This window comes from Octopus sinensis, linkage group LG4 (assembly GCF_006345805.1).
Source record: "Octopus sinensis linkage group LG4, ASM634580v1, whole genome shotgun sequence".
In the NCBI taxonomy this organism is placed as follows: Eukaryota; Metazoa; Mollusca; class Cephalopoda; order Octopoda; family Octopodidae; genus Octopus; species Octopus sinensis.
Window position 1 is genome coordinate 78310572 of NC_043000.1, and position 72089 is coordinate 78382660.

The 72089-nt window shown below is 37.2% G+C and overlaps 1 protein-coding gene across 1 annotated transcript; it reads right to left on the minus strand.

The window, feature by feature from the left end:
- Nucleotides 1-1415: 1415 nt before the first annotated feature.
- Nucleotides 1416-29599, minus strand: LOC115210288 (transmembrane protein 254). The gene is made up of 4 exons (XM_029778795.2): nucleotides 28961-29599; nucleotides 22230-22330; nucleotides 15882-15941; nucleotides 1416-1654 (listed from the first exon to the last, which is right to left on the minus strand). Exons 1-4 carry the CDS (start codon nucleotides 29054-29056, stop codon nucleotides 1546-1548), a joined length of 366 nt encoding a protein of 121 aa, XP_029634655.1. The 5' UTR covers nucleotides 29057-29599; the 3' UTR covers nucleotides 1416-1545.
- Between the last annotated feature and the right edge of the window lie 42490 nt (nucleotides 29600-72089).

Here is a 72089-nt window from a genome sequence, read left to right on the forward strand (position 1 = left end):
GCTTATTATTCCCTAAGATTTTAAAAATATGGTAAGTAGCTTCCTTAGTAACCACATGGTTCCAGGTTCAGTCCCACTGCGTGGCACCTTGGGCAAGCGTCTTCTACTATAGCCCTCAGGCTGACCAAAGCCTTGTGAGTGGATTTGGTAGATAGAAACTGAAAGAAGCCCATCGTATATATATATATATATATGCATGTGTGTGTATATGTTTCTGTATTTATGTATTTATATATATATATATATATCATCCTCATCATCATTTAACGCCTGTTTTCCATGCTAGCATGGGTCGGATGGTTCGACCGGGGTCTGGCAAGCCAGGAGGCTGCACCAGGCTCCAGTCTGATCTGGCAGTGTTTCTACAGCTGGATGCCCTTCCTAACACCAACCTCTCCATGAGTGTAGTGCGCGCTTTTTACGTGCCAAGGGAGGCTGGAAATGGCCTCGATCGGTTGGTATTTTTTGCGCGCCACCGGTATGGAAGCCAGTCAAGGTGGCGCTGACACTGACCACATATGGATGGTGCTTTTTACGTGCCAGGGGAGGCTGGCAACATCCACGATCGGTTGGTGCTTTTTACGTGCCACCAACACAGAAGCCAATCAAGGCAGCGCTGGCATCAGCCACATATGGATGGTGCATTTTTTCTACGTGCCACTGGCCACAAGTGCCAGGGTAGGCTGGCAATGGCCATGATCGGTTGGTGCCTTTTACGTGCCACTGGCACAGAAGCCAGTCAAGGCGGCGCTGGCATTGGCCACGTACGGATGGTGCATTTTACGTGCCACCAGCATAGGTATCGCAACTACAATTTCCATTTGATTTTTTGATGCTGATGTACTTGACTCAATAGGTCTCCTCAAGCACAGCAGGTCGCCCTATGATCCAAGGTAAGTACAGCAGGCCGTCCTGCGATCCAAGGCACTTTGGATGGGCTGGGGCTTCTATGTGAAGCTGGTGCAGGAAACAGCCATGAACTCACATTATTTATCAGGTCTTTGCAGTCACAGCATATCTCTAGAGGTCTCGGTCTTCTGTCATTGTCTCTGTATATGTATTTATATATATATATATGCATGTAGAGAGAGAGAAATAAATATAAAGGTTTTATTAATCTTTCTGCATTTTCAGAAGGTTCCTAGTTTCTCTCTTTTTACCTTCTTTGATATTACAATACTTGAAGCAAACTATGTCTACTTTCCTTGTTCATATGGGTTGGCTAGGATCAAAATGTAAACATTTTCATAAAAAGCCAATATTTTTCAGTTTCTCATGATGTTTGTTCTCCACTAAATTAGACAGGATTCCTTTGTCCCTCTCACCATCAAAAATGCAGAAATTAAATGGAGGAACAGATGCCAAAGAAGATGAAGAAATGTCTAGCACTCAATAATAACTGAAACAACTATAAATAATGTTATCTATGTCTCTTTATTGGTTGATTATTGATAAATTCATAATATTTATGAGGAATCAAATTATATAAAATTTTTTACTTCAAAGACATATTTTGTATCAAGAATACATGAAGTTGGAAAATATTCAAGTGGATTTCTCTTTGATAGGTTTTAGATACTTCAAGCAGAAAAAGCCATAGACAAACACCAATATGAACCAAGAGATTGTGTCAAGCAGATTCAGATTGTATCTCCTGGTAAAAAGAAGCAAAAAGAAAATTAATTAATAAATATATCACCACAACCACCACCATCATCGTTATCATTTAATGTCTGTTTTCCATGCTGGCATAGGTTGAATAATCTGACAGGAACTGGTAAGCCACAGGATTGTGCTGGGCACTGTTGTCTGTTTTGGTATGGTTTCTATGGTTGGATACCATCCCTAATGCCAACCACTTTACAGAGTACCCCGGGTGCTTTATACATTGCATCAGCAGGGTCACCAAGTAACTTGAAAAACAAAGACCCTTCGACTGGGAGAGGGGAGTAGTGTTGAGGGAGGTGGCTTTGTGCCAGTTAATGAGAAAGTTAAGGTAAATTAGAGAAATAAGTATAGGTGCCTTGCTGTTAAGAAAGTACATGGCCAATCCAGTTGAAAAAGAGAAAACACAGTGGTGCAAAGGTGTTAGGGTATACCCTCAAGTTACAGGAAGGTGAATATAAGGGAAGTGGTACAAAGGATTGGTTAGGGTGAATAGGTAGGGAAGTTTGTGGGGAAAAGGGAGTGACAGGAATAAGGTCAGAGGTACATGGGAGTAGGAATGGTGGGAGACAGAGGTAATGGAAACTGTGATTGGAAATCCTTCATTTCTTTCTAGCTATCATATGCCCCTTGTGTTCTCAGCCCACATTTTACTACCATGTAGCATTGCTGATCATACACAAGTGTCATACAATCTATCTTTTACTCTGAGAGAGAGGCCTTTTGTCACCAACAGAGATAATAACTCTCTGAACTTTTCCAGCTGGTTCTTACTTGTAAAGGTCCTAATGGGCATTCAAGGAAATCTATTTCCCATGAGTTCTTATTGAGTATTGCTCCTGCACAACTGCCACACACAATATCTACTTTCTCTGTTAATCTTATTTCATTTCATCTCTTATGTGTCCAGTTTGCACTGGGTTCATTATATGGAATTTCTACCAACAACTTTTCTACATATCAAACAGGGCCAATTTATTAAGGGATTAGTGGTTTATCTGTTTCCCTGCTTATTAGAACTTCGGTTTTTGCTGAATTAACTTTAAAACCCTTTGATTTCAGGTTTTGCTTCCACACCTGGAATTTTTAATACAGCTTCAGAACAACTAGTCATAAACTCTGCTATTATGACCTAGTAGACTATGATAAAACATGACAATATCTCCAGTGCTAGTGCCATGCTAAAATACACTCAGTACACTCTGTAAAGTAACTGGTGTTGGAAAGGGGATCTGGCCATAGAAACCATGCCTAAATGAAATGTACAAGGGAAATGGGATTCACCAACCCATCTAATAGGGCAGTATCTCTAAATAAGGGTTGACTGAAACTGTAACAACCTGTGTGTGTGTTCATTCTCTTCTGTTTTTAATTATCTAAATTCTTCCTTTGAGGAAGGAGCTGGTTTGAAACAAAGATACAAAGTTCTATCATTGGAATATAAATAACAAAAACGATGTCTCATTTTAATCTTGAGAAAAGCCTTGCATATTTTCACTGTTCCACTTATAGATTGTATTTGTAATGTATGAGTTAGTTGATTGCTTTCTTTTTCCGAAAACCCTAGCTTATCCACATAGTCATTTAGGTTATTTACTTACAAAACAAAGTGTACCAATTATAATAATTAATATTGGTATAAATTTATAATTTGGATGTAGAAGCTGGAGGTCTCAAAGCTGTTGTACATAGTTATCCTCTTTCTCTTTGACTTTCAAAGAGATAGTCACATCTGCAGGACAGTTGACCTCTATAATGGTATATATTTTCTTGTTTGTTCCAAACAACAATATCTGGTCCATTATGCTTTTACTTGACAAATGTTTTGATAAGAATGTTCCACCAGTATTCACTGTGTTGATGCTTGTATATGTATTCAATAACAAGCATTCCAGTGTATGCATGTGTGTGTGTGTGTGTGTGTGTGTGTGTGTGTGTGTGCATGCATGCCTCAACCTTCTGATGAAAAATACCCATGTGTTACATAGTTACAAGTATATATCCACTTCGATACAGTTATAGAAATGCGACAATTTGAAAGGAACGAAAATCTATGTCATGAATAACTTTAAAATTTAACAGTAATAAACATTTGTTGGAATTTCTAAAGAACATTGTTGTCTCATTTAATATTAAATATAAACTGAAAGCTATTATTTCTGTTGATAATAAGAGCTCTTTCTACGCTATGCCTTGTAAAGGGTAAATAGGATTCCTGGCAAGGGTGGGGCTATGGTCCATTTGGACCAATCGAAAGCATTTGATAGGGTAGACATTCAGTGTCTGGTGGCGGTCCTCGCGGCAGCTGGCTTCAGCCCGACCTTCCACGGATGGATCAACGGTTTATACAGCAACATCAAATCAGTAGTTTGGGTGAACGGTTTCTTTTCGGAGCCATTCCTCATTGAACGTTTGGTATGTCAAGGGTGTCCTCTCTCCCCACTTCTCTACGTTTTGGCCCTCGAGCCGTTGCTGAGGAGGTTGGAAACTATGAGAGGCACTCCGCAAGATCTAGGGTGCAGAAAGTCGGTGTATGTGGATGGCATCACCCTCATCGTATGCCGGGCCGAGCACCTACAGTGAGTGGGTGAGGCCTTAAGGGATTACGAAGCAGTGGCAGGAGCGAAAGTCAACCGGGATAAATCGGTCGGCTTGCAACTTGGCACCTGGAGGAGCAAGTCGATGCCTTCCGACAGCATCGTAGGATGTTACACGGAAGGGCCGGTGAAAATGCTTGGAATCTGGTTAGGTCCAGATCTCCAGATAGAGAAGAATTGGACTGAGGTGGTGCGAAAGGTAGCTCTCCTAACTCAGACCTGGTCTGAGCGGAAGCTGTCCTTGAAAGGGAGGGCGGAGGTTGCAGAGGTGTTTATCGCCTCTGTAATCACTTACCGCCTGACCGCCGTGCCTTGCCCTGATTCGTGGCTGAACAAGCTGGAACACATGCTCTTTTGCTTTTTGTGGAGGAGCAGCAGACCTCTTGTAAGGCACTCTATCTGCTGCCAAAAGCCACTGAAGCGTGGGTTAGGGATGCCGTGGCTAAAAATGCACAGACATGCGCTCAGGTTTAGGCACCTCTGGCTTTACCTGGAAGGTGAGCAGGTGTGGTCTCCGTTCGTCAAGCTATTATTTCCACAGTTCACATAGTTTACCAAATTGAACCCATGGATCAAGTGTAGACCGAGGTTGGGCGTGTGGCATGCAGAGTGCCATCAGACACTTGTGCTTCTCTCCCAGTCGGGCAACGCCGGTGGCGGGGTACTACCTCGTTCTTCTATAGAGGGTTAGTAGAGTTTAAGTGTGACGACGTTCTGGGAGAAACCCTAGGCTTTGATGAAGATCAACTGGCCAGCCTGTTCCAAAGAACATTCGGGCCGGGGCCTATGGATAATGACCAAAAGTCCCTGGCCTGGCAATGTTACAAAGGAGCCTTACCGGTTCGTGATAAGTTCTTTAGACATGGGTGTGCACCTTCGCTGGTTTGTGCAAAATGTGAACGGGACAGTGAAACTGTCCTGCACATGATTGTCAACACCTGCTGTCGCATTCGAGAAGAGTACAATTGTCGAGTGAATCTGTAATTAAGAATAGGGAGGAGCAAGCCTGTTTTCTCTCGGTAGTTGCTGTGGCAAAAGAGGTAGTATGCAAGACGAGAGTGAAAGGAATTGCAACAAGCATGTTCATCTCCAGTCTCAAGCTAATAGACTTTTTTGTTTTCCACATGAAACGGAAAATAAGGCTAGAGAAGAAATGCCTGTTGCAAAGTGTGTTTTGTAAAAGATGGAAGTCTATAGCAAGTATGTTGTGAGTGAAAGAACCTGTCTAAATGAGAATATAAAAAAGGTGAAAGCAAAGTCTTCAGTGTGAGTATGTGGTTTGTGGGGTCGACCACGTCCTCTGCTTCATTTTCTGTAAATCACTTCTCATTTAATTGTATATATTTCAATTGTTTGTTTATTCATACATTTCGTCTCATTCCCCAATTTTTGTTTGTCTGTCCTCGTATCGCCCCCTCTTTTTCTCAACCTTATGGTGAATAAAGAAATTCTCTCTCTCTCTATCTCTTCCTCTCCCTCTCAGCATGAAATACTGTGTAGCATTATTTCAAAGAGATAGTCTTGAGGCATGGGCCCTGAATGCAGAGAGCATGTAAGTACTAAAGAGGAATGAGATTAGTATGGATTTTGCTAGATTCCATTCTAAACACCTCTGTTATCTGCTATCATTTTTAATGCCTTCTCATATCTACCATTATGCTACACTTACTATAGCCCCCTAATGTATCTCTATTTCACCCTTTCACTGCTCTTACACCTTGCTGATCATTCTGCTACTTTCTGATCTGTACTGTATGGATGTGCATATACAACAAAGTGCTGATGTATTGAGAGAAAAGCTAGGCATAAAAGGAATAAGATGTAGTGTGCAAGAGAGAAGACTGCACTGGTTTGATCATATGATACATATGGGCGAGGATAGCTGCTGATTGCTTAAAGTAGATGGAATTTGTGGAAGTGGTAGACCCATGAAGACATGGGACAAAGGAATGAAGTCGTATTTCAAGATAGGAGATGATTGGTGATTTGCTGTGCTTGAGAAAATCCATTCATCACAATAAAAATGATACCCGAAAACCATTTGGGTTATGCTTGTATATGCAGGGCCCTGAATCATTTTCTTTCTCTGTCCTATCAAATATTTCTCATGATCTTCATTCCCTACCACCTATCACTCTTCTATTTACAGTACCACAGTAATCACCTAAGAGCAGAATAGGCACAGATTACACCCTTCCCATTCAGTTACTTCCCTCATCACCTCCCAAACCACTTTCATTTCTCATTACTCATCTCTGCTCACACTATTTCCTCCAATCACCTCCTTTCTGTGCCTTCAGCCCTGCTCTCTCTCCCCTGCTAGATTCCATTCTTAACACCTCTGTTATCTGCTATCATTTTTAATGTCCTCTTATATCTACCATCATGCTACACTTGCTGATCATTCTGATCTGTACTCCTTCTTGAGCCACTCCTACATCTCTCACCATAGCTCTCTCCATAATAGTATTTCCCATTAACTGCACCTCCACCATTGTTCATCTCTTGCTACATTTACCTCTGCCTTCATGTCTAACCACCTATTACACAAGTTTGTATATTATGGGTAGAAGAATCAGATATCTCACAGTTGTTTCATTGTCTGTCAAAAAATATTTTTTAACAAAAATGCTCAAACTTGAAATATTAGATTCCTTATCTAGTTGTGATATACAAATTTATCCAAATTAATGAGCTTCATTCTATGATCTTTATTGCAGGCAGACCACAGCCACCACAAATACCAAGATCACAAAGATGATCACTATTACTACTGCCACCACCATTGCCATCCCACCATAGTTTCCACCTTGTTTTCTCTGACTCCTTTATCTTTTTATCTTTTACTTGTTTCAATCATTAGACTATGGCCTTGCTGGGGTACCACCTTGAGGAATTTTAGTTGATCTAATTGACCCCAGTACTTATTTACTTTTTAAGCCCGGTACTTATTCCATCAGTCTTTTTTGCTGAACCACCAAGTTATGGGGACATAAACACACCAACACTGGTTGTCAAGTGGTGGGGAGACAAACACAGACTCAAAGAGCCACACACACACACATATATGACAGGCTTCTTTCAGTTTCTGTCTACCAAATCCACTCACAAGGTTTTGGTCGGCCTGAGGCTATAGTAGAAGACACTTGCCCAAGGTGCCACACAGAGGAACTGAACCTGGAACCATGTGGTTGGAAAGCAAGCTCCTTACCACACAACCATGCCATTATTATTTTACTTGTTTCAGTCATTTGACTGCAGCCATGCTGGAGCATCACCTACAGTTGAGCAATTTAACCGCAGGACTTATTCCTTGTAAGCCTAGTACTTATTCTATCAGCCCCTTTTGCCAAACTGCTAAGTTACGGGGATGTAAACACACCAGCATCGGTTGTCAAGTGATGTTGGGGGAACAAACACACACACACACACACACACATATAAGATGGGCTTCTTTCAGTTTCTGTCTACCAAATCCACTCACAAGGCTTTGGTCAGCCCAAGGCTATAGTAGAAGACACTTGCCTAAGGTGCCACACAGTGGAACTGAACCAGGAACCATGTGGTTGGTAAGCAAGCTACTTACAAGACAGCCAATCCTGCACCATTGTTTACCTTTTTAAAAAAATCCTGCAGTCATCAACATACAGAGAAACTGAATCAAGGATATGCACAACAATGTGAAAACAAAGATTTTAGAATTTACTAAGTTTGAACTGAAACCGGAGGTAACAGTCAGTCGGTCATTAACAACCTATTTAGGCAGAACAAATTTAACTTGCCTTACTACTGCATAAAGCACAATCATACCTGCAACAAGGTCGGACGTTAACCTATTTAGGCAGAACAAATTTAACTTGCTACTATTTTAAGAAAAGGATTCATATAATAATACTCTGCTTTTCTACTTAGATTCTAAAGAGAGAAGCCTGATTAATCATATTATCTAAATCTATAGTATCATTTTCAATCAATTGTTGCCATATAATATTTGATAGAAACCCAATAATAAAGGCATTTTGGATATTTATTAGTTTTAGAATATTATTAACTACATTCTTCTAAGAACCAGAAGAAATGGTCTAATACTTCACTATTCTTAAACAGACAAACATTCAGAGATTTTAGGATACTTGGTGACTTCTATGTTTGTTGTGTATTATATATGTATTAATAGATTTTAGGATTGTGTAATTATCTACAGTAGGAACTTCAGGAGAAGTCCAGAGAGCAGAAAATGCCATTATATATGGCCTTCATTGATCTAACAAAGGCCTTTGACTCGGTAAGCAGAACAGGCCTCTTCATCCTGCTCCAAAATATCGGATGTCCACCAAAGCTGCTGAGGATCATCAAGTCTTTCCATGATGATATGCAAGGCACCATACAGCACAATGGTTCAACATCAGCCGCCTTCCAAATAAAAAACGGGGTAATGCAAGGTTGTGTCCTCACTCCTACATTATTTGGCATCTTCTCGCTCTTACTCTCACATGCCTTTCAGACATCAGATGATGGAGTGTTTCTGCACATTAGAAGTGACAGGAAACTGTTCAATCTCTCGCACCTGCGTGCCAAGACCAAAATCAGAAACGTCCTGATCAAGGAGATGCTATTTGCTGATGATGCCGCTCTGGTATCACACACAGAAGAAGCCCTCCAAAGGCTCATTAACTGTTTTGAGCAAGCGTGTAACGACTTTGGCTTAGCTATCAGCCTTAAGAAGACCAACATCATGGGTCAGGCTACATCGGACATCCCAAACATACATATTGGAGACCACAGATTACAAGAGGTGGAGAAGTTTACCTATCTTGGCTCTACCGTCACCTACAACCTATCCGTTGACGCTGAGCTCAATATATGCATTGGCAAGGCAGCAGCTGCGATGGCCCAACTCTCCAAACGGGCATGGGACAACAATAAGCTGACCAAGACCACGAAAATGAAGATCTACCAGGCATGTGTACTTAGCACTCTACTGTATGGAAGTGAGACTTGGACGCTATACACACGCCAAGAGCGTTGCCTAAACATCTTTCACCTGCGCTGCCTCCGGAAAATCCTCCGCATCAAATGGCAGAATCATGTCCCCAACAAAGATGTCCTCAAGCAAGCAGGAATACCAAACATGTTTGCACTCCTCACACAAAGACGTATGAGATGGCTTGGACATGTTAGCCATATGAAAGATGGCAGAATCCCCAAGGACATACTCTACGGAGAGCTTGCTAGGGGTACTAGGTCTGTGGGTAGATCGTTCTTACGTTACAAGGATGTTTGCAAAAGGGACATGAAGGCCTGCAACATCAATATTAGCGATTGGGAAGCAGTTGCCGGCAACTGTGGAGATTGGCGACGTACCGTAAAAGAAGGAATACAAAGAAATGACAGGGAGAGAGAGGAGAAATGGAAAGACAAGAAAAGACGTCAACAAGAAACTATGGCATTACAACCAGCCAGGAACAGTCTTCGCTACATTTGCGGTACCTGCCAGAGGGAGTGTTTGTCCAGGATAGGACTACACAGTCACAGCAGGAAATGTATCAGGACATGAAATGTAAAAGCCAGACTAGACTATTTTATGCGCAACTCCATTGTCTCCCGAGACAAAAAGGATGCCAACAACAATATATGTATTAATAGATTTTAGGATTGTGTAATTGTCTACAGTAGGAAGCCCTTCCTTTGACAAATGTTTTGAAAATGTATGGAACTAATCAGTTAAAGAAAGTTCTAGATCCGGACAATCCTTCAGTGAGTGCAACAAAAAAAAAAAAGGAAAAACTATAAAAACATGTTTTGATGTATTTTATAATGATATCCTTGAACAAAATTAGAACACCAGGTGTGACATTTTTTATATAACTGTAACTGGCTTCAGTTATGTAAACAATAATTATGAATAAAAAAACAAGGTGTACTTGTTTATTTAATCTTAAAAATGGAAATAAAATTACATGCTTAAAATAGTGTGATAAAACATTTTAACAGTGAATAATATAACAGCTTCATTGTTATCTTTGTGGAAAGGTTTCTAAGTGTGTTTTTATTACAAGGAAAAATTTGGATGATGACATAGCTGTGTGATTTAGAAGTTCCCTTTACAACATCATAGTTTTGTGGGTGTAATGCCACCATTGGTACTTTGGGCAAATGTCTTCTACAACAACTGTGATTCAACCAAAAATTTGAGAGTGAAATTTGATAGAAATGGTGTAAAAGCCTATTCAAGGGATCATTTCTGGTTTTAGGTGGTAGACTTAATCTGTTTCCTAGTTAAACATCTTTACCTGACTCTTGCTGAAGATTTTAGAAGGGGGCTACTCTGATGGGAGCATTTGAACCAGGTCACTAATGCAAGGAATATTTTCTTCCTCCCGCCTACTAGTAATGGAAGCCTTAAAGAGGTACACTGCTACTCTATGCCTGACTGAACCATTAAAAATAGCAAACTAATGAATACAATAATTGGATCAAAAATCTAAAAGCTATTAACATGCCAAAGAGACAATTCATGTAGTGGAAGCATTCTTCCTCACCTAATCCAAAGAAGGTCAAAGTTGTTTCATCTGCAGGGAAGGTGATGACCTCAGTTTTGTGGGATAGAAAAGACATTGTGTTTGTTATTGCCTATCTTCAAAAGTGCCATACTATCGATGGAGAATACTATGCCAACTTGCTGAGGCAGTTACAAATGGCTATCAAGACCAAACACCTAGGGAAACTTATGACAGGAGTCTTGTTTCATCAGGACATTGATCTGGCACACAAATCCTTGCTTTCAATGGCTGATGTGTGTGACAGTGGCTTTGAACCGATTGTTTAGCCTCTTAGCCTCTCTCTTGTCCTGATTTGGCTCCTTCTGATTATCATCTGTTCATCAACATGTAAAAAACACTTGGATGGGAACCAGTATTACAGTAATGATGTCATATCTGTTGTTGATGACTGTTTTGGTCAAGTGGATGAAAGTTTCTTCACCAATGGTATCCAAGCACTGCAAAACTGATGGAAGAAGTGTGTTCACTGTAAGGGAGACTATGTTGTAAAATAAACCTTCTTCGGTTGCATTCCATGAAAGTATCTTGGTCAGCCTATGAACTTTTCAGCCGACACTTGTATAGTATGTGTAGTGTGATGGATGAAGAGGACAACAGAAGGAGAAGCAACGGGAGAAAGAAATACAAAAAGGCCTCACCTCGGTGAAGATCAGAGGTCTCTTACGAATTCGACACGTCCTGTCGCTTCCTTGTCTATGCTCAAACTGCCCGCTTCGTCGATGACCACACATGCGTCCTGTTTGACTGCTTCCGCTTCCTGCCACACATGCACCCTGCAGTCTTCCACTGGCCCCTGCAAACCCTACTTCCACCCACCTCATCTGTCATCCTCTCCACCAGCACCACAAGCTCATCACGTCCCATAACACCGACTGCCAACACCACAGTATATATGGAAAGAGTCAAATGCCATATTGGCTTCATAAGGAAGGTGATAAAGAAGATTTAAAAAACTATCACCTCATATGCCTCGTTTCACTTCTATAAGCTGCTTACAAAGGTCATAGTCACCAGATTATTGAAACACCTTGACAACTAACAGCCTAGAGAGCAAGCAGGTTTCCATAAGAACTACAGTATGATAGATCACATATTCACTCAAACACAGCTCATAGAACAAGTGAACAAATACAAGCTTTCTCTATGTGTAACTTTTGTTGATTACAAAAAAGGCCTTCGATAACATCAAGATGAATGTAGTGTTGAAATCTCTGGAAACACAAGGTGTCAAACTACTCAGAAATGTGAACTCTGGATGCACCACAGATATAGCTCTGCTGTCACCATCAGTAAGGGTCCCAATTGAAAAGGGTGTCAAACAAGGCCAAATTGAGATGGAAAGTGATGAAACTGAGGAAGTCTACTTAGGTTTCACAGTAAATATGCAGTGAAAACAGATTTCATACAGAAACAGGTCATTAAAGATGTGATAAAATCTTTCTTTGTCTTCTTATTTGGATTACACACACACACATATATACATACATGTATACGCAGACACACAGATACACATATATATATATATATATGATTTTGTTGAGGCAACTGAAATCAAAATCAAATTCGATGACTGGCATCCGTGCTAGCGGGGTGTAAAGAGCACCAAAAGAGCACCATACGAGCGTGATCGTTGACAGAGCGGCTAACCAGCTTCTGTGCCAGTGGCACATAAAAGGGCACCATTCGAGTGTGAATAAACGGTCATCTAAATTATGCAAAAATGAAAATAACACTGACATCTCATTTTAACATATATTTACCAAAATTACATAAAAATATCTTCAACCACGGCTTCCAGATGACTTCAGAATTGACTGCAACTTTTCTGGACAGTCTCCTTGTTTAAGTTAGTGAATGCTGCCATAATCCTTGCCTTCAATTCATCTTTGGTGTTACAAGGAGTTTTGTTGGTCTCTCATTCAACTGCACCCCATGCATAATAATTAAGGGGTTTGCACCCCATGCATAATAATCAAGATGTTAGGGGTGATGTGGTCACAGAAATTGTCTTGACAGCCATGACCGGGTTCTCCTGCTTGTGTGGCATGGTACAGAGTCCTGTTGCCAGACATAGTGTTCCAGCAGCCACCCTCTTGCAGCACTGGATGTAGGCCTCTGTATTGAGACTGAGGCTGTATAGGAAGATGAATGGAAGCATAATGTCACCATCATAATGTCACTAGTGATCACTCCAAACACCATGATGTTGACTGGATGTTTGATTTTTATCACTCTCAGTACATGACCTCAGATTGACATCAAACACTCTGAAATGTTCATATTGGAGCTTCCGGCATGAATGCCAAGCAATACAGCATGTCATTTTAAAATTTCTGGCAGAGTGACTTGCTTCATGGTTCTGTTTTTCTCACAGACAGTACCCAACTGACCCTGCTTTACTGTGTAGTCAACAAAATCAAAAACAAACAATGCACATGTATGAAATTAAAAATACAAAATGGCCACAATTTACCCATTGCAACCTGTATATGTGTGTGTGTGTGTGTGTGTGTGTGCGTGTGTGCATGTGTAATACAGTGAAGAAAGACAGGGATTGACGAAATCCAGGCATATATATATATAATGCTAAATATCATATTTGCCTGGATTTCTTCAATCCCTGTCTTTTTTCACTTTATTACACACACACATATGAATTCAATCATTCCCATGGAATTAGATATGATAGAATAGTCTTATACAAGTCATCAAACTGCTGTCATAGCTTCATGAATACATAGTTTGATTTTTTTCTAGGTTCTACCCCACTGTTTGCCAACTTGGATAAGTCTCTTGTACTACTGCAAAAGGGTGACTAATGCTTCTTTAGTAAAACCTGTTAATAGTAGGCAGAAATTTTATGGAAGCCTGTCATAAAAGTGTGTGTGTTTGTGTGTGTGTGGGCGCACACGCATATGTATATAAATGCTACATTCATGTTTTTGCATGACACTGTTTCCAGTAAAAAGGTGATATGTTTATTTCTCCTGTAAACAAGTTGTTCTGTGCTTCTATACTCTGTTTGTGAAGATCACTATAATGAAAATATTTTATTTGAAAAAGTGACAACAGTTGGTAACAAAGAGCATTCAGCAATAAAATAGTACCTCAATAAGCCTTTATCCAAATATTGCCAGCATGGAAACTCAGATGTAGAAAATGATGATGATGATAGTGTAATTTTGCATTTATGAATTTAATTACTGTACTTATTCATGTATAATATAGACTCCTATAGAAAATGTGCCACCAATTATAGAGAATGAAATCCTGGGAAAAACATTTCTTATATACAATATGCACTTACTTTACAAAGAACGTAAAAAAATGTGTTTATAATTGCTGTATAAAATATTCTGAACAAGTTTATAAATCTTAAATGAAACAAAAAATGCGAATTCTATTGGGTTGTCCAGAAAGTTCGTGCTGATTTTTAAAGGAAAGAAAAAGGTCAATAAATTCTTGCCATTACATTTTTATCAACCAAATATGAACCTTTTGTTGCACAATGTGTCTCCATCTTTCCTTTAACTTGAAAATACCCTCTTCCCAGAATTGAAGTTGTTTCATGGCAAAGAATTCATCAAGGCACTTTTTACATCATGCAAGGAATTGAAATTTTTACCATTAAGACTATTCTGCAGAGACCTGAATAAGTGGAAATCTGAAGGAGCAATATCTGGTGAATATAGAGGGTGGGGTAACACATTCCAGCCAAGCTGCAGCAATTTTTGTCTGGTTCCCAAGGCATCAAGTGTCGAAAATGAACTTTCTTATCTTCCATTTTAAAGAGTTACAGAATTAACACAGGAACATAAATTTTCTTCCACGAAAAGATAGCTTAAACTGTGCTCTAAATGGAGGTGTAGTCAAATCCTATTTTATGGAGTCAACTATGTTATAAAATAAGTCGAAAGGTAAGCTACTATAAATCAGTACAAACTTTCCGAACAACCCAATATATTGCCCTTTGAACTATAATGATGAAAAAGGTAAAGGTGTCTGCAATGAAGTTGACATTGTAGAGATCATACAAACGTGTTTTTTTTCCAGAAAACCAATATTAATTTGATAATGACAGTATATTTTAAATTTTTACTCAATTTTACTTCTCAGTGTATGTGGTGACAGTGCAGTAAATATAGTATGTGTAGTCAACTCTATTATTCTGTAAGTACAGTGATACATGCATTAACCTTTAGCATTCAAATTATTCTGTCAAATGTAATGCTTATTTACTCATGTTTTGAATTAATCATGCATTATCTCATAGCTTTGAGATTTCAGTGATGTGATTGTATGTGTTTTGAATATCAGATAGTTCTGTCAACATGGGTACTATATAATCAGACAGTGCTATCAAAAAAGGAAGAGCTGGGTGCTATCAACATAAATGGGGTATATTATGACAGTGCTATCAACATGGATGTGGCACATTTTATTGGTAATGATGATGCTTCAATTACATTGACCATATTCCAGACATTCATCAGAATACTGTTTCACTAATAACTTTGTAGGTCAGGAATTATCAAAAGTATCTACTTTGTTCATGAAGTCATGGTTTCCTGCACTTTATAGCAAGTTTTTCATGGCCCTTTACATAGAATTAATACCCTCCACCTCCATATCACGTGTTGGCAGGGTTTATATCAATAGGAAAGTTATGCCAGTAGAAGAAAGAGGTATATCAATGAAAGAGAGTGTATCAATGGGGGGAGGGGGTTATATCAATGGTGGCTTTATATTAAATTGTGGTTTATGTCATTAATTTGCTCCTTCATTAACTTTACATTTTTTTCTGCCAGTAAACTTAAATCATTTGCTTGGTTGTTTTCATGGTCCTGTGGTCAACTAGGACTAAGAGAATATTTTCATCAATGTGTGCTGAAGTGGGACAGATACAGTAATTTTCAACTAGATAGACTGAAATAGGTACTATAGTGATGCCTAGTTCATAATTTGAATTTATAATCCATGGTAAAAAAAAAAATCTATAGTTCCTAGTAAACAAAAATGATAGTAAAAGATAAATGCAATAAAATAGTGATCGTACCTTGTCAAAATCAGACAGTATAGAGATTCAGTGATGTGAGTGAAACAGGTAAATGCAACGCTAAAAAAAGATATTTGAAATACAAGGAAGAAATTTTATCATCTTTTAATAATGGAGAATAATTATTTGATTTATTTAACATGCTAATTATATGCAAAAATATTCAGTAGAAAGAAAGTACTGAGGTGAAAACTGGTGAAAAAAGGAGATTAACGCCTGAAATCGACTTTGACTCCAAATATTATTCTTCTTTCAAAAAAAAAAGCTATATATAAATTCAACTTTTCTAGTAAATCTCTACTAGAGGAATCCGATGATGCCAATTCTATAAAAAAAAAAGTTTAAATAAAAAAACTACTCAGGCCAAATGTGCCAAAAACAGCAGTAACGTCTAAAAGTAAATTCAAAACCTAAACATTCTGTTTTTGTGTAAAAATTTTGTTTTTGTTTAGCTCATATGATAGAACTCATCAAGATGAGTGTCATGGTGCTAACCTTTTCAAAAAATATTCAAAATAAAAAAAGTTATTATCTATATATATAAAAGGCAGGATGTGTGTGTGTGTGTGTACATGAATGTAATTTATGCATGTCCACAAATTAGCATGCTCCAATTTTAGGAGGACATTCGTCATGATCCTAGCTGTATTTTCATCAACTTATTTTTCACAGAGGCACCAGCGAATAGCAGTAAAAATAAATTTTCAACCATGGCTGTGTGCTAAGTAGCTTGCTTACCAACCACATGGTTCCAGATTCAGTCCCACTGCATGGCACCTAGGGCAAGTGTCTTCTACTATAGCCTCAGGCCGACCAAAGCCTTGTGAGTGGATCTGGTAGACGGAAACTGAAAGAAGCCCATTATATATATGTATAGAAGAATATGTGTGTGTGTTTGTACCCCCAACATCACTTGACAACCGATGCTGGTGTGTTTACGTCCCTGTAACTTAGTGGTTCGGTGAAAGACACCAATAGAATAAGTACTAGGCTTACAAAGAAAAAGCCCTTGGGTTGATTTGCTTGACTAAAGGCGGTGCTCCAGCATGGCCACAGTCAAATGACTGAAACAAGTAAAAGAGTAAAATCTTTTAACAATTTTCATGTTGGAGAAATCACCATTGTTTACAAACAGGAGTTAAGTCCCCTCCTAGCCACGAGTAAGTTTCTGTTAAGACTTTTGTTGTTTTTTCCATCGAGGAAAAAAGTGTTTTGTTGATATACGGGCAACATACACACACACACGCACGAACATGTATGCATAAAAAAAACATACACGCAAGAGGTGTACGTATGTACGTGTGTGTGTTGCCCATATATATATGAATATATATATATATATAATATATATATATATATATATATATACTTAAGACTTAGTTGTGGTCTGAATATAACTGCTTCTGACAGATTTTTCTTGCTGGAATAGTTCCCAACCCATGGGCAAAGTGGGGTTAGATGATGGGTGTAGTGTTTTCAAAGGGCTGACATATGCAACCTGATCACCTCTGCCGATCAAACTCCCAACCCATGCACTCCTGTCGTGACACTGATTCTGCAGAACTGGGTTGGGTGTGAAAACCAACATTAAAGTATAAATATAGATGTTTTTGAATCAGCAATATTGTGTTCAGTTAAGTCCTATTTGGAGTGAAAAATCAATAAATTAATTCCTTATGGGGTTTTACATTTAATCAGGATAAAAAAAAAAATCGATAAACTGATTCCTTACAGGATTTTCCTATAAAATTGGCTACACCCCATTTTCAACCATAACTTTTACCAATTTTGATGTATTATTTTGTTTAAACTTGATGCCAGCATTACTTAGGACTCATAGGATCTTTCAATGCTTTAAGTTCTCCAAAAAAGAGAAAGCAAAATTGATGAGTGGAAAAGATCGATAAACCAATTCCTTATGAGATTACCCAATCAAGTTGTCTGCAACTTATTTTCAGCCAAAAGTTTACCAATTTCAACGGATTTCGCCTAAATTTGACGTTGATGTTACTTAGTTTGATTTGAAATAAAGAACTTGATTAGCTTAATAATCCTAACTTAATCCCAGGCAAAGCCGGGCTATACTGCTAGTATAAGCTGTGCCAAAAGTACGTAAAACAATTTTAAAGTAATATTATTACTTATTACACTACTAAGATGACGAGCTAGCAGAGTTGTTAACACGTTGGGTGAAAGCTTCACAGCATTTTGTCTGTCTCTACATTCTTTGCAGCATTTTGTCTGTCTCTGTCTACACACATGTACATAAGTAACTTTTAAAATGCCCATGAAGGGAGAAACAAAGGTGAGTGTGATGAATACGTAGCTTTAAGGAGAGAAGGGATACGTTGACAACAATTGATGACAAGTGAACTCTTTTCTACTGTCCATCGTAAATAAAAACAAAGACACATGCACATACATAGGTAGGTAAATACATACATACATACATATTGCTGTATGTACATATTGCAGAAAAATGTTACTGAGGTTTAAAGTTTAATAATTTTCACCTAATCAGCAAACAGGATTTACAAGCTGGCATTTTCTGCACAAAATGAAAGCAAAATCATTATATGAGGAGGAATCTTTATTAAACAAATGAAAGCAAAGCATTACGATGTAAGAACTGAAGTTTTAATAAAACTTTTGTTTGCTTATAAACTTTAATTCAGTATTAAGAGTAGTAGAATTATTATTTCTTAGGGTAAATTGACAAGGTTTTTCCTTTCAGATAGTATGACTGGATTTTGAGAGTAGCAGGATTCTGATGATTTTTTTATGGCAAGACTTCCTTTTGTATCCACCCCCCTTTTTTATTTAATTTTTTCTACACAAATCCCTATTTTTGGCTACGGAGAATATGAAATTGCGAAAAAATTGGCAAAAATTGGCATTTTGAAATTGCTTCTCCCCCAATTCTTCATTTCTTTAACTTTTTACAGAAATTTTTCTTTCAAAATATGTGGAAAAATATGCAGAAAAATACAGAAATTATACGATTCTGAAAAAAATTCACAAAAATTTTTCTACTTAGGGTTAGGGTTTTAGGATTAGGGTTAGGGTTATGGAAAAAAGTGAAAAATGAAATTGTTGGGGAAGGAGTAAGGGTGGACAAAAAATTTCAAAATTCCAATTTTTGGCAATTTTCCAGAATCTCTGTATCTGAAAAGGTGGGTTTTGGCAAAAAAAAATTTATAAAAAAACAATAATTTGCGAGAAAAGGGGGAGGGGGAGGAAGTCTTTCCTTTTTTATTTTCAGGCAAGTTGACAGTAGCTGAATCGCAGGCTTTATTTTTATATTGCATGTATTTCGACTAACAAACTAACTTTGCCCTTACAAGGGCAAATGGCTCTGCCTGCCTTACAGTGCATTGGCTATTTTTGCATTTTTAAAATCAATTTTATATTAGCTAATGCAACAAAACCCTGTCCAGATAACTTTTTCTCCGTTTTAGAATTTAAGAAAAATATGTGAAAATTAAAAAAACACAACATAAAATTCTTATTTTAATTCAATCATCAAAAATGAAAATAATTTGGATCTTTTCTATTCTGAAGCCAGTTTTTTCAAATTTTTCCTACTGAACCAAATAATTTGAAACTTCGTATACTGGTAGAATGTGTCAAAAGTAAACTTAATTGTAAACCAGAATGAAAACGGAATTGTAACTTCTAAGTTTAACGTTGTTTAATAATTAGAATTTTAACCAATGATATTCCGTCATTCAGCTTTATTTTATTTACTCCGTCTCGACCACCAATTTCGTGACGTATTAAACATCTTAAATGTAAACAAGCTATAGTCAGCCACCTTCTAATAACAAAAGTTTGTCTTTGAAGTTACCGTCTAGGGGAAGCATTGATGTACATGTGTGTGTGTGTGTGTGTTTGATGGGGTGTGGGAGACAGTATGTTGTGTAAGTGAAGTGCTTCTGTTAGTGTGTGTGAAGAGACAGAGAGAGTAATGTGTGAAAGAGAGAGATAACTGAAATTTTTTACTCGGTGTATGTGTATATGCCTGAATGTATGTGTGTATGTATCTGTGTATGTGTATGTATGTATGTATGTATGGCCGATTCAATGTAATTTTTTACACATACTTACACACACACACACACATACATACACACACACATGCAGACATACATATACACATACACCGAGTAAAAAATTATATATATATATATATATATATATATATATATATATTAATTTATAAAAATATGGTAAAGTAAAAAAATTACTTAACCACACACCGAGCTTTTTAGAAATAGCAGCCCAAAATTTCTCAACTGCAAGAAAAAGTCTCCCAGACAATGCATACTCAGAAATAATTCACATACGTATAAGAGAAAAACAACGAAAAATCACATGGATTCTCCGATATATGTTATAAAAATATGGATTCTCCGATATAATTTATAAAAATATGGTAAAGTAAAAAAATTACTTTACCACACACAAAGCTTTTTAGAAATAGCAGACGTGCTTATAAGCCGTCTTCAACTACGTCACAAAACTGCTTTCAACGTCACACTAACAGATCGCAGTAACGTTTTAGATATGAAAACAAGCAATCTCATTGGTTAAAATTCGCAGTTTTAATCTACGATTAAAGTCATAAAATAGATTTTTCTCAAATAAACTAGTTCCAACTGGCGAATAAACTAGTTCCACTCTATGAGTACACAAAGTTTCAAATTATTTAGTTAACTAGAAAGATCTGGGGTCCTGGCCACAAATTTGAAAAGATCCAATAATTTAAATATTTTTTAACAAAAGAATATTTATTAGTTTTATTGCACTGCCTGGAAAAAAAGTGAAATACAATGAAAAATGTGGGCACATGCATGTTAATATTCTTAAGCTATTACACCCGGAAAAGTACAGAACAAGATTTCCACAGTAGAATTTGCCTAATTTGTTACCTCTAAAGGAAACTAAAAAGTACTTAAAATTAAGATTCTACGGTACTTAAAATATTGCAGCCAAGAATAACATTTTTAAAATCAAAATATATTATATTAGGTAAATTTGAGATAAGTCATTTTATTTATTATGACAATTGAAAAACATACTCTTTTACTCTTTTAATTGTTTCAGTCAGTTGACTGTGGCCATGCTGGAGCACCACCTTTTAGTCAAGCAAATCAACCCCAGGACTTATTCTTTGTAAGCCTAATACTTATTCTATTGGTCTCTTTTGCTGAACTGCTAAGTTACAGGGACATAAATACACCAGCATCGCTTGTCAGGCAATGTTGAGGGGACAAACACAGACACACAAACATATATATACATACACATACATACATATATATATATATATATATATATATATAATATATATATATATATATATATATATGACGAGCTTCTTTCAACTACCAAATCCACTCACAAGGCTTTGGTCAGCCTGAGGCTATAGTAGAAGACACTTGCCCAAGGTGCCGAACATAGTACAAAAATAATCAAAAATAAATTTAAAAAATTTTCTTTCAAAATCACATCTTTTGAGAAATACGATTAAAATAATCATTTTAAGATGTATCAAGTACAAACAATAAAATATGAAGTTGTAAATAATATTGCACAAGACATAAATTTTCACTTGAATTGAAATCTCATTACAAAAAAAAAAAAACATTGATTGCATTAGAATGGTCATTAAATGTTTCAAATTAACCATATGATCAGTCAGTTCTTCCACATTAAAAAATAATTAATCTGACAGAGTAAGATTTATTAGTTAACAGTAATACAGTAGAATTAGCCTAATTCGTCTTTGGCTAATTTGTTACTTCACCTAATTTATATATATATATATAGGTGTTAGCATGTCCATACATTGGGTATTCCATCATCCCTGTCTAGAACTTTCATATATATATATATTACACATTCATGTGATATCCAAATCCATATTAGGTTAATCATTTAATATTCCAACCCACTTTAAGTAAACTAGTTGATATCAATAACTCAACTTGAACATCTGTAGACTGATGTCAGCAGTAAGTAAAGTACAAGGGTGGGTGCTTGCTTCTTATCTGCTTCATACTCCATTTCGGTAAGGTAGTAGTTCCTGAAGGTAACACCAGAGGCTTGCTCACAGACCTTGGAATTCAGATGTCTGACCCCACTGTTGATGGGGAACCAGTCAGAGTCCTTCCAGTTCACCCACCTGCAACTCTCAGCACTGTGAGCTTGTGATCTTTGGAGGCATGCCAAAAAGCTTGAGAATTTTCCAGATTGGACAGAGTTAAGTGCATCATTTTGTAGAGAGTGGCAAGGAAGATGAGTGTTAGTTAGGTCTGGATAAATAAGATAAAATATATTACTTACAGACAAAAAAGAAAAGTCTGCTGCTTCACAATGTATCTCAAAAAATCTCCAAACAAACCAAGGTGTTGGTATGGAAGTATTGCTGGGTTAAAGTAGCTGATCTGGGTTAGAAGATAAGAAAAAGTTGTTACCTGATTATATGTCTTAAATGATGAAAGATATTGTGAAATGTAAGGGAATTATTTAAAGCAAAGTTGTTGAATGTTGTCTCATTTGATGCCAAGAAGAAGGATAGACGAAAATGTATTTACAAGAGCTTGCAGAATGGGGAGGGAGAGAGTGAAAGAGTGAGGAGATAGAGAGTGAGTGAGAGAGAGAGAGAGAGAGAGAGAGAGAGAGAGAGAGAGAGAGAGAGAGAAAGAGAGAAAGAGAAGGAGAGAATTTTTCCAGGTTAACACAGAAATCAGCAATTGAAATTAACAGTTATAAACAAGGGGGTACCCAAAAGAAACTGGAAATTTGCAATATTATTTCATACACTTACATGTTTACACTTTTATTGTCTTCAAAGTATTCTCCATTTCAAACAATGCATCGGTCCAGACACATTTTCCAGTTCAAAGCAGTCCTAGAACTCTTGCAAAGTGATGCCTTTTAATGCCTCCATCATTTTTTATCTTCACCCCTTCCATATCTGCAAAATGCTTTCCTTTAAGGACTTTTTTCATTCAGGGGAACAAAAAAAAGTCACAAGGAGGAAGACTGGGGGAATAGGGAAGGTGGGTAAGTGGGGTCATGCCATTTTTGGACAAAAATTGTTTCATACTCAAGGCGATGTGCACGGGCACATTGTTGTGATGAAACCACCACTCTCCACTTTGTCACAGGTTGGGGCCATGTCTTGCAAACACTTCAGAATTGTCTGGCTAACGGTTTAACTAGGAGGAACAAATTTTGTGTTGACATTTTCTTTTGTACTGATGAAACAAATCAGCATTGTCTTTACATTGGACTTCATTTGATGCACTTTTTGGGGGTGTGGTGATATTGAATGTTTCCATTGACTTGATTGCTGCTTTATTTCTGGGTTGTAGCCATAACATCAGCTTTCATCACCAGAGATGACCTTTGAAAAAATGTTTGGATCAACTTCCAACTCTTTTTCAGTTCACAACACATATTGAATTGTGACTGCTTTTGATCTTCCATGAGCAAGCAAGGCACAAATTTTGCTTCAACTCTTTTCATTCACAATTCCTCACTCAAAATTCGTTTGCAGGAGCTCCAGTACAAACCAGTTATATCAACAAGTTCATCAACTGTTCATCAACAGTCCTCCAAAATTAGTTCATGAATTTTCATAATGTTTTCATTCATTTGGGAGGTCACCACCAGTTGCCCTGAACAAGGTTGGTCTTAAGCAACAAGTGACCATTCCTAAAGCATAGAAACCATTCTTAAACTTGTATTTTGCTCATGGCAGCATCCTTGTAAGCTGTTTGAAGCATGACAACTGTTTCAGCCATCATTTTTCCCAGCAGAAAACAGAATTTCATGGAAGCATGCTGTTCCTTTGTTTCAGCCATCACAAAAATTGATGAACAGGAGAGAAGCACTGCAAAGCAAAGATGCATCACATGGCAATATGATTTCATTTGATAATGCCAGTTGGCAGACTGATGCCTGAGGGTCACATCCAGTGGATTCTAGTGGTGGAAGTCTAAAATACAACTGGCATGCCCCATAGAGAATGTTTTTGGTTACTTTTGGGTACCCCCTTGTATACAGACAAAGTAAATATTAAATATGAAGGCAGAAATAGTTGCTGAAATGCTGAAAATATCTGGCAATGTAAGGTATGTACTAGTCATTCACATAGCTGATCAGAAGGGGTTATACCCAATGGCCAGAAAATTACATGAAGGAAAATTTCTTAGCAAAGAGCAATCATAGCATTCAATGATAAGGAGAATGCTTTTACAGAATACTGTGCTCTATCATCTGATAGTTGCTAAGAAAATTAGTTGTAAATGAATAGTCTATAAGAGGCATGTACACTGATGCTGCTAGCAAGGTGAGAGCATAGAATTCAGCAAAGAACTTAGCATGCAATTAAAATAAAAGTATTCAGAACAAAGAATAACATGTAACAGAAACAATTTGCAAACATATTTACATTCCCATATAACAGTTAAGAACATCACCATTATTATATTACACATGCGTGGAAGTGTTTGTTCGACTAGGTACTGCTGGCTTAATTACGCACGACTCAAGTTAGAGAAGGGGTGCGTATTATACACAAGGTTTAGGTTTTTCAGAGGTACATCTCCCTAAAAATCCCCTGCGTATTATGCTCAAGGGCGGACTATACTCGAAGATTTACGGTATGTTGTTACCAACAACATTAAAACTTTAGTAACTTGATCAATCTGTCATTGAACCAGGATTTTCATTTCATTTGATACACACTTTGCTATCATTTATATGGAGAATTGCAAACATGGCATATAAAGATAACTTATTTTAATAGAGTACATTTCCATAAATGTTTTTCTTGCACAACAACACCAACACACACCTGCATGCGGATACAACACGCACGCAGATACACATAGATGAAGTCCATTTTGGAAGTGTTATTCTTTTATTTTTTTACTTGTTTCAGTCATTTGACTGCGGCCATGCTGGAGCACTGCCTTTAGTTGAACAAATCAATCCCAGGACTCATTCATTGTAAGCCTAGTACTTATTCTATCATCCCCTTCTGCTGAACTGCTAAGTTACCGGGACATAAACACCCCAACATTGGTTGTCTCGTGATGGCAGGGGGGACAAACACACAAATACACACACACACACATACAATGGGCTTCTTTCAGCTTCCGTCTACCAAATCTACTCACAAGGCTTTGGTCGGCCCGAGGCTGCAGTGGAAGATACTTGCCAAAGGTGCCACACAGTGGGACTGAACCTGGAACTGTGTGGTTGGGAAGCAAGCTTCTTACCACACAGCTACTCCTGTGCCTATTATGTTTTTACTATTTTGGAATGAAGAACATAAACATAGGTGCTGAGCCAGTGACTAAACTTGTAGTATTTTGTTGGGATTAATCCACTGAATTGACAGTAAGCTTCTATCAGAATCGTTTACCTTTAAAGCGAAAAGAAAATAACCGACATATATGACAGGTATGTCAAATATATTTTGTGTACTTCTTTCTCTGTTCATTCGAATAAGCTGTAGAAATTGTTACATGCACACACACACAAACACAAAAGTTCTCCAGACATTTAGTTGTTATTTTTAGCATATTGAGTTTTGTGGTGAGCTGGGCCAGCCTTAGGCTGATTGGAGTGATTGCTCCCAATCGGGCCTTATGCTCAAGAGGTCACATTCTATACTGCAACATTTCATAAAAGTGATCTTCCTAAAGTCTTTTAAAATAATTTACATGGTCTATAAAAAAACAAAACAAAAAAAAACATACTTTCTACACAAGATATCCAAAGATAAACCCATTCATCCAAAACTGCTTGGATCAGAATTTGAAGAAATTTATTGTATTTTTAGTGTAAGGGTCAATATGTATGTTTGTATGTGAATGTTTGGGAGTGTTTATGGGGATGTTTGGGTAAAATATTTGTGTGTCTGAGAGAGTATGTATGCAGATGAATTGCATGTATATATGTGTGCGTATGTTTGTGTGTGTCAGTTTCTATAAATATGTTCAATTTTGGGGAAGCTTTTTTATTTCAATAAAGTGTATTTTATATGTATATATATATATATATATATATATATATAAAATGTTATAAAATGTTCTTCGATAAGATAAGTAACGTATTTATATAACAATATTATTTAATTTTTGAATTGAATTGTTTGATTATTATTGTTAAAATATTAATTTATATATTGTTTCTTGATAATTATTAGTTAAGATATGTATATTTATTTAATTATCATTATTATTATTATTATTATTATTATAATATTGTGAATTAAAGTATTACATATAATTTACTTTGTGAAATAGTTTTGTGAGACAAAATATTATCTAATAGTTAGGAGTTTTATTTGTTACGTAGTATTACATTTAAGTAAATACTTTTAATATTAATTGATATTTTGGTTAATTCAATAAGTGAGTGTAATATTAAATCTATATATAATATATATAAATTAATAATATAGTAAGTTTAACTAATAAGTGTGTATATATTTGAACCATTTTCTATTTTTAATTCTTGTAGTCATAGTTTGTAGTAGCATTATGTATATAAGTTAGCATGAAGTTTTTCTTTTTTCTAGTATATATTACTTAATTAGAATAAGATTTAACTTAGATGTTTATTAAATAAATAAATAAATTAATTAATTTAATGTATATAGATTAAATTATAGTATTTTAGTTTCACTTAACGTATATTTTGTATTTCATATATATATTTATTTTATTTTGTTTTAAATATTTTGTTTAATCATTTGTATTTGAATTTTCTAGTAATGATATATTATAGTTTATTTTTTCTTATATAAGTTAAAACTTTTTTTCATAGATATAATATTTATATCTATTTATTCTAGTTGTATTTATACCATGTTTTTAACGAGATAAATTTTATAAATAATAAGTCCTATATATTAAGTTTAAAGATTTAGTTAACAGAATATATTTGTTAAGATATTTTGTGTTTGTATTTTATGATATATTATTGTATTTTGTTCGATTTTTATTGTAAAATTACATATTTTTTGATATATTTATATTTTCTTACATGATTATATATGTATATTTATTTAATTATTTAATTGTTTTTATTTTGGACCTGAAGAGTGATTATTTTAAAATTGAACATCCAGATAGACGATACAAAGAAAACAAAGACAGGTCATTCGAAGTTTTCTTTCCTCAGTCAAGTACCAGATTATCTTTGCAATTTTAGCTGATTATGAGATTGCTCCAATCTGGCCAGCCCCATGGAAAAACTAACCTAAGAGCATTAGATTCCTTGGAAGAAAGCAGCGAATGTATACAAAACAAGGACGGGAAAAAATGGACAATGTTGCACAAATACAATGTTTGCATATATTTAATTTTGGGCCCCGCACCTCCCAAGATCAGCCTTGGTGGTGAGGACTTCACATACCACGATCCTTTTGCTGCTTCATTATAAATCTGAAATTAAAATGTTTTAAATTAAATTTGAAATTAAAATGTTCCCCCCACCTCATATTCTTAATCTCCGTTGTTTTCCACGTAGATTGAAAAAACTTCGAAAAAAATTTAAAATTTGGGGAGGGGGAATAAAACTTTTGAAAACATGGTTTTTTTTGCATATTCGGAATCTCCGTCATTGAAAACATAGGAATCCGAGGAAAAAAAAAACCTTCTGTTGACCGGGCGCTAAACAAGATCTTGAAAGTTATGAGGGATAAAAAACGGATCGTGTGAACTTTCCGACAGTGAACTTTCCCCACCCCTTCGGAAAACATTTTCCCTGCAAATTTCTTTATAATCGTAATCTATGCTGTTTGAAAGGTGTTTCTGTTAAATTTCATTTAAAAATATCAATTTTTCTGAAAGTTATGAGGGAAAAAAAACGGATCGGGTGAATTTTCCGACAGTCCTCTCTCCACCCCTTCGGAAAAAAGTTTTCCCCAGAAATGTCTTTATAATCATAATTTGTGCAATTTGAACGGTATTTCTATAAAAAATCATGAATATATATCCATTTTCCTGGAAGTTATGAGAGGAAAAATCGGATCTTGTGAATTTTTCGAAAGTCCTCTCCTCACCCCCAAGTTCGTTTGCGCAATTTTTTTATATTCGTTTTCCACACAGTTTTTAACACCTAGCAGGCTGTTTTATTTTTGTTTTTATTTTCGGTAACGGGAGTTAATCTTTATATTAACCATAAGATCACATATCCAAACCCATTGGATTTGTAATCCGTTTAGTCTATGGAAAAATATTAATATAAAAATTTATACTTAATTAATATCTTGTCTCTCAGGTTTAAGTTATAGTCGTTTAGAGTCAGCTCGAGGGGGCATGTAATCAAAAGGATTCAAGTCATGACCATCCCGTCTTTTTATGAATATAGACTACACTGTCTGTCTCTTTCCCTTAATGGGTATAATTTGAGGGCGATTTAACCGCTATTTCTAGCATTTCGAACAACTACATGACGCACTACAATGAAGAATGGCCGGCCTCAGTAAGAATCGGTTTGGTAAGATGGAACTGAACATCAACTCCAATGAAGAATAAATACTTGCTCAACACCAGTCACCTATGCGTGGTAACTCCAGCATCTAGAAATAGTAGCCAAATTTCCGTTAAATTACATCCGTTATCCTAAAGGGGAGGATACAGATAATGTAGGAGGGTCACGGTTAGAACTCTTTGATCATAAATGTCTGATCGATCAGGGCTGACTTGGGTCTAAATAACAATAACTTAAGACTGAAAGCCAGAAGATAATTTGATATAAATTCAGATACTAATATCTTCTATCAACAAAATGGAATGTTTACAATGTAGCGAGGAGACAGTATGGGTTTCAAACTTTCACCAGAAGTATTCGAGACGTAAGTGAATTAAAGCCGGTTTGTAACCTGACTCTACAACTTTCATCGCAATCTATTTAGATAGTTGCAAATTATTTACGCACTACAGCAGAATGTAAACAAACACCCACATCCTGCTCAGTTAAACTGAATAAAACAATCGTGTCTTCAGAATTATATTTTGAACGAGAAGTGAGAAAAATGATAAACTTACAAATAACAATGTTAAAGAGATGGGTACGAAGAAAACAACGAACCAGTGTGGAAGTCGGGGTTTAGCAACAGTGACACTTTCCTTCTGACCCGCCATTATTATAATTGTTATTAATTAATAACTGTTTTTCATCCAACTTCCTCTGCTTAGCCTTCTTTTTGACACAACACTTGACACAATTGCTGGAGAAGTCGTGATGTGGTTAGTAAACGAGTGTTGACGTTTAATGTAGACTCCACGAAAGATATAAATCTGTCAGAGAAATATATGCAACAATGAAGATAGCTAATTTACTAGAAATAACTGCAGCGTGTGGCAATACAAAGCAACCAAGACGATTAAGTTAGTGAAGGGGGTTTCAACAATAGAATCGTGCTAAGACTGTAATGCACTAATTAATACAAGACAGTCTAAAGAACGAAATATTTTCTATAGCATTTATTTTCCATAACTTCAATAAGAAAACAGCAGTCAGCCGTGAATCTGTCTTTTCATAATTGTCATTTAAATTTTGGGGCTTTCACTAAGACAAGTTGAACGGAATTAGAACATGACTATGTAGACGAATTAAGGTCAGTGTGCGATGGTAGTCTTGGACTAGCCAATGTCCCGTGAGTGGAATTGGTTGGTAAGTGAACGAAAGCTCATTTTGTGTGGGAGGATGTATGTATGTGTGCGTGAGTGGTGCTTGTCTACGAAAAAATAAGAGAGGGGGGAAACAGAGGGAGGGAGAGAGAGAGAGAGAGAGATGTTTGTATTTACATTCTGTAGTTTTATGCTTTTGAAATTCTTTATTTGAAAAACAAATAAGGATCAGCAACAAGACAAGCATCCATCCATAAAACATAACTGGCTTATCATGACAGTTAATATTCAAATCTTCATCCTCTCTGCTATGAAACTGAACTGACTTTGCTAATTTGTAACAATATCCGATGTTGAGACTTTATTGTTCAAGATGGATTTATGTACTTTGATCTGTTTTTCTCCAGAATATTAAATGTAATTCCTCTTCAGCTAATAGCCCATATAAAATTTAACTTCGATATCAAAGAGAGTAACCACTAATCAAAGTTCACATAACATTATTGTTACTCTATGGTCACATGAGCAATGATCAATCCACCCTTACTATATTGATTCAGATTTTGAAAAGATAACATGTCATAAATAATTGAACTCTACACCACAAAACTGTTAAATTTATAGAACTATTGCATCAGAAAATTATTTCAGTCTTATAGTGTAAGGCTGTATTCAATATGTAGAAAAAGAGTAGGTAGAAATTCCATACAGTGTACCCGATGTAAACTATGGGCTCTTAAGAGGTGTAGTGGGGTTACACAGAGACTAATTTTCTGTGTCCTATCAGTATTTGTAAAGGGAAGCCAAACTTCCCATCTTACTTGAAGTGGATAATAGCTTATGTTATGTAGAAGACTAAACAAGCAGTGGAAGTGGCTGCATAAGGTTCACAGTAGCCAAAGTAAGAATGGAATGGAAAAACTTGTGTAAGCTATAATATTTGCTGCTAATTAAGGGTTTCATTCTCAGAATGAAGGACAGATTGTATGATGCTTGTGTATGAAGTACAATGTTGCATGGTAGTGTAGTTGAAATATATCTGACAGAAATAGCTTCAGGCCATCTAAAGAAACAATACAGGTCAATAGATAGACAGAGTCTTGAACAAGTAGTGAGGGTACAACCATATCTATAGGCAAGTGTTGGAAACAAGCAACCGGTGTAGCAAAAGTTCCAAGGGGCACTTTAGTATGCCAATGAACTTTAGCTTTCTGACAAGATATAAAATTTCTGGCCCATTTACAAACAAAACTCTTCATTTCTAGCCAAATAAATGAGCTGAAATAAATTACTCCAATGCTGCAATTCCAGGATGCCACTGACAATATAAAACAGAAAGAACTCAAGGTCGATGCTTAGCAGATACAAAAGTTTGTTCTTTGAAATATCACATCAAATATGCATTGTAGTGGTAAGAAGAGTAACAAGACAAAAGGAAGATAGTGTTGAGTTTAGTTGGAGCAATTAATCTATTTGATGATCCACAGCAATTTTCTGTAGCTCAAGAGTGCAGAGTATTTATATGAGCAAGGGATAAAGCAAGACCTGCACAATTATCAGAACCCTTGATAAAAAAAATATCATCAGTGAACTGTGATATAAAATCAAGATGCCTGATTTCTCTTGGTGAATGTTTATCTGGTTTTGATACCAGTGCAAGAGTCATGGTTTATAATCAGTCTAAATAAAGTTTCTCCCTTCCAGGAAATGGAATTGTTTAGCTGAAAGTATGCTGTCAATAATTCTCAACCAAAGGTATTGTGACTAGTTTCAGTTGGTTTCAAATGCTTTGAGAAGAATGACAGGGATTGCTAAGAATCTTGAATAAAGTTCTTTAAAACACTGCTGATTCCAATGTCAGAAGCATCCACTGAAGGAAAAAGGGGTTCACCTGGTATTAGGTGAGTCAATATGGCAATCTTGGATAGTTACATTTTATAGCATTGAATACTGCAATCTCTCTGTTATTAAAAGAATTTTTCTTTCCTGTAACATGTAACATGTAAAAAAAAGGGGGGAAAAGAAAAGGTGATTTAAGCATTTGTGGAAATTATGGAAGGATTATGCTATTATCGACTCCTGGAAAAGTTTTTAACAGGATACTTTTAGAGCGGATGAGGACAGCAGTTGACAAATTGTTGCGTAAAGAACAAGCCAGATTTAGGAAGAACTGTTCATGTGTAGATCAAATTGCCACTCTTCACATCATCTTAGAGCAAAGCGTAGAGTAGATAGGGAGGGCTTATGGAAAATTATGCAGCATTATGGCATACTAGACAAGTATATATCTATAATAAGAGCAACTTACCAAGGAATGTCATGCCGAGTCTTGCATGGAAATGGAGTTACGGATAAATTCGAACTAGTTATAGATTGGATTATGAAGGAAACTACGATTGAAAGCCAAACAGGCATTGAATGGCTGAATGCAGAATCTGTAGAAGATCTCGACTTTGCAGATGATATAGCGCTACTTTTACAAACATATAGACAAATGCAAAATAAAACGTCAAAATTAGAAGCAATAGCTGCCAAACTAGGATTGAAAGTCAACCGCGCCAAATCAAAAATTATGCGCGTTAATGAAGAAAATAGTGAATATATTAATCTAGAAACCGGTGAACTAGAGGATGTAGCTGAATTTACGTATTTAGGTAGTAAGATAACGTTTCCAGGCGGCACCGACAAAGATATTAAGATGAGAATAAGTAAGGCAAAGGACCGTTTTTCACCTGTTAAAAAAAGTATGGAGTGCAAGTGTAATTTCAATGAAGAACAAAATAAGAATTTTTAACACTAATGTAAAAGCGGTGTTATTGTATGGGACTGAGACATGATGAACAACAGTTAAGTCAAATAAGCAAATACAATCATTCATCAACAGATGCTTGCGTAGTATACTTAAAATTAGATGGTCCGAACACATAAGCAATATGGAGCTATGGCAAAGAACAAATGAAGTTTCGATTAGGGAGCAAATATTTAAGAAAAAGTGGAAGTGAATTGGTAGCACAATTAGAAAAGACACACCAAATGTAGCAAAAAGTGCTTTTCAGTAGAATCTGGATGGATATAGAAAGAAAGGTAGGCCTAAGAACTTGTGGTGTAGATCAACACAAAAGGAACTAGAGAAAGGGGGACATTCATGGCATAGTATAAGTACAGAAGCAAAAAACTATGCGACATGGAATTCAATCATAAGTGGCCTATTCTCCGCGTTGGAGGGTTAAAGGCAGGAAAAAAGAAGAAGAGTAAAATGTAACAACCCTGTCAAGGGGTAAGTTGTTTCAGTACAGTGCTGAATAAAGCACCAATATAAATTTACAAGACCAAGAAATTCACACTAATTTAGTAATGATGTGGAATTTGGAAACTGCCCAGATGTATCTAATTTTTTGGTCATTGGTTGGATTCTATTTTTTTAAATTCTGATACTTTAGAAGGTTAAAAACGAGACACCAAATAAACATTTACTGGGGTTATCTACTTCTTGTGTCAAAATAAATATGTAACAAGGCTCTTGCTGAATTTTGAACCATTGCACTTAGGCTTCTCACCTCAGTATCGCAGCCTACCATACTGCCATAAAAGGCAAGGGCCTGTTTGGAAAGACTGTGTCACCTTAAAAGGCATTAACATGTACATGAATATGTACAACTTGACCAGTCTGACTGGCTGGTGTGTAACCAGGTGACTTGAAATCTTTCCCCCAAATAGTCTGCTCAAACCTTGTAGAAAAAATTCATTGGGTCATAAAAAACTGGCAAATTTAACTCCAGACAGAAGCATCCAGAAGCCACACAGAATCTTGTCATTTTGCTATGTGAGATGATCTCTTGTTTTCTTCAATCATCATAGAACAACATCAGGTGTTACACAGAAATCTGTTGGTCAGCTTTGTGTTCTCATATTTTTCTACTCTCTCCTTCTTTAATAACTACAATCAAATATCATATAAATCACTAAAATATTATTCATAATCAAGACTTGTTATTATCAGATTTATTATCTCTCATATGATGTTGTATTCAAATAATTATTGTACAAATTTAAATGCAAATGTTTTGGATAACAAAATATATAGAAATTTATCCAAATATAAGAGTAGTCATTCTTGCCTTTACACACAACCAGCCTAATATTGTATACTACCAATAACAAATTAATAATTAAGGCCCACACTAAATACATTTTGAAGTAGTGGTGGTGGTGGTCATTATTATGTCATTAAAAATAAGCAGTTGACAAGAATAAGCATAAAAATAGTTATGTATTTCTATAAATTCATTATACTTAACTATTTATATCTTGCATATGTACAAAGGCATCTTATCTTACATATAATCAAATGCAATGTGTCCTGTCAGTCATGATAGAGGGAAGGAAGAGTCATAAATTGTATGTACTTTATCAGTTTCACAAATGCATGTACATACACGTGTATACACACACATACACACAGGCAAACACACACATAGATATATGAAATTAAATATTAAACACTTGTTTTCAAAATATTATCATTCACATAACATATATATAAATGTTACGTGAGCAGTAATATATACATACATACATACATATATATATACATACATACATACATACATACATACATACATACATACATACATACATACATACATACATAATACTTACATACATACATACATAAATACATATATATATATGCTAGATATACTCGTGACCGGGTGTGTCACAACCACTCCAAGTTAAAAATGTCAATGCATGGTGAAGGAAAAAATACTATTTTGAACTTCATGCAATAAAATTCTTAAATAATACAGTTCTCCTGCCTTTGGTGTAACAACATAAACATAACCAAGTGTTTTTTCCTTTGAAAACATTCAAATGACCTTCAACATTTTTCCTCACTTTCTTCTTTGCCATTCTTTGTTACTACTGTTTCAAGCACTTCAGCATAAAGTAATGTCTTTTGCAAAGTTATCATTTATGCACAATGGAAAGAATTCTGTCAATGTTGTTCTCATATGTTGTTCATTGACAGCCATATATATCCTCATTACTTCTGAGCAATATTCTTTGTTCATCTGGTAGATGAACCTACATTCTCACTATTGCAGGTACTCTTTCATGAACTGAAAATCCTAAAAATGGATGCAACTGCTTTTGGATGGTTCAATATACCTAACCATTAGATAAACACTAATTTCATTATCATTGTTTATTTGAATGACAGTTTGATCATTTCCTTTCAGTGTGCACTTGATGACATAATTTACCTCACTGAAGCAACAATTTCAATGTTGCAGTGGCATTTGAATGCTCTTAAAAGAGTTTCATTATAAGGTACAACCCATTTGTTGTTTGTTTTTCCATTCTTATGAGATTCAACTCCCCCAATTGGTAACTGATCTTCATCTATAAAGAGATAGTCTCTCTGTCTGTTTTTCTGTTTTTGAGATGATAAAAATTAATATTTTATTTTAAATAAAATATTAATTTTCCTCTTTAAAAAAAAAATCAAGTACCCATGATTCAAAAATTATCTCATGAAACTATAGGGTGAATTTCTATCTTTCAGTCCACAGCACTCAAAAGTTGTATAAATGATTAAGGGAAGGAAAAAGAAAGTAAAAAAAAGGATGGATGTGGCAGCTGTAATGACTCTTTGAAGTGTCAACAATTTCAACTGATTTTTTTTTCTTAAAGGGAGAAATGACTGCTTTATTTGTAATCTTGATCATCTTAATCAAATGGCAGGAAAACAGACAAACTTTAAGTTTTGGTATAATATATATATATATATATATATATATATATTGTCCCTTAGAAACGTCCAGTTGTCTTCTACCCCCTATGATGCTCTATCCCCTTCTACTTCGTCAAAGGTCGGGAGGGGACTTTGCACCAGCCACAGATCTGGTCAGTGGCTGGTGCAAAGTCCCCTCCCGACCTAGAATAACGCGGTGGTGGAACAATATTGTAGACAGGGCTATTAGAGAAAAGAGACAGGCTTGGAAGGTCTGGAAAAATGGGGGTAGCAGACTGCCAAAAGAGAAGCTAGGAGACAGGTTTATTTAGCCAGAGGGGAAGCAGATAAGAAAAAATTTGCCAATGTTCTGCATCGTGAGGACCAAAGACTGGAGGTGTTTCGCGTTGCAAGACAGTGTGTGAGAGAGAATCGTGATGTGGTAGGAGAGAAGTGTGTTCGCATGGAAGATGGTTCACTTGCGCTAAATGAGGATGCAAAGAGAGAGGTTTGGAGATGCCACTATGAAAGGTTGCTGAATAAAGAAAATGAATGGGATAAAGAGAGTCTGCCGAATGTTGACCCAACAGAGGGACCAGCTATCCGAGTTGATAGTTCCGTGGTAGCTAAGGCAATTAGAAGCATGAAGACAGGGAAAGCCCCAGGCCCATCAGGAATTACTGCAGAGATGCTCAAAATGTCTGGTAGTGTCGGCTATAGTCTAGTCACCCGTATAGTTAATCAGGTAATACACAAAGGAGTCATACCCAATGACTGGTGTAGCAGCATAATAGTCAACTGCTACAAAGGTAAAGGTGACGCCCTAGATACAAATAACTACAGAGGTATCAAGCTGTTGGATCAGGTGATGAAGGTTACGGAGAGGGTCATAGCCCAACTAATTAGAGAGAGAGTTAGTTTAGATGAGATGCAGTTTGGGTTTGTGCTAGGGAAAAGTACTACTGATGCTATATTCCTGGTAAGGCAGCTGCAGGAGAAATACCTGGCTAAAGATAAGCCCCTGTACTTGGCTTTCGTTGACATGGAGAAAGCCTTCGACAGGGACCCCGATCCCTTATCTGGTGGTCAATGAGGAAACTAGGGATAGATGAATGGTTAGTGAGAGCTGTGCAAGCCATGTATAGGGACGCTGCTAGTAAGGTGAGGGTTGGCAACGAGTACAGTGAAGAATTCCGGGTAGAGGTAGGGGTCCACCAAGGCTCAGTCCTCAGCCCCCTCCTATTTATCATAGTCCTCCAGGCAATAATGGAGGAATTCAAGACAGGATGCCCCTGGGAGCTCCTCTATGCTGATGACCTTGCTCTAATTGCTGAGTCGCTATCAGAACTGGAGGAGAAGTTTCAGGTGTGGAAACAAGGATTAGAATCGAAGGGCCTCAGAGTCAATCTAGCTAAAACCAAAGTCGTAATCAGTAGGAAGGTAGACAAATCACAAACGCCTTCAGGTAGATGGCCCTGCTCGATCTGTAGAAAAGGTGTAGGTAGAAACTCTATAAGATGCACCAAGTGTAAGCTATGGACACATAAGAGGTGCAGCAATGTCAAAGGAAGGCTAACTAGGAAGATGGTTTTTGTATGTGGCAGATGCTCAGGAACAATAAACACTGAAAATGCTCTGAGACCAACTTCCGTCACTTTCCAGGGAGAAAAACTAGAAATAGTTGATAGTTTCCGTTACCTAGGTGACCAAGTCAGCAGCGGGGGCGGGTGTGCTGAAAGTGTAACTGCTAGAGTAAGAATAGCTTGGGCAAAGTTCAGAGAGCTCTTACCTCTGCTGGTGACAAAAGGCCTCTTGCACAGAGTGAAAGGCAGACTGTATGATGCGTGTGTACGAACAGCCATGCTACATGGCAGTGAAACATGGGCCGTGACTGCTGAGGATACGCGTAAGCTCGCAAGAAATGAAGCCAGTATGCTCCGATGGATGTGTAATGTCAGTACTCATACTCGGCAGAGTGTAAGTACCTTGAGAGAAAAGCTGGACCTAAGAAGCGTCAGTTGTGGTGTGCAAGAGAGACGTTTGCACTGGTATGGTCATGTGGCGAGAATGGATGAAGATAGTTGTGTGAAAAAGTGCCACACCCTAGCGGTTGAGGGAACCTGCGGAAGAGGCAGACCCAGGAAAACCTGGGACGAGGTGGTGAAGCACGACCTTCGAACTTTAGGTCTCACTGAGGAAATGACTAGAGACCAAGACCTCTGGAAGTGTGCTGTGCGCGAGAAGACCCGGCAGGACAAGTGAGTCCATAACCCGTGGCCTTCTACATGGGATGAAGCCAGCCTACGTATGCATACCTTCCCTTCTTGGGACACAAAACTCTACTTGTGAAGACCTGTTGAGGCAAGTGAGGATCAGAATCGAAATTGATCAATGGAAATTGCAGATGTGTTACCAGTGCCGGTGGCATGTAAGAGAACCTTCCGTTTCGCGACCGTTGCCAACGCCGCCCCGACTGGCCTCGTGCCGGTGGCACATAAAAAGCACCATCCGTTCGTGGCCGTTTGCCAGCTCTATCTGGCACCTGTGCGGGTAGCACATAAAAAGCACCCAGTATTGCCAAGCTTCAGGAACTAATTGACTCAGCTGTGTTTATGATTTCACTAGATTAATTCTAATAATAAATATTTAAATTAGTAGTATTTCTTAAACCGTTAGCTTCCCATTTCCACAGATTAACTGAAATTTAGCCCACATAGCAGCAACTGAGAGGGATATCGTAGAACAAAGAAACTGAGGGTGATGCAGATAATTTGATATTATTTTTGAATTCTGCATGCAAAAACATGTAAGAAACAGGTATTCTTTTTCTTGGGACAAATTCTTTGTTGACCAGTGTTATTCTTATTGTAGTTTACAAATCCAAGCATAAAAACGTTACTCAACATTGGAGTTTTGAAGACTGACGCCCCCTTTTCACACACACACACACACACACGTGCACTTATATATCAATGATGTACACAAACACATAACAGGTATACATAATACTGAAATATGCATAAAGTAAACAAATGCAGACAAATACATTTAATATAACAAATTAAAATAATAAAAGCATACAATCAATGAAGAGACAAAAGAAACAGTAAGATGATACATGTTGATTTTATTAGGTATTTCTGTTTATTTAGAAACCTACAATGAACAGATCATTTCACAGACGCTAAACTATAAATTTCACAGGGTACAACCTTAAAGTTGACACCACTCTGCTAAACGCAGAAAATTTCTGTCTCGCTATTGGCTAAAATAGTTTTTTTCTGACTTTTAAACCTCTGTAACTTTTTCCTCCAATTTTTTTCTCCACAACATCATACCTTCATAGCAATAAGACTGGAAAACTACATTATTATAGCTGATTTTCAGATTTTTTACTTACTTTTAAAAATGCATATTTTGTAAATCAGTTTAACTAGATCCCATCTCACCTGAGGAAACACAGCTAGATCTCATAATGCAAGGAAACAGTTGCATAATCAAGTACCTGCACACCTGGAAAACTACGTTGCATCAAAACAATTGTAGTGGTTAAAAAGTAAATGTCCAACCGTTCTCCTGCTTATTGTTTCCAATATTTTTCAATTACCTATTCACATTCTCTTATTCCATTCTCTCTATTCACATATGCTTTTCTTTTCCAAACCAAACGTTTTATACACAATGGTTTTTTTTTTCCACTCTTTGACATACTTCTTTTGGCAGGGCCACAACAATTTCATTCGCTTATCTTTTTATTAATTCTTTGAACTTCTCAGCTTCTCCTTACTTATTTGCACCTCCTCTCTCGAATTACCAGCCACTATTGCAAAACTCTTTCCTTCCATCTCCTTGTTGATGCTATTAATGCATCTCAACAATTCCTCCTCAAAGGACTCTATGTTGGAATACGAATGCATAATAACACAATGCTCTCCCCATCAAACCAGGGGGGAAAAAGTAACAAATCTGCTGGAAGGCAGACAAAACAGAATGTTCACACAAAGACTTTTCAACAATATTTTCAACAATATATAACAATAACATCACCTTTCAACAATGACTTTCAAAAATAACACTAACCATTGGGGAAACCCTTTTATGATGTTAACAGTAGAGATTTATTCTTAATTACGCACAAGGAACTAATAGAAGAGGGACAATACAAGGACAGACAAACACATAAGTGGGGAAAAAAATAAAAACGACTGAAAGAGATAGTTATAAATAATGGAAAATGGAATGAAGACCACTCGGCCCCACAATCCTAGCGACCTCATTTAACTCTTTTAACACAGTTTTTAAAACATTAATTCATTACAGTTAAACGTTCTCATGCTAAAGTTTAATCAATTGTTGTATAAAATGTCATACAGTTTTTTACCTTTTTGGGGTGGGGATTGGGGAATTTCAGGTATCTGCGTGTCTGTAATTGTGTCTGTGTCAAGTGGAGTAGGTTGAGGGTTGGTGACTGCTGGGAGAGGGTGAGACATCATGGGGCAGGGTGGGAGTCGGGTGGGAGTAGGGTGGGGTTTCACATTTTCACCTTGAGTTCTTCATTCCTTCTTTTCCTTTTCTTGGCCACTGTATTCCATTCTTTTGCCTCTGCTTCTTGGGTCTCGTCCTCCTTATCCGACACCTCCTCACACACTACCGCATCACATGAAGTTGCAAGAGGTGGAGGTGTGATTTCCTCTGTTGGTGCCTTTTACGCCAGGCAGAGGGCATTCTGTTCTTATGTGACCTTTTTGGCCACACTTAAAACATCGGGGCATTCTGCCCTCCACCACAACTCTTAGCTTCACCTTTTCTCCTACTGTGATAGTCTCCACCATTTTTTCCAAGTCCTCCGGAATGGCCTGGGTTATCATTTCCAGGCCCTGCCCTTGCCAATTCATTTGTGGAACACGTTTGGCTTGGAGGACCACAACTCTCTCTTCCAACACTAACAGGATGGCAGCCACCAGCTAAGCAACATTCACCTCTGGAGCACACATTTCCAGGTAAATGGGCAGAAGGACCACCTCGTCTGCTTTGAGGGAAGTTACGGAATGCTGCCTGGCCAAAGCCTCCCTCACAAACCGTACTTCCACCTTTGCATATTTCCTGCCTCTTTCAAAGTACGTTATTTCCTGTCATATTGGTTGTAATGCCTTCTCTACCTGAGCCCAAGTTGCAATTTCAGGCTGTACGCCCGGTAAATTATCACTCTCTCCTTGACTTGCTTTGTAGTCTCACTGGGAGGGGGCACCTTTACATCATTCCCCACCCTCTTCAACATTCCTTTGAATCTCTCCAATTCCTCTTTCTCAATGCATACATTTTCACTTTTACCTTCAGCTGCCTCTGCAAAACTCTTCTTCCTTTCCTTTACATCATCAATTGTTTTTAATCTTTTCAGCAGCTCCTCCTCAGACAACATTAAGTCTGAGGAGCTAACATTCTCATATTTTTGCCTCCATTACCGTGCTTCCCCACTTCAAACAAGTGGAAAAAGCATCAAAAAATCACCATAGGCAAAAAACAAAGTGTCACTAGACACAAAACAGTTAACAGTATTAACAATTTAACTCACAGTGAAAAAACCATCCATCACCAGAAAATTCCAAATTTAAGATGTTTACAGTAGAGATACAAAGTATGAAAATATATGCTTTTATATTGGTATGATAGTAATTGAGGTAGTAGCAAGAGGTATAAATAGTATTAATGTGTTAAGGTATTGCTTAGCTTTTCTATGCAAATATAATTATTGTTAAATAGGTGACTTAGTGGTGAATGAATTTATGGATAGTGTCTAAATGTTAAGTAGTTATTCATTGGAAGATTGGAAGTTCAAATGTCATGGGTGTACAACCGAAACATTTATTTAATGAGCAAGTAATATCTAATGAATATATAGTGTCTAATTTAAAAAATATTAATGGGGAACAATTATGATAATTATTTTTATTAATTGAAAAATAGATGATTTATTACCTAAATGTAACCATATGATGTTAAGCTAACACTGCAAGATATTATTTTATTGATTTCTGACAAAATTTAAGTTTGATAAAAACAGTGTCGGCATGTAGATAATGCTTCAGATCAGCATATTTATTTCAGATTGACACATTATATTATAAAATATATAGTGATTGTTTAACACATAATCTACAGAGAGATGATTTATGGCTACATGGAGTGGCTGTATCCATAACAGAACAGGATAATTCAAAATTTATATTTCTTTGCTTAAGGTTTGCATTTAGGGTTTGAGGCTTCTTTGTTCATTGTTCATCATGCTTCTAACTTGCAGTTGGGCAGATAGCGGCAAATTATGTATATAAACATGAAACTAGTCCTGTATTAACCATGTTAACCTTAAAATAGACTTAATCCATCTCGCCCACCTTACATCATGTTGTACCAAGGAGAATTGTTGATGTTTTATTTAAACATGGATCATTCATCACACATGGAGATAAGTTTATTAACTGCTCATCTTCCTCTCTCTATGTATCTCTCTCTATATATATACATAATTTCCCTTTATCAGCCCAAGTGTGTTGAACTGTGAACGAAAAAGAATAATTTCTTCTTTCTCTTGAACTATTTTGAAAGATAGATAGATAGATAGATAGATAGATAGACAGATTACTTTATTACCCACGCAGGGCCGAATACAGAGGGGACAATACAATGTAGAGCTTTTCTTTTTGGAAAAAAAATACGATGAAAAGGGACTGAAAGTGTTTGGTATGTATAAACAGCAAAATAACAATGTTTTGTTTATAATAGAGTCCCCAAAAGAGGGAGTAAAAATGCAATACAGATTAGGTTTATCTGTGGAAAGAAAAGCCTACGAAAAAGACCTCAGGCAGGGAAATCTCTCTCGGATTTACAGGGTCATGCTCAAAGTGGTTTCATTCATTTAATACATACAGAAGGTAAGAGAGGGGGGATCCTTGACAGACCGAACATGAGATGTTAAATGGTTTACTGAGCAGATGCCGCTGAATAAGGCAGCAATGCAACTGCAGAAGACAGGACTGAAACCAGCCACCCTAAAGACAACCTCCAAGTAATGATGGTCAACCCTATTGAAAGCTTTCAATTGATCCAAATTGATTAGCACCTCACCCATGCCAGGTTCCTTAACTACACTGTTTATGATGTAGCACATCAGACGGAGGTTGTCATGGATACTCCTGCCTGGAATAGTGCAAGTTTGTGCCTTGTCAACCAATTTCTCGATGACAAGTGCCAACCTTTTGGCTAGCACCTTGGCCAAAATCTTCAAATCTGCATTGAGCAGAGTGATGGGCCTGAAATTATCTTTAACATCCCCCTTGTTTGGGTCTTTCTTTAGCAGTGTCACTGCTCCTCGGCTCATGAAACTGAGGATATTCCTGTTATGCTGCCAGTTGCAGTAGACTGTTGCCAAGACTTCTCCAAACAAGTTTGGCATATGACAATAAAGCTCATAGGGCAGACTATCCAAGCCTAGCGACTTATCTCTCGTGCAACCTACCATTATGCTCCATACATCCATGGCTGTGTTGGGTCTTTCACAGCACAACGCCTCTCTTGCCAAGAGACGTGGCAGGACATGCAGGTAGGCAATAAAGTCTACCCTGCGTTCTGACCCACCAGTCTTCCAGAACAGTAAGGCAAAGTACTGCTGAAAGGCCTCACACATCCTTTCGGGCTCGAGTAATTCACGCCCCTGTTCATCCATCAGAGACCGAATCGTGACTTTGTTGCCATGCTGCGCCTTTGCCACCCAGGTTTCTTGAGCGGCAGCAACTCCTTCGTTTCTCAGAGTATGCATCCTAGCTCTGACAACACAAACCCTCGTGTTTGGCATTGAAGTGTTGGTCGAGGGCCAACCTTGCTGCCAGCAAGTTGGATGTGATGCCAGTTTTAAGTGCCTCATCTAATTTCTTAGGTTGTTAGGTAGGTAGGTAAGTAGGTAGCTAGATAGGTAGTCTTTTATGTATATATATATATATATGCACATATATATATATATACATACATATATATATATATATATATATATATATATATATATATAGTGGTTGTGTACTCCTTATGCAGAATCTGACCACTTTCTGTGCCTACACCTTGGATCCATCATGGCATCTGGTGTGGCTTTTTAAACCAGACAATGTTTGGAAAAGACACCCACATGGATTGCATATCCGATTTGGACCACCTAGAGCTGCAGTTAAGTTCTGATTTTTGTGAGTCTTAAAATGTCTTTTGAGGTCTCTGTTAGATTTGCAGACCTTATGGCATACATTACATTGAAAGGTGTGCACAGACATATAGGCAGAATAGTTGGTGGAGGTTCGTTTTGCATGGATCGGCAAATGAGATTTGAGCCCAGCAAAAGAAAAGCATGGTCTATCACAAACTGTGCACACAAATAGGTCATTGTGATTCACCTTCTCGATCGTAACATCTTTAAATCTCTCTTGAGTCTTGCATGCGTTCTCCTGGCCACTTCAAATGCTTTTCACACCACTCCACACTTTTGTTTGCCACCCATCTTGATTTGAAGCAAGTGTTTCTATGTCCTCGGGATCCATTCCAAATAACTTATGGTAGTTCTTATGCTGTCCTTAAACCTCTTTTTAGATTTACACCGATAGCAATTCTTCTCTGCAAGCTCACCATAAAACAGCTGTTTGAATGTGTGTTCATATATATATATATATATATATATATATATATATATATTAAGGTATGTAGAAAAATACAACATGGACAAGAACGTATAACTCTTAGAAGACGACACAATAAACATGGACAGGACATTCGAACCCCTCAGTCTTCAGTCAAGAACCGGATCATCGTAGTAATTTCGGCTGATTAATCTTGAGATTACTAGATCACGGCCAGATATATATGTACATATATATATACACATATACATTTATTTATAGATATATCTCCTCTCTCTCTCTCTCTCTCTCTCTCTCTCTGTATATATATATATATATATATATATATATATATATATGCACACACACACGCATACACTCATAAATATGCATACATATATATACACTTATACATGTGTATACATATACATGCATGTGTGTGAGTGTGTTTAATATGAGTGCACACATGTTTTTTTCCACTTTTTAGATTGATGAAATCAGTAAAATATGTTATCCTTTATTTGGAAAAGGAAATAAGGGTTTGTATTAGAAAGGGCAAGCATAGAAAAATGGACTAAAATGAAAGAAAAAATGTAAGTACATACATATATATACATAGACATGCAAGAAGTAAATAGACACCTTCAATTTTCAAAATTTCTGGTCTAACCATCTTAACCCTTTCATTACCAACCCGGCCAAAACTGGCTCAGGCTCTGTAATACAAATGTCTTGTTTTCAAAAGTTCTGAATTAAAATCTTCTACCAAACCTTAATCACAATTTATGTTCCTAACACTATCTTAAGGATAACTAAGTTATTTTACTAAATTCTTTGTTATATTTAAAATTAATTGAAAGAAACACAGAGCATCTCAACAGATGGTATCAAAAGGGTTAATATGTTTTCAGTGGTGTAGAATTTACAATGTAATTATTCTTTTTCATTCCAGGTGTCATTATATTAAACATTTGCAAAGAGAAACCCATGCCACGCACAAAAAAATTCAGCAGAACTGTCAGATTTTCAAAGAGGTAGTATTGTTGGGGAATCTGAGGCTGGTCTTAGCCAATGAAAAATTGCCAAAAATCTTCAAAGTCCTCTTGCTACTATTAATAGAATTATAATGCAATTCAAAAGCCAAGGAAAAGAATCAACAGATTCTCATCCCGACCGGCCTGGGCCCTCAGAAAGGAAGCTTCGTTGTTTGAAGAGAATTGTGGAAAACAAATCCCGTTCGAAGGCTTCTGACATTGCAAAACAGCTAGAAGTTAGTCCAAAAACGTGTTACATACCTGCATAAGTTTGGGTATTATGAACAAGCAGCTAGGAAAAAACCTCACCTTCAACCAATTAATATCATGAAAAGAAAGAAATGGGCTATGGAGATATCAGAAAAATCCAGTTCCTTTTGGGATAGAATGATTTTCTCAGATGAATCCAGATTTGCATTATTTTCAGACATTGGACATGTTTGGGTCTGGAGGTTTCCCAGTAAAGAATTTGATTTGAAACAACACCAACCAACTGTGAAATATGGCAGTATCTTTGTTACGGTATGGGGAGCTGTCATCATCAATGGTCGTTCTGAGCTGATCGAATGTGTTGGAACCATAAACTCTGAAAAATACATAAAAATACTTAAGCAAGGACTACTTCCAATGTATTCACACGATAACATAACAAAAAATAAATTTTTATTCATGGATGATGGGGCTCCATCAACAAAGAAATCAACAATGGTTGACTGAAAATGGGATCAAAAATCTTCCTTGGCCAAACCAATCTCCTGACATGAACCCAATTGAAAATCTTTGGAGCATACTAGATAGAGTTATATGAAAACCTCGACAGAAACCTAAATCTAAAGATGAATTGTTTCAATTGTTGTGTGAAAAGTGGGCAGAAATTCCACAAGAGACAATCCCAAAGCTCGTCAGTTCAATGCCAAAAAGAGTTTCTGAATTAAAAACTGCAAAGGGAATGTCAGGTAAATACTAAAGTATGTAGTCCTACCTATCGATTACATTTCAGTTGTTCGCTTTGCGTATTAAATAAAAGATTTTGAAAATTAAAAGTGTCTATTTACATCTTACATGTCTGTGTGTATATATATATATGTATATATACAAACAGCTAGGCACAATATATCATAAAGGAAAAATTTTATCGTCACTAATTGTGACCAAGGGTGCCAAAGCACCTATACTGCAAGAAAAAAGAGTTAAAAACTCTTAATACTATAAGAAGCTTACAATGCACTGACAGGGGAGATAACCACCCCATGAGCATCTCTAGGATCACTAGACTAGACTAATTTTGCCTATCAGTCGTAGTTTGTCAGTAGTAACTACTCAAACACTCGATGGCTTGGCTAGATCTGGCAGTTAGTATATATATTTTTTACCATAAAAATGTATGGCTGATTTAGTGAAATGCTAATAGGTATACTATAAATTAATATAATTAATACAATATATCATAAAGGAAATTTTTATTGTCAAAGCACGTATATTACAAAAAAAAAACTTAAAAACTCTCAATACTGTAAGAAGTATGCAATATATATACACTGACAGGGGAGATAACCTTCCCCTCACCCACCACCCCACCATCCTACCTCTCCAATGCACCATTCTCCAAGCCTTCCAGCGACACCAGTCCAACCCCTCCACTTTGCACATCTTCCATAACCGACCCTTCCTCTCCTTCAAACAAGCCCACAACCTATGAGACCTCTTCCCTAATCCAAACTCCCAGCCCAGCTCATTCCCTGCCACTATCCACACTGCCGCACTTGCCCTTACTTCTCCAACACCACCCTCCTCTCCGGCACTCATCATCGACCCTATTACATCACCAACTCCTTCACCTGCACTTCTAGCAATGTCATCTCTTGCATCTCCTGCTTTCTCTGCCCTTCTCTATACATCGGGAAAACAGGACACCACTTGGCTGACTGGTTCACAGAACACTGAGACATCCAACTCAGCAATGACACCCCAGTCTCACGCCATTTCTGCTCCTCCGGTCACTCTTTGCAACACCTGTCTTTGTTCGGATTGTCCTTGCACAGGGGCCATCTGGACTCCTGTCTTCGCTATGAACAAGGATTTATCTTCTTTCTTTCCTCCTTTGCGCAACATGGGCTCAACTCTCCTCTCGTCCTCTTGCCCTCCTCTAACCCTCCTCCCCTCTCCTCTCTTCCTCTCACACCTACTTCCTCCCACCTGCCTCTCCTCTCTTGCTCCGACACCTACTTCTTCTCTTCACTCCTACCCTCTTTCCCTCTTCTCTTCACTCCTGCCCACCTTCTCCCTTCCCCCTCTCCCTTCATCGTCACACCTTCCTCATAACCTCACCCTTACACAATCCAACCCCACCTTCCCTATCCATCCCATCCCACCCACCCATCCCTTATGCTCACTCCCACATACCCCACCTCTACACCCATCCTTGCTTTCCCCACTCTCGCTTCCCCAACATCCCAACACTACCACACCACTACACACCACCATACCACATGACATCACACCACCACACACACTAGCACTGACCACTTCCCAGACCCAAACCTATACATGCACACATCAAGGTCACCAGCCCTCTTTCATGCGCACATACATGCTCTCTTATACACACACACTCACACCTTCATTTTGGGATCACCACTATTTTATTATCTCCCCTTCTTCCTAGCTCTCCTGTGTGACCCCTCTGTTGGGCATTCGCTATAATAGATTGCTAGCCACTACACATTCTTTATTTTCTCTCCTTGTTTCTTTCTGTATTCCTTTCTGTGGAAGAGTGTAGGCTCAAAACGTTAAAGACTTTTTCACGTCCTGAGCATTAAACTAATACATCTGTTTGTTGTCTACACCACCTGTCTTCGTCTTTTGTTTTTTTGAGAATTCTCCCCCTACATGTATATATATCATCATCATCATCATCATCATCGTTTAGCGTCCGTTTTCCATGCTAGCATGGGTTGGACGGTTCTACTGGGGTCTGTGAAGCCAGAAGGCTTCATCAGGCCTAGTCAAATCTGAGAAAATCCTGCATGAAGTTGAGAAAATCCTGCATGAAAATCGACAGATCACTCTGGACGATCGCTGCATTTTGGTTCCTGAGGTTTCCCGAAGCACCATTCATAGGGTTTTGAGTGAAGTTGCAATATTGGAAGGAGTGCGCAAGACAGAACCCACAAATGCTCACAGAAGACCATAAATGGCATAGGACGTTGTTTGATCTAGCTGAAATTTTGCATGTGCAATTATTTATATCTCTATAGAGTAAGTGGCAAATTACAACTCTGAACTAATTGTGGTCTCTGATTTACAGGTGTTTGAACTGAGTCAAGTGTGAAATGAAGCCTGTTGAGTGTCGAGCAGTGATCCGGTTTTTGTATTTGAAAGGACGCACACCACGGGAGACTTTTGATGAAATGAAAGTAACCTATGGTGATGATGCCCCATCATATGACCTTGTAAAACGCTGGCATCGTGAATTCAAACATGGTCGGAACTCTGTGGAAACAGCTCCCGGATCTGGTCGCCCCCCCTTCTGCCATTGATGAGACATCTGTCCGTCAAGTTGAGGCTGCCATTTTGGAAGATCGACACATAACTATTCGCCAAATAGCCCATCAGGTCAAGATTAGTACCTGGTCTGTGGAGACTATCATTCATGACCATTTGCATATGCAAAAGGTGTCTGCCAGATGGATTTCCAGGTTGCTCACACCTTTCCAGAAGCAAGAACGCGTTGAGTGCTCGAGGATGAATTTGGAGATGTGCCAAGAAGATGAGTCAAATTTTTCAAAAGACTGATTACACAGGATGAAACCTGGGTCCATCACTATGATCCAGAGACCAAAACCCAGTCAATGCAGTGGAAGCACCGTGGCTCACCTCCAAAGAAGGCAAGGGTGCAGCCCTCTGCTGGCAAGGTCATGCTCACAGTCTTCTGGGACCAGGGCGGAGTAGTGATGACAGATTTCCTGGCAAAAGGTACCACAATTACAGGAGCCTATTATGCTTCACTTTTGAGGAAATTAAGAGAAGCTATCAAAATCAAGAGGCGGGGCAAGATCAGCAAAGGCATCCTCCTCCTGCAGGACAACGCTCCGGTCCACAACTCGCATGTCGCCAGATCAGAAGCACAGGTGTGCGGCTATGAACTCCTACCCCATACCCCCTATTCTCCTGACTTGCACCCTCTGATTTTCACCTCTTCCCAGCCATGAAGTTGTTTTTGAAAGGAAAGCGTTTCCCAGATGATGCAGCCTTGATTTCTGAAGTCACGTCGTGGTTGGAGGACCAAGCTGGGGTCTTCTACAAAAACGGTCTCCAGAGCTGCATCAAACGATGGGAGAAATGCGTAACTCTGGGTTGTTCCTATGTAGACAAAGACTAATAACTGTGCCAAATTTCGTTGCTCTACTGCTATGGGAAGTGGGTCGGGGCATTACTTATATTACTTATTGAACGCCCCTTGTATATATATATATATATATATATATATATATATATATATATATATATATATATACTAGCAGAATTGCCCGGCGTTGCTCGGGGCCGAATTGCTTGAAAGTACTGTTAATGATTGCACTGAATTATGATGATTATTCAGGCAAATATTCATATAAGTTTACGGTGGGAGATAAGGACTTAACGATCAGACGTGTGCCATTGCATTGTTTTGGGGGAACCAAATTTCTGATGAGCATTATAGGGGCACCAACTTTAAGTTCGAGAAAGTGTGGTGGTAGTCCGGGGTGCTCAAAGGAATTGAGTACCTCTATTGGATAGTTGATGACGTCCTCTGGGTCAGGAGTTGTATCGATAGACTGATATACATAGACTTCCCCAGGAATGAGTTTTAGCATTTCATCATTAATATGGTGAACAGTTTTATTCGTCGGGGCCAGTATAGCCTTTTTGCCAATCCAATCCATATTCTGATAATTAGCTTGTAGATCTGGGAACACTGCATCTCTGAGATCAGAAGGCGTCTTAACAATGGTACAAATGGAATCGATGGCAATATTACCATTTTCATCCCCTGGTATTTTGCCTTCGCCAAGTGCAAGGAGGGTGTGAGGAAATGCTGCTGATGTGATATTACGTCGCATATGAGCACGCATATTGGTGTGAAGTTTGAGAGTTACTTCCCTTTATTTAAAAAATATGCATTAAAATGGAAAAAAATTATGTTAAATTATTTGTAAAATCGTAGACTCATCGTAGACGCGCGCTAATACCCAGAAGGGCTCGATATGAATCACGGCTATAAGATACCCGGTTTTGGTTAAACTGCATCGCAAAATGTGGGAGTAGTTAGGAATCTAAATCGGAGTAGACAGACACACAACCTTTCTTTTATATATAAAGATTTTCGTCCTAAAAAACTTTGTATGGATTGAATGGTTACCTCTATGGAAATATATACACGCACATTGTACATACATGTGTGTATAAATGAATATATAAATACATTTAAATATCTATATACACTTTTGGGCGATCTTTCTGTTTCTTAGAGATAACTTTAGATCTTATTTTCGTCCTAAAAAACTTTGTATGGAGTGAATGGTTACCTCTATGGAAATATATACACACACGTTATACATACATGTGTGCATAGATGAATATATAAATACATTTATATATCTATATACACTTTTGGGCGATCTTTCTGCTACTTAGAGATAACTTTAGATCTTATTTTCGTCCTAAAATACTTTGTGCGGAGTGAATGGTTACGTCTATGGAAATATATACACACACATTATACATACATCTGTGTATAGATGAATATATAAATCCATTTAAATATCTATATACACTTTTGGGCGATCTTTCTGCTACTTGATATACTTTAGATCTTATATTCGTCCTAAATAACTTTGTATGGAGTGAATGGTTACCTCTATGGAAATATATACACACACATTATACATACATCTGTGTATAGATGAATATATAAATCCATTTAAATATCTATATACACTTTTGGGCGATCTTTCTGCTACTTGGATATACTTTAGATCTTATATTCGTCCTAAATAACTTTGTATGGAGTGAATGGTTACTTCTAATAAAATATATACACACACATTATACATACATCTGTGTATAGATAAATATATAAATACATTTAAATATCTATATACACTTTTGGGCGATCTTTCTGCTACTTGGATATACTTTAGATCTTATATTCGTCCTAAAAAACTTTGTATGAATTGAAAAAGAAAATGAATTGAAATTTTTAAGAAAGGAATTTGTTTACATACATGTGTGAAATGGCAAATGTTTGTGCAGTTGTCCGAAATGGAACCAGGGTAAATGTGTGGAACTGATGTATTATAATGAATAGTCCTTCTTGTTGTGAATATTAATTTGATTAATATGAACTGAAAACCAGTGGTGTAGCATATAAGACCATAGGTGATCTTCTAGCAAAAAGGATGACCAGTCTGACTGGCTCATCCCTGTCACACACTCACACACACGCACACACACACACACGCACCCTCACACACACACACACACAAACACACACACACACACACACACACACACTCACACACGCACACACACACACACGTTAGCTTACAATTTTATTTATATATTTGCGTGTCTATGTGTGTAAAGAGGAAGTGGGAGTAATATGCAGAGTAAAGGCTTTGAAGTGAAAGAGTCAAATGGTAAAATATTTAGTTTTCTCGAATTTTTTCTGAAATGGGGGTGAAATTGAAAGACATTTTGTATGCCATGACCGAATGAAAGTACTTTGAAAAATCATAGGTAAACTCTAATTGAAGAAATTGTGTGAGGAGTAAATCGTTATGTATTTATTTGTTTCTGTTTGCTGTGTTCTTTTTTTGAGTAGTGGTTTAAGGTACACTTCTCTCGTTTTATATAAATACTTTCATTTTAATCGTTGCACACTTGCAAAGAGAAAGGAGGAGAAATTAGGGTGATAGCGTGAGTGAAGCAGATCGCTCCGTTTTTGTGTGTGTGTGTGTGCGTGTGCTGTAGCCCACACTAAGAAAAGCACTTGACTTACACACCACAATGTGAGTTTTCTCTAAATTTTGCTGAATTGGGGTTGAAATTTGAAAAACTGGACCTGGCACGACCCGATTTATTCTACTCTTAAAAATGCTAGGTAAATTGTAATTGAAGAAATCCTATATTGTAGATTTCTATAAGAGACAAAGGGAGGCAGATAAAATCTGCCTTTTATAATAAGACTAGCAGTATCGCCCGGCGTTGCTCGGGTTTGTTTCGACCCGCTGGAATTGTAATTTTGAAAAGTAAAAATTTTGTGAACATTTTTCTGGTCGAAATACACCGAAAAGTGGCGACACAGCAGTGAAAAAATCGTAAAAAATAGGGATTTTCATAGAAAAAAGCATCATTTTGATGTAAATAATTTTTGGTGTTAACATGGTCCGATTTGAATTTTATGTTCTACGGAAGGAAGAGCAACCCTTCTTCTACCATACTCTAAATTTTGGTCAATTTGCGCCGCAGGGTCTCGGAGGAGATAGTGTTAGTTGAAGGTTACCATTGTAGGTGCCTGAGTAACAACCTCGCGGATAATTTTTAAAACTTAAATAATAATTACTTTTACACAAACGCGAACGGGGAAAAGGGGGTGGCGAATTCGATTTACATACCTAAATTTTTTCTTTTTCATGACATTGTAGCAAAATAGTAGTGAATTATATAAATACCAGCAGTACATTTTTTTTTCTGGGGTATTTTTTTCAACCTCGTCACATATTTGCCCCTTTCAATTTAAACTAAGTCTTAATTAAACAATTACGGCAGCTTAGCAATGGTTTCAATACAGGCGTGACATCTGTATCTCAATTGTTCAAAACCCTTCGAATTTTTTCGCACGTGATGATATCATAGTGAAAACTCTGTCTGTCTCTTTACACACACTAACAAAAGCACTTCACTTACACACCACACTTTCTGTGTCGCACAACCCATCAAACACACACACACACACACACACACACACACACACTCACGCACGCACACATGTACATCAATGCTTTCGGAGTGAAATGTTAAAATATTGAGTTTTCTCGAATTTTGTCTTAATTGGGGGTGAAATTGAAAGAAATATATTATGGCATGAGCGAATGGAGTACTTTGAAAAATCTTAGGTAAATTCTAATTGAAGAAATTGTGTGAGGAGTAAATCGTTATGTATTTATTTGTTTCTGTTTGCTGTGTTTTTTTATTTTTTGAGTAGTGGTTTAAATACTTTCAGTTTAGTCTTCCTCAAATCACTCTGTCGCTATTTACTTTCATTTTATTCGTTGCACACTGTGTGTGTGCGTTTGCGTGTGGTGTAAACCAGACTAAGAAAAGCATTTGACACACACACCAGAATGTGAGTTTTCTGTAAATTTTGCTTAATTGGAGTTTAAATTTTAAAAACTGGACCTGGCATGACCCGATGCATTCTACTCTTAAAAATGCTAGGTAAATTGTAATTGAAGAAATCCTATATTGTAGATTTCTATAACTCCCAAAGGGAGGCAGATAAAATCTGCCTTTTATAATAAGAATATATATATATATATATATATATATATATATATATATATATATATATATATCATCATCATCATCATCGTTTAACGTCCATTTTCCGTGCTAGCACAGGTTGGACGGTTCGACCAAGGTCTGGGAAGCCAGGGGACTGCACCAGGCTCCAGTCTGATCTGGCAGTGTTTCTACAGCTGGATGCCCTTCCTAACACCAACCACTCCTTGAGTGTAGTGGTTGCTTTTTACGTGCAACTGGCACAGAAGCCAGTCAAGGCGGCGCCGGCATCAGCCACGTTTGGATGGTGCTTTTTACGTGCCACCAGCACAGGTATCACAACTACAATTTCTATTTGATATTTATTTTGATGTTGATGTTGATGTACTTGACTCAAAAGGTCTCCTCAAGCACAGCAGGTCACCCTACGATCCAAGGTAAGCACAGCAGGTCGTTCTGCAATCCAAGGTATTTCGGATGGGCTGGGGCTATGTGAAACTGGTGCAGGAAGCAGCCATGAACTCACATTATTTGTCGGCTCTTTGCAGTCACAGCATATCTCCAGAGATCTCGGTCTTTCGTCATTGTCTCTGTGAGGCCCAACGTTCGAAGGTCATGCTTGACTACCTCATCCTATGTCTTCCTGGATCTACCTCTCCCCCGGATACCTTCAACTGTGTGGGAGTGGCACTTCTTCACATATCTCTCCTCATCTATCCACAGTAAATGACCATACCAGCACAAACGTCTCTCTTGCACACCGTATCTGATGCTTCTTATGTCCAGCATTTCTCTCAGGGCGCTTACACTCTGTCGTGTGTGCACACTGACGTTACACATCCAGTGGATCATACTAACTCCATTTCTTTCAAGTCTACACATATCTTCTGCAGTCATAGCCCATGTTTCACTACCGTGAAGCATGGCAGTTTGCACACATCTATCGTACAATCTACCTTTCACTCTGAGCGAGAGACCCTTTGTCTCCAGTAGGGGTAGGAGCTTTCTAAACTTTGCCCTGACTATTCGTATTCTAGTGGTGACACTCTCTGAGCATCCACCTCCACTACTAACTTGGTCACCTAGGTAGCGGAAACTATCAACTACTTCTAGTTTTCTCCCCCTGGAGTGTGATGGAATCTGTTTTCTAAGTATCTGTGGTGTCTATTGCCCCTGTGCATCTGCCGCACATGAAAGCTATCTTCTCGGTTAATTTTCCTTTGATGTTACTGCACCTCTTATGTATCCATAGCTTACACTGGGTACATCTTATGGAGTTTCTACCTACACCTTTTCTACAGATCGAGCAGGGCCACGTGCCTGAGGGTGTGTGTGATGTGTTCGCCTTTCTGCTTACTATAGCTTTGGTCTTTGCTACATTTACTCTAAGGCCCTTTCATTCTAAACCTAGCTTCCACATCCGAAATTTCTTTTCTAGTTCCGGTAGTGATTCTGCTATGAGGGCCAGGTCATCAGCATAGAGGAACTTGCAGGAGCAACCCGTCTTGAATTCCTCTGTTACTGCCTGGAGGACTATGATGAATAGAAGGGGACTAAGGGCTGAACCTTGGTGGACCCTTACTTCTACTCGGAATTCTTCACTATACTCGTTGCCAATCCTAACCTTACTAACAGCTTCTCTCTATAGGGCCTGTACAGCTCTTATCAACCATTCGTCAATCTCCAGTTTCCGCATTACCCACCAGATAAGGGATCGGGGGACACTGTCAAAGGCTTTCTCCAAGTCCACAAAAGCTAAGATTTATCTTTAGCTAGGTCTCCTGCAGTTGTCGAACCAGGAATATGGCATCAGTGGTGCTTCATATATATACACACACATATACATGTAGACAAACATATATATGCATACATATATATAATATATATACATACATATATACATAGACAGACTTATGCATGCACATATACCCACATGCATATGTGTACTTATATGTGTACTTATATGGATATACATATGTGAATATATGTACATACATACACTCACATGCATATACATACACACTTGCACATATAGGAGTTGGCTATACGTTTTATGGTTATATTGGTAGACCATATGTGTACTTATATGGATATGTGTACTTATATGCATATACATATGTGAATATATGTACATACATACACTCACATGCATATACATACACACTTGCACATATAGGAGTTGGCTATACGTTTTATGGTTATATTGGTAGACCATAGCTTCTAGCTTGGAATCCAAATGAAATGGCTTGAATTTGGCAAAAACCTTTGTTCTAGTAGGGTAATGTGGTACTTGAATTGGATTATTTACAGCGGCTAATAAAAATACAGGAAGTATGCTCTACTGGATGTATAATGTTAGTGTGCATGAATGGCAGAAGACAAATGAAAAAGTTGGATGTAAGAAGAATCACATGTAATGTGTAAAGAAGTGTGCACTGGTACCAGATGTGGGATGTATATGAAAGCTGTCAATTGTATAAAGTAGTGATGAGTGCTTGACGTAGATTGGATTTGAGGACGAAAAATACGAAAAATACAAATACGTAGGACAAAATAAAGTATTGAAGACTGGTCACAAGTAGGTGAATTTCATGAAGTAGATGACAAAGAACTATACTGATTGGTGAAGTGTAGCACTAGAGAAAACTTCATTCATCAGTGCAAGTATAGTAAAAATGTCAGTAAAATAATGATGATGACAAAGGTTGGGATATTTACCATATTGAATCTTTCATTCATTATACCCCTGTTAAGTTTCCCTTTACTACCTTCTTCAGTGCTTCTTTATTAATCCCAAATCCCCTCTCCTGTTCATTGTTACATGCCAATGCCACTGATATGATTAAGAATGACATTTGATTTGTCCTTATTCATTCTTTCCATATGAAACCACTAGCACTCTATCCCTCTTCCACCATCAATCCTTATCATTCTACCTCTACTTCTTCATCGTCACCTCTTATTACTCTCTCTCTCTCCCCCACTATCACCTCCCTCATCACTCTATCTCTCTCCCATTTTGTCTGTGTGAGGAAGAATGGTATGCAGATTTTTCAGTATTTAGCAAAAACTGATATTAACCTTTTATGCTGCTAGCCATCCATGACTCTTTGTCATTAACATATACTACTCTTACTTACCATCACCCAGACTCTTTTGTTATCCATCACTCACTCTCTCCTACCATGACTCATCTTTTTTACTATCCTATAATACAACTCCTATTTTCTGTTCAATCTTCTTGCCAACAACAAACATTTAGCTGTCACACTCATGTACATACATACACACACACACCAGCGTAGCTAGTGGGGGAAGGTAGGGGCAGTCCACCCCAGGTGGCACTTTAAAGGGGGCACCACTTTTGGGTCTGCTGTAGGCAATGTGTTTTTTCTGGTAATGTATCAGCCAATTCCAACCAAGCCCTACGTTGAACCCAACATCACCATCAATGGGCAGCAACTGAATGCGGTGGACAAGTTCACCTACCTTGGCAGCACACTCTCTAGAAGTGTTGACGTCGATGAAGAAATCAATGCCAGACTCACCAAGGCAAGCGCTGCCTTCGGCAGGCTACATAAGACTGTCTGGGACAGGAGGGGGTTCACCATCATGACAAAGATCAAGGTGTACCGGGCTGTTGTTCTCACAACGCTGCTTTACAGCTGCTAGCCCTGGACGGTCTACCAGTGTCATGCCAGGAAGATGAACCACTTTCATACAATATGCCTCTGAAAACTTCTTGGCATAAAGTGGCAGGACAGGATCCTGGACACCAAGGTACTAATACGTGCTAACCTGCCCAGCATCTATACCATCTTGATGCAGTCTCAGCTTCGCAGGGCAGGGCACATAGCTCGCATGTCAGACAATTGATTACCAAAAAGATTGCTCTTTAGTGAGCTGCAAAAGGGAAAGCGCTCACAAGGCAGGCAAAAGAAGCACCTTAAGGACACACTGACAGCCTCACTGAAAGCTTTCAACATCGACCATAACACTTGGGAGCAGTCTGCTCTAGACAGAGAAGGGTGGCGATCAGCTTTCCACAAGGGTGACAACACATGCGAGACCAATAGGATCACTGCTGCAGAAGACCGCAGACAAGCCAGGAAGAACAGAGCTAACAACCCTGTAGCAGGCACTACCATTCCCTGTCCACACTGTCAGAGAATCTTTCGGGCACAGATTAGCCTTGCTAGCCATCTGTGGACTTACAAAAAAAGCCCACCTCCACCCCAGAATGACTAGATGGTCTTCGTCACATCGATGGACAAACTACATTTTTGTGGGGTCTGGGGGTGGCAAACGGAAGGGCTGCTCCAGGCAGCACACATTCTAGCTACACTAGAGCACACACTCTAGCTACACTAGTGCACACATACACACACACTCTCTCTCTCTCTTACACATACACACACACACTCTCTCTCTCTTACACACACACACGCACACACACTCTCTCTCTCTCTAGTTATCTGTGTATATATATATACACACACACACTCACTCTTACACATTCTCTTTCTCCCTCTCTTTCTCTATCAATATGTTCATCTATCTATCTACATTTCTCCCCCACCTTCATCCTATCACTTTGTTTTTCTTAGGACACACTCATATCTCTCCTCTTTCACCTTCTTGGACATCACTGTCTTCTATTCATATTCAAATTAATGATGAGGATCTTTACTTCCATTTTTAGATGTAATTATAAGAAGTGAAAACATTACATATTTTGTGAAAAGTTTGTAAATTTTTTAAAGCTATTATTTTCACAGACATAAAGTTTTCCTGTCCTAACCAACATTGAAATGAGAGTAGAACTATAATAATATCCAGCTGGGTAATTGTGTGAACTATAATATCCAGCTGAAGCATTATGTGTTGAATAGAAAATAAAATATAAAAACTGTAGGTGGTCATGATGTTATGTGAAGTAATTAATAACATCCTGAGCCTAACATTTTGATGGTGTTACATTTCTTTTCTCAACAAATGTTACGATCTGATTTATGTAGATATAGGCTATCAATAAGCCATTGGTTCTTGGGTAGAGCTGAGATGGCTGTTGGAATAACATATTCATAGATTATAAGTTCAAATTTGATGTAAGTGCATCATTTTTGCTTCACAAAACATTTTTGTATGCATTGCTGCAGTTCAGCTTGGGTCCATCCAAATTGACTGAGAAAATTATTTGTAACAAATCAAATAAGATATCAAGCTTTTACAGACACAGTGTGTTAAAAGCACAATAAATATCAGACAGAGATGAAAATTCTTCCCAGCAGCAGTGGCCAGTGTGAGTGGAAGATGTGTTTCAGCTTTTGGAGCCTTTTTAGTGGTGCATGCTGGCAGCCAATTACATGCTTGGATGATTCATTATCTCTGATATAGGAAAATATGAATGAAACAGTCACTGATATTGTAAATAGCTGCCCAGCTGATTAAAAATCTAGTATATGCAACAGAGGTAGTATTTAACTAAAATAGCCATCTCTATATCATACTTAATGTGTACACACTGTCAATAGGCCAGTTATTCCAATGTTTGTCCTGGTACAATCTCTTATCTCTTAACACAACAAGTTCATAAAATGGCTGTAGTGATAGATATATTTGGGTCTCAATTACAACTTCCTTGTTCCTCCCCTCCCCCACTCTACTGTACAGCTACCTTTTTGATACCCTCTCATTTCTTTATCACTCATCCTATTTACTGCACCATACTACCTGTGTAACTGAGAATGTCACTGGAACTCACCAAATTCAATACCTCTACCATCATTCTCATATCACTACCTATTCCATTCAACACAATCCCCAATATAAGAGGAGTCATATTGGTTCAGCTTGTTTTTCATACATTCTACTGTCACCTTTTTCTGTGGGACCAGTTGTCACTACTCACCTCTTTTTCCCAGGTCATTTGATAATGACATCCACCACTCACCCTCCTTCTCTTACAAACACCCATATCAATTACTATTTTATAATTAATTTCTATCTCACTTGCAAACATGTAGCCATCATTCACTTCCATTACTCTCTCTCTACCATAACCTCTTCCAGCACAGCCTTTCTTCTTTTTCCTGTCCTCTACCCAACTCTCATTCTAACCACTCTCTTTCTCCCAACATACTTCTATTTCTTTCACCCACTCATCCTGATTATCTCTCTTTTCTATTTTCAGGAATGATTTCATTTAGCCTCAAATATACAAGACAATGTTATTGAATATATATGTTTTAGCTCATTTTTTTTTGTCAAGGTTGTTCCATATTTTCATAAGAGGTCCTTACAGTTTGTTTAGGGTAGTAAAGTCCTCAAATTCATAATCAACTTTTCTAGACTGTCATACTTTCATCTTCAAGCTGAAATGATGTCATTTCTTGTTGCAGGCTCTTTATAGTAGGCAAGGCCAATGTGATTGATGTAGACCAATGGTTCCCAACTGATTTCTGGCCATGCCTCATTGAATCATTTCTAAAATCCTGATGTCCCCTTGTGATATTCAATTTTTGTTATTCAAAATTTGGTTAATGTTTACAATATTACCCAGAAACAAAATAACAAAAAATAGTATAACAGATATAAAAAAAAATGTGTAGGAAACGAATATGAAAAAAATGTGCAGAAAGCAACAGTGGGGGGACTTTGGAAAATTCACAAGATCTGAGTTTTTCGCCCATAACTTAGTGACTGTTTATCATGGATAGCGGGTATAAATCCAAACTTTAAATATTCCTCTGAATATTGACGAACTTTTTTTTAGTTGCACTACTCATTTTATGTATTTTTGAATCGGCATAACTACAGATTTCTGTCCCTCCCACCAACTTTGGATGATCATAACTCTCAGAAAAATGGACATTGTTACGGAAATTGTCTACGAATATGTGTCATATCATGTAGATTCCGAATATACAAAATTTTGGGGAGTTCAATTCATCTTAACTTTCAAGAAAATGGATATTTTTAAAAATGAAATTCTCGATTCACAGGTGTTTCTGAACAAGTCGTCCATATTTGTTTCATTTTCACCGTTTTGTGCGTTTGTGCATCCTTAGATTATTACCACGCAAACACACACACACGCGCACGCACGCACGCACGCACGCACGCACGCACGCACGCACACGCACACACACACACACACACACACACACACGTACATATGTAATTAAAAAAGTTAAAACGGGGAATTATTCTATTCAATATCATATTTACTGTAGAGATTATGGGATCTTTACCTTTTGACCTACAGATCTAAAAAATAATTTTTTGTAACTAAACACTTTCAAACTTCGGACACTGGTAGAATGTGTCATATAAAACATCTTTTACTCTTAGCATTTTTGAAAAAAACTTATATTTATGAAGTTATTTCACGTTAAAGTTGTCGTATTTCGGTAATTTCAACCAATCAGAAAAAGAAAAAGAAATAGACAGAAAAAACCCCAGAAAAAAAGAAGACGATAGAAAAAAGGAAAGAAAAAGAGAGAAAGAAGAATATTTAATCAAACAGTTTTGTATAAATTTGATGATATTCTCCTGTCATCTTATTCATTCATCCAGGGTGTGATGTTAATAACCCGCAAACATATTTCTCCTCATACATTCTGAGAAGTGAAAGTGAAGCAGATTCAGAATATTTTCTGAGAATATGCACTTTCAAGTCTTCTTCAAAATTGCAGCAGCTTGAAACAAAATGTTCAGTAAGTTCTGTCGAACTACTGTTATTGTGCCTGATGTCGAATCTGTGCCCATTAAACCTTTTGTTTAATTGTTCTGTTGTGCAACCAACATAAATTAAGGTCTAGCGAAACTAACAGGGCTAACGAGCCAACTGTGAGAAGGAATAAAATGCAAAAGCAGTAATTTACATTACGATTTTCCTTAGACACCCAGCTACTTTGGTAACTTTCAGAATTTTTATATGTTCCAATCCTTATTCTGTGTACCATAAAATCAATCATCTCAATCTATTTGATTTTATATTTTAAAAATTTCGCTAATGTCTTCATGACGAAATTCGGGACACAGTTACTGAAGACATTCAAATCCCTTCATGGTCATGAACCAAGACTCTGGTTACGGTTCATTGACGACATGTTTTTTGTCAAGGAAGGATTTCTTGCATTTCTGTGACTGTTATGCTAGAAACTATGGCTTTAAGTCCAACATAAAATTTACGTCTAGTTTTTCAAAAACTAGCGTTGAATTTTTGGACACTAAAGTGAAGTTTTCTGGAGGCAGAATAGTGACAGAGCTATTTTGCAAGCCCACGTCATCCCACATTTATCTCTACATTCGCTCCAATCATCCACATCATCTTATTCGGTCAAATCCGAAATCCCAATTTTTGAGGATAAAACGGATTTGTACTGACATAGGGGATTACTGGAAACATGCAAATGCTTTTGTATGTTGTTATGTCAAACGCGGTTACAGTGAATCACGATTAAAGAACATAGCAAATGAAATAGCTAAGATTAGCAAAGATAGTTAAACCTACACGCATAATTTCAGCAAACACAATACAATAGATGACATAATTCCTTTAGTGATTAGCTGGCACCGACATCTCGCTGGCATCTCAAAAGTGTTGCATGAAAGTTACCAGCATGTGGTGAAAGAATATCCTCGTTTCAAACAGACATTTCATCAGCCACCTATTGTAGCCTTTAGACGGATTAAAAATATACGAGAATTATTGACCTCTATATCTGACTGCAAGAAAACGAACATTGGAGTATCTACACGCTGTACCTTAAAGAACAGCCGCAAGATAGGTAAGCCCTGTTCATTGTGAAACAACATGAGTGAATTGAATTCCATCAGAAATCATAACAGAAATGTTATGATTTATACAGAAGGTGGAACATGTAAAGCTTCCCATTTGGTGTATGCTGCAGAATGCACGAAACACAATTTATGTTGGCTGCACAACAGAACAATTAAACAAAAGGTTTAATGAGCACAGATTCGATGTCAGGCACAATAACAGTAGTTCAACAGAACTTACTGAACATTTCGTTTCAAGCTGCTGCAATTTTGAAGACTTGGAAGTGCATATTCTCATAAAATATTCTGAATCTGCTTCACTTTCACTTCTCAGAATGTATGAGGAGAAATATGTTTGCGGGTTATTAACATCACACCCTGGATGAATGAATAAGATGACAGGAGAATATCATCAAATTTATACAAAACTGTTTGATTAAATATTCTTCATTCTCTCTTTTTCTTTCCTTTTTTTCTATCATTTTCTTTTTTCTGTTTTTTTTCTGTCTATTTCTTTTCGCCTGTTATAAAATTGTAACTTAAAAACTGATGATGTCATTCCATCAACGTGTGGACGCTGGATGCTCTCGTTCATACTTTAAGTTTAAATTCTTGTTATTTTGAATTTTTATCATTTCTTATTTTGAACTTGACAAAGACAGACGTACTGTTGAAATATTGTTCAACTAATAAAATATCTTACAATCGAATCGTGCTCCTCCTCCTCCTCCTCTTCTTCTTCTTCTTCTTCTTCTTCTTCTTCTTCTTCTTCTTCTTCTTCTCTTCTTCTTCTTCTTCTTCTTCTTCTTCTTTTGTATTATGAATTCAGAATTGATTTCCCAATTGAAGATTAAATTGAATTTAGAATAACAAATTTCTATACAACATATTTTACTTTTTGCTTCCAATATGTAAGGAAAAAATTTCATTCATGGGCAATGCCGGGTGCCTCTGCTAGTTATAAAATATAATAAAATAAATTATTTATATATGTTTATTAAACTGCAAAATAATTGGTGTTAAATATGAATAATATCCAATGCTAAAATAAATTTTATCATAGTATATTTCTTTATTTATAATTTTGTATAATACATACATACATACATACATACATACATACATACATACATGCATGCATGCATGCATGCATGCATACATACATACATACATACATACATACATACATACATACATACATACATACATACATATACATACATACATACATACAGGTGTGGTGAATAAACTGTCATCTAAATTACACAAAAATGAAAATATCTCTGACATCTCATTTTAACAGATATAGTTACCAAAATTACATAAAAATATCTTGAAATACTAAAGAGTAAATATAGTCAATAAAATCGCTATTGGCTTTAACCATGGCCTTCAGACGACTTTGGAATCTCTAGCAACTCTTCTAGACAATCTCCTTGGTAAATGATGCCATAATCGTTGCCTTCAGTTTATCTTTGGTATTACAAGGAGTTTTGTTGGTCATTCATTCAACTGCATCCTACACATAATAATCAAGTGAGTTGCAGTCTTCGGAGTTAAGTGGCCAAATGTTAGAGGTGATGTGGTCACAGAAATTGTCTGATAGCCATGACTAGGTTCATCTGATTGTGTGACATGGTGCAGAGTCCTGTTGCCAGACATCAGGTCTTCCAGTAGCTATCCTCTTGACCCAGGGCAGCACTACCTTCTCGATGCACTTGATGTAGGCCTTCCGTGTTGAGACTGAGGCCACGTGGGAAGATGAATGGAGGCAAAACGTCACCATCACTAGTGATCACTCCAAACACCATGAAGCTGACCTGATGTTTGATTTTTATTACTCTCAGTACATGTCCTCAGATTGCTCTGTCCTCAGACTGACACCCAAACACTCTGAAATGTTTGTATTGGAGCTTCCGGCGCAAATGCCAAGCAGTATAGCATGTTGTTTCTAAATTTCTGACAAAGTGAATTGTGTCATGATGCTGTTACCTACTATACTGTGTAGTTGACAAAATCAAAAATAAACAATGCGCATACACGAAATTAAAATTATAAAAGGGTGACAATTCACCCATCGTACCCAATATATGTATGTATGTGTGTGTATATATATATATGCAATCATGTCGTTTTGAGTTCAATCCCACTAAGCAGAAGTTAGGGAAAATGTCTTCTTTTATAGCCTCCAGCCAATCAATGACTTGTGAGTGAATTGGTTGGTGGAAATTGTGTAGAGCCATGTAATATATATATATATATATATATATATATATATATATATATATATATATATGTGTGTGTGTGTGTGCGTGTGTGTGTGTGTGTGTATATGTATATATATATATATTATATATATATATATATATATATTGTGTAACAAATAAAATATATGCATACATACAAACATATATGTACGTACCTACATCTACATGTATATATACATGCATATATAAATATATACATACACGTGAGTACAGGACACCACAACTAGACGTAGAACTCAACGAGAAACGAAAACGGAAAAACCATTTTTTTACAACAGAAAAAACAGAGTACAGGACATACTACACAAGGAAACATCCCCTTCATCAGCTGTCACTAGTTCGGCTCCAGCGTGTTTCGAAGGCAAGACAGGACACGACTCGCCAAACTAATCCTTCCTGCGAGAGAATTAAAATAAAATTGCCTCGCAGAGGGGTAAAAACAAGCAAAAAAAAATGTAACACAAACAGGACGTAAAAACGATACAAATAAAACTACAAAATAAAATACAAGATAAAGATACATGTACAAGAAAATACAATACGAGAAATAAAAATAAACAAGAAAACAAACAAGAAAACAAACAAGAAAACAAATATATATATATATAATATATATATATATATATATATATATATATATATACGAATTCACCGTAATCGCGCCATCTACTCCGCAGCAAATATAAACTGCTGATACAAATTTCAGAATTAGTGAAGAATTCATTAATCAATCAATATAAGGGTAACAAAAAATTCAAGAAAAATTTTCTGCAACCAGCGGTCAAGTGAGAAAATAGAGATAGTCACAGACTATATAATATATTCAACAAATAATTAAGGAATGACCCTGAGAAGGTCGTTCGACTCCCTTGAAAAGAGCAGCTAAACTCAAAACCGCAAAAATAGTAGTAATTCTGAAACTAGAGGAGAAATAAAAACATTTATCCCTCTAGTTTCAGAATTACTACTATTTTTGCGGTTTTGAGTTTAGCTGCTCTTTTCAAGTGAGTCGAACGACCTTCTCAGGGTCATTCCTTAATTATTTGTTGTATATATATATATATATATATATATATATATATATATATATATAGAAAGAGAGAGAGAGAGAGAGAGAGAGAGAGAGAGAGAGAGAGAGAGAGAGAGAGAGAGAGAGAGAGGGAGAATAACATTTACGCAAATTTAATAAGCAAAACATTCTAAAGAGATATTTTCATGAATTGAATAGTGACTGCTACCATCTACAGCAGGTCATTTTCGGGGCAGCGCAGCTGACCATTCAACATACTACTGTCATGGCACTCTCACATCCTCCTCTTCTTCTTCCTCCTCCTCCTTCTTTTTCTTCTTCTTCGCTACCAAGAATTCACAATGACCTCGAACCCACAAGAGTAAACAAGAGAGACAGGCAGAAACAAGGAAAATGACACTTGTATTTGAACACTATACAAATATTCTTTTAAAAATGCTTTTTTAATCTTTCTAAATTTAATTGTTTTCCATACTTAAAGTTGAAAATGTCTCAATGACTGAAACCGGTACTAAAATGTTTTTTATAAAATTATTTTTGCATTTTCTATCTTGACTTTTTTTCCATATATGTATATATATGTATGTATACAGACATACATATATATATACACAGACATACACACACACATGTGTGTGTGTGAGTCTTTGTGCTTGTATTTATCCACCCTCATAGAGCTTGATAACTGGTATTGGTTTGTTTATGTCCCCATAACTTTTCGCCTCAGCAAAATAGATCAATAAAATAAGTACCAGACTTTAAAAAAATTAATTACTGAGGCTTAATAATATTCGCTGCCTTAGATATAATAATAATAATAATAATAATAATAATAATAATAATAATAATAATAATAATAATAATAATAATAATAATAATAATAATAATTGCTAAAGCTCGTGGAAAATCACGAGAGACGAAAGAAGCTTCATTCTATCATCAAGGAAAGCAAAAAATTTGCTATTGATCTCGTGCAGGATACCCAAACTGAACAACCCGAGGGAAGTACGGCAACTATTGTTGCAAAGAAGGTGAAAATGATGGCAATGAAAAAAGCGCACAAGCAATTGGCTGATAGGTGGGAGGAGAAACCTCTGCACGGCAAATATGTGACCCGCAGCAAACAAGCTGATGTTGACCAGAAGCAAACCCATCAGTGGCTGCGGAGCTCAGGGCTAAAAGCAGAGAGCGAAGGTTTCATCCTGGCTGCTCAAGACCAAAGCCTATCAACCCGGAACTACCAGGCCAATGTGATGAAAAATGGAGCAGACCCAAAATGCCGATTCTGCAACGACATGATTTAAACAGTGGACCACCTAATCTCTGGATGTAAAGTCTTAGCACCAGTGGAGTATAAATTAAGACATGACAGAGTTGGCCAATATCTCCACTGGCTAATAAGTCGGCATTACAATATCAAAACTGCCGACAAGTGGTATAATCACCACCCTGAGGCTGTAACTGAAGGAGAAAATGTAACCATTCTGTGGGACTTTCCAGTACATACAGACCGAACCATCAAGGCCAATAAACCAGATATTGTTGTGAAAGACCAAAACAATAAAGTTTGCTTATTGATCGACATGAGCATCCCCTGTGATCATAATATCTCAGCGAAAGAGTTTGACAAGCTCAGAAAATATAAAGACCTACTCATTGAAATTGAGAAAATGTGGCATCTCAAAGGCGGTTACAATACCAGTGATCGTAGGAGCACTAGGAATGATCAAGAAGGGAACCGAAAATTATATGAGAATGATCCCTGGCTTACCATCCCTGCAAGAAGTGCAAAAGATCGTCTTAACTGGTACATCACATGTATTGAGAAGAGCATTGTCGATGTGAGAATTGTTGCTGCTCATGTATTTTAATTTAACTTTAAAAAATTAAAAAAATGAACGAACTATTGAGTTTAGTGTAATGGCCTACCGATGTATACTATGAGTTTCTTTGCCCTAGGAGTCGGGAAGACACTCGGCAAGAAATGGAAGCAAATTTGAAAGAAGAAAAAAAAATAATAATAATAATAATAATGCCTGGAAATGTATAAGATAGCACCTACTCTTGAGAAGAGCATTGTCGATGTGAGAACTGTTGCTGCTCATGCATTTTAATTTAACTTTAAAAAAAAAAAAAAAAATTAACGAACTACTGAGTTTGGTTTAATGGCCTACCAATATACACTATGAGTTTCTTTGCCCTAGGAGTCGGGAAGACACTCGGCAAGAAATGGAAGAAAATTTGAAAGAAGAAAAAAAAAAGTAATAATAATAATAATAATAAACAAGCATCTGGACGAAAACAAACTGTTCCCAGAAGAGCAGAAAGGATGCTGCAAAGGCTCATATGGCTGTAAAGATCAACTAATGATTAATAAAGCCGTAACTGAAGACAGCCACAGAAAGAAGAAAGGCCTCAGTATGGCCTGGATTGACTACAAAAAGGCGTTTGATAGCATCCCCCACACATGGATCCTCGAAACACTAGCCATAAACAAAGTAGCACCAACAATCATAAAATTCATAGAGCACTCTATGAATAAATGGCAAACAGTCCTACACCTCCAAACAAAAGAGGGACTCATGAAAACCAAAGACATCCCCATTAGAAGAGGAATATTCCAGGGAGACACGCTCTCTCCACTCCTTTTCTGCTTGGCACTGTCACCTCTATCTGATATGCTAAATAGAACTGGATGCGGATATAAATGTTACGGCAAAACGATCAGCCACCTTTTATATATGGATGACCTAAAACTATACGCTGCAAATGACAAACAGCTGGAAACACTATTAAAGACAGTTCATGGATTTACCAAAGAAATAGATATGAAATTTGGATTAGAAAAATGCGCCAAAGTAACCATGAAAAGAGGAAAACTAGTTAAGAGTAACAACATCACACTAGATAAAACCAATGAAATAAAAGAATTAGAGCAAAGCCAAACTTACAAATACTTAGGAATCCATGAACTAGATAAGACACAACACACACAAATGAAAGAGAAAATAAAAAAAGAATATTATAGACGAGTTAGATCAATACTAAAAACAGAGCTCAATGCTAAAAACAAGATAATAGGTATCAACACATTAGCTGTCCCAGTTATAAGTTACAGCTACAATATCCTTAACTGGACACGAAATGAACTGTCCAAAATAGATAGGAAAACAAGAAAAATACTGACAGGATCTAGGATGCATCACCCAAAATCTGACATAGAAAGACTATATATACAACGTATAGAAGGTGGTAGAGGCCTTATACAGCTGGAAAACTACTATAAAATAACCACCATAGGACTGCAAAAATACCTACTTCAGAAGGAAGGAAAACTGATCCAGATAGCAGCAAAACACGAGCAAAACAAAAAACTGTTCTCAGTATTTAAGGAAGCTGACAAATACAAACAAGAAATCATACCACCTAATAAACACGAAGAAGAAGAAGAAGATGATGAAGAAACAACAAAAGCTATAAAACAAATGAAATCCAAACTAAAAATAGAACAGCAACGAACCATGATAAAACGATGGCAAGAAAAGCCCCTTCATGGTAAATACTGGACTAAACTAAACGCAAAAGAAATAGACAAAGAAAAATCCCAGCAATGGTTGAGAAGCTCAGGACTCAAAGCAGAAACAGAGGGATTTTTAATTGCAGCACAAGACCAAAGCCTCCCCACCAGAAATTACCAAAAACATGTAATGAAAAGAAATATTACAAGTAACTGCAGAATATGTGGAGATGGACAAGAAACAATAAATCATATTATCTCTAGCTGCCCAGTCCTGGCTAAGAAGGAATATATTCACAGACATGACAGAGTTGGAACCTACATACATTGGAAGCTATGCCAACATTATGGAATAACAACAGAAAAAAGATGGTATAGGCACACACCAGAAAAGGTCACAGAAAACGAGAAAGCAACCATACTCTGGGATATGCCGATACACACAGATAGAGAAATTAAGGCCAACAGACCAGATATAGTTGTCAGAGATCATGAAGAAAAAAAATGCTTTCTAATTGATGTATCAATACCGGCTGATGACAACGTGTCTCTAAAAGAAATGGAGAAACTCTCAAAATACAAAGACCTGGAAATAGAGGTAACTAGAATGTGGAATCTGAAAACAGAAACAATTCCTATCATAGTAGGTGCATTAGGCATGATAAAAAAATATTCAGACAAATACCTTAACAAAAACACCAGGACTTACAAACACATATAACATACAGAAAATTGCACTACTAGGTACTGCACACATCCTACGCAGAACACTTTCCATACAATAACCATCAGAGCATCACAACAAATCACAGCACATACCCAAGGCACACAGAGCTGCGCTCGGTAGTGAAGTGAAAGCACGCTATAAAAATAAAACTACTGAATAATAATAATAATAATAATAATAATAATAATAATAATAATAATAATAATAATAATCCTTTCTACTAAAGGTACAAGGCCTGAAATTTTGGTGGGAGGGCACTAGTTGATTACATTGCCCCCAGTTGTTTCATTGGTACTTAATTTATCAATCCTGAAAGGATGAAAGGCAAAGTCGGCCTCAGCAGAATTTCGACCCAGAACATAAAGACAGACGAAATACCTATTTCTTTACTACCCACAAGGGACTAAACACAGAGGGGACGAACAAGGACAGACAAACGGATTAAGTCGATTACATCGACCCAGTACGTAACTGGTACTTAATTTACCGACCCCGAAAGGATGAAAGGCAAAGTCAACCTCGGCGGAATTTGAACTCAGAACGCAACGGCAGACGAAATACGACTACGCATTTCGCCCGGCGTGCTAACGTTTCTGCCAGCTCGCCACCTTCATACCACTAAGCATTTTGTCTGGCATGCTAATAAAAGTTTGCCACAAGGGTTTCATTTTGGGGAAGGGGGTGAGTCAATTACATCGACCCTGGTACTCGACTGGTGAAATGCAAAGTCAACCTTAGCAGAATTTGAACTCAGAACATAAAAATGGACGAAATGCTACTAAGCATTTTCCCAGCATGCTCATAATTCTGCCAGCTCCTCACCTTAAAAAATAATAATAATAATAATGATAATAATAGTAATAATAATCCTTTCTACCATAGGCACAAGGTCTGAAATTTTGCAGGGAAGTGCCAGTCAATTAGATTGACCCAGTATGCAACTGGTACTTAATTTATCGACCCCCAAAAGGATGAAAGGCAAAGTCAACCTCAGTGGAATTTGAACTTGGAATGTAAAGACTGATGAAATGTCGCTAAACATTTTGCCGAATGTGCTAAAGATTCTACCAGCTTGCTGCCTTAATACTAATATTAATAATATTAGTAATAATAATGGTTTCAAATTTTGCTACATGGCCAGCAATTTTAGGGGGGTGGGGATGAGTTGCTTATATCGACCCCAGTATTCAACTGATAATAATTTATCAACCCTGAAAGGATGAAAGGCAAGGTCGACCTCGACGGAATTTGAACTCAGAGCATAGCACGGGTCAAATACTGCTAAGCATTTTATCCAGTGTGCTAATGATTCTGCCAGCTCAACGCTTTAATCTCTATATTATAATTCTGAAATGCAAAAAGTTTGTTTGTCTGGTTTTGGGCATTAGAACGGGTTAAAGGCCACTAGATCCCGTCGGATTGACTCCAAAATTTACAGGGACATGTAAAATGAGGTGAGGATGCGAGTGGGCTAGGTTAGAAATCCCCATCTTAAAAGGTGTCGTTGCTAGGGCCAAAGACGCACACTTAGACAAGTCTACTCTCATTCTTTTATGTGTCTGTCTTACTCCATCTCTCACTCTCTTTCCTCCCTTCCTTTCATTTTCTCTCTATAACGTCGTTTCACAGCGTCTATTATCTTTCCCCCGCCGCCATCGCATTCTATTATCTGCCTGTCTTCCTCCATCTCTCTCTCTTTCCTCCCTTCCTTTCACATTCTCTCTATAACGTCGTTTGATAGCGTCTACTATCTTTCCTCCGCCGCCTTCGCAAGCGCTGTCTCTCTCTCTCTCTCTCTCTCTCTACGTCTGTCTGCATTCATAAAGAGAATTATCATCGCCACTACAACCATCACCACACAATCACGAGAATCTTTCTCTTAAAACAAATCATCTTTAGGTTTCAAAATATTTCATTTTTCAGTCCTCTCTTTCATATATCACCTTTTCTTCCTTGATCTCTCTCTTTTCCCCCTTCCCTCCAATTTCTCTCTCTCTATAACGACGTTTGACACCTCCGCCGTCTCTCTTTCTTCTCCAACGCGTCGCTCAATGTATTTCTGTTTGTATCTATAAAGACGAAAAGTGACAGCCGCAAAAGTTTAAATATTCCCACCACAGGTCTTTCAGAAAGGTGAATTATTATCTCCCACCACCACCGCACAATTATAACAGATATTATTTATCAGAAGATATGTTATTATTTTGCGTGGATAAAAGATTTGCTGTGCTAAGAAGCATTATACCCTTTTAA

What these genes read in the sequence shown, in the direction of transcription:
- LOC115210288 (XM_029778795.2), bottom strand. Translation starts at nt 29,056, where the DNA reads ATGGCGGGTCAGAAGGAAAGTGTCACTGTTGCTAAACCCCGACTTCCA. An exon ending in TCTCTTTAACATTGTTATTT is followed by an intron (nt 22,331 to 28,960) that starts GTAAGTTTATCA and finishes CTTCTAACCCAG; the next exon opens with ATCAGCTACTTTAACCCAGC. An exon ending in CAGACTTTTCTTTTTTGTCT is followed by an intron (nt 15,942 to 22,229) that starts GTAAGTAATATA and finishes ATCTTTTTTTAG; the next exon opens with CGTTGCATTTACCTGTTTCA.